This window comes from Vigna unguiculata, chromosome 4 (genome assembly GCF_004118075.2).
Source record: "Vigna unguiculata cultivar IT97K-499-35 chromosome 4, ASM411807v1, whole genome shotgun sequence".
Taxonomy (NCBI): Eukaryota; Viridiplantae; Streptophyta; class Magnoliopsida; order Fabales; family Fabaceae; genus Vigna; species Vigna unguiculata.
In genome coordinates, this window is record NC_040282.1 from 29,633,189 (window position 1) to 29,705,277 (window position 72,089).

General features: G+C 32.5%; 2 protein-coding genes across 2 annotated transcripts; both read right to left on the reverse strand.

Annotated features, from left to right (window-relative positions):
• Nucleotides 1-13,636: 13,636 nt before the first annotated feature.
• LOC114180704 lies at nt 13,637-19,225 on the reverse strand. Its single transcript, XM_028067005.1, has 3 exons — nt 19,085-19,225; nt 13,907-14,675; nt 13,637-13,671 (listed from the first exon to the last, which is right to left on the reverse strand). The coding sequence occupies exons 1-3, from the start codon at nt 19,223-19,225 to the stop codon at nt 13,637-13,639; spliced, it is 945 nt and encodes a 314-aa protein (XP_027922806.1).
• Nucleotides 19,226-29,213: 9,988 nt separating this feature from the next.
• On the reverse strand, nt 29,214-31,846 carry LOC114180705 (LRR receptor-like serine/threonine-protein kinase FLS2). The gene is made up of 2 exons (XM_028067007.1): nt 31,180-31,846; nt 29,214-31,075 (listed from the first exon to the last, which is right to left on the reverse strand). Exons 1-2 carry the CDS (start codon nt 31,811-31,813, stop codon nt 29,214-29,216), a joined length of 2,496 nt encoding a protein of 831 aa, XP_027922808.1. The 5' UTR covers nt 31,814-31,846.
• Between the last annotated feature and the right edge of the window lie 40,243 nt (nt 31,847-72,089).

Below are 72,089 nucleotides of genomic sequence, written 5' to 3' on the forward strand. Positions count from 1 at the left end.
ACAACTTACAGTCGCATATACTTCACAGCAAAATGGTGTTTTGGAGAGAAAGAATCGTAGTCATGGAGATGGCGAGATCAATGCTGAAGGAGAAAGGACTACCAAATACATTCTGGGCAGAAGTAGTCTACACTGCTGTCTACCTACTCAATAGATGTCCTACTAAAGCAGTTCAAGACAAAAATCCAATCGAAGCCTGGAGCGGTAAGAAACCATCAGCTAAACATCTAAGAGTATTTGGATCTATTTGCTATATTCATGTTCCAGACCAAAAGAGACATAAACTAGAAGACAAGACCATACGAGGCATCTTCTTGGGATATAGTACACAATCCAAAGGCTACAGAGTCTATAATCTTCAAACAAAGAAGCTAACTATCAGCATAGACATTGAAGTAGATGAAAGTGCTACTTGGAACTGGGAAGAGGAAAAAATTGAGAGGAAGACAATATACATGCCCAATAATCAACGAACTACAAGCTAAAAAGATAACGATCAAGATACCACTATAACTCCAGAATCTCCTACACCTCCAACATCAATTCAAGATCAAGAAGAATCATCGCCTGAATCCACTTTGAGATGAATCAGATCTCTAACAGACATCTATGAATCTTGCAACTTGGCCATACTAGAGCCTGAAACCTTTGAAGAGGCCACAAAACAAGAAGAATGGGTCAAGGAAAGGAAAGAAGAGATAAAGATAATCGAGAAAAATAACACTTGGGAACTAGCAGATTGTCCAAAAGATAGAGATATCATTGGAGTTAAGTGGGTCTTCAAGACAAAGTTAAACCCCGATGGTACCGTACACAAACACAAGGCAAGGTTGGTAGCTAAGGGTTATTCACAACAACCTGAAGTATACTACAATGAGACATTTGCTCCAGTTGCTCGACTAGACACAATAAAAACTCTAATAGCCCTTGTAGCACAAAAAGGATGGAGCATCTACCAATTAGACGTCAAGTCTGCATTCCTCAATGGCGTTCTTGAAGAATAGATCTATATAAAGCAACCACCAGGATTTGCGGTTAAAGGCCAAGAAGCCAAAGTGTTGAGATTGAAGAAAGCTTTATATGGCCTGAAACAAGCTCCTCGTGCATGGTACAACATAATCGATCAATATTTCACCAATCAAGGATTCAGGAGGAGCAAGAGTGAGCCTACACTATACATCAAGACCCAAGGTCGCATACTCTTTTACTCTCTCTCTATATGTAGATGATCTTATTTATACTGGAACCAATACAAAGATGTTGATGGAGTTTAAAGAAGATATGATGAAAACCTTTGAGATGACTGATCTTAGCTTGATGAGTTATTTCCTCGGAATAGAGGTAAGTCAAAGAAATGATGGAATATTCATCTCACAAAAGAAATATACAAAAGATTTGTTGAAGAAATTTAAGATGTATGGGTGCAAACTTGTAAGCACACCACGAGTGACGAATGAGAAACTACAAAAGGTGTATGTAGCACTAGAAGCCGATGCATCTCGATACAGGAGTCTAGTTAGAAGTCTACTTTATCTAACGACTACACGACTAGATATCATGTTCGCTACAAGTCTTTTATCAAGATTCATGCAAAACCCAAGCCAAATACATCTTGGCGTAGGCAAAAGAATTTTAAGTTACCTTTTTTTGCTTGAGGACAAACAAGGTTTTAAGTTTGGGGGAGTTGATAATGTAGATTTTTACCATTATCTTGGCTATCTTTTGCTAACAAAATCAAATCCTCTTGAGCTTTTAACCCACTTAATCCTCACTTTTACTTTGCTTTTGTGAATAAATACAATATAGGTTACATAGATCTAATTATACCACTAATCCCCATTTTTGTATCCAATTCAATGATAGAAAGCTTTTGTCTTAAGCCAAAGAAGTTGTCAACTAGAGAAGAAAGAAGAAAAAAAAGCCCAAACTAAAGATATGAACTTAGCATTTCAAGGTTGAGCGTCATAATTCAAGGTTGAGCCTCATTGCTCTAGCATTTTCCAGTGCTCAGCGTCAGAATTCAAGGCTGAGTGCCATTTTTCTCACATTTTTGGCGCTGAGCGCCAGAAGCCGACGCTGAGCGGTGATTGACACACGTTTTTTGGACGTTGAGTGGTGCATGGACGACGTTGAGCGACACCTGTGTTGATGTAGCAACTTTAACCTATTTCTTCTGGTTTTCTCGAAAGGAATACATCTTTGGCAGTTTGGGACGCGATTTTTCACTCTTGGAAAGCTTGGAGGTGTGTTAGGGCTTGTGGGAACTATCCCTTCCTCCTCCTTGTATCTTCCATCTTCCATTTTGTAAGTTTGGGATCTCCATGACAATGGAGAGCTAAACCCATTTTGTTGGGGGTAGATGTAACCACTAAACTCTCTTGTATTTTGCAAATGCTTTGAATATATTATATGCCTATTCCACTAAATGCTAGTATTCTTGTTTCCTTGCTTAATGCTTATTTGGTTTGATCACCAATTGCATGATACTTGGTTCATTGGGTATTGGAAAATATCTTTTGAAACCTAGAAATGAAACAAGATACCTAATGGAGCTTGTGTCTAGGAATGGAGCTTGACACATTGGTTGTCTTAAACCCTAGTTCATAAAGTAGGTTTGTTTGTTAAGAGTTCAAGGGATTGACTCTTAATAGGAAACCTAGGCTCATTTTATTAAGGGATTAGAGTTTGAGTAGACTTGTGGGTTGACATTAGTATATTAATGGAAAAGGTGTGCTTTCTTTTACATGCATGGGAGTGAGGTCAGTGAAATCTAACCCCTACACTACCATTCCATATCAATTCTTGTCTTTTTCACCGTCTAAGCGTTTTTTAACTGCCAAAGTTCACCTTTTATTTTTTTATTCACAAATTTACTTTCTTACATGAAACTCAAAATATGGATTCATTCTTTAGTTTAAATTAGTCACTAATTACGCCATTATTTAGTATACACAAGTTTCTTGGTAAACGATATCACGGTCTTATCGATTACTACTTGCACAACCTGGTACACTTGCCGGAGTCTTAATAATCACTTGGAATATCATTTGCTTCCGCGTGACAAGTCACACAATCATTGCCAAATACAAACAGAAAGGGTGAGCTCGTAACAATATAAACATATAATTTAAATAAAATATAGATTCACCCTATAATTACTTTATTTCACTTAATACTTAGCCAAGAAACCTTACTGTCCTAAGGTTTTCCAACACACAATTACTTGACCATGGACCCAAGATATAACATACTTCCACGAACCTGCTTGTTCGTGGTATTGCCTATACGAACCTCTTCGCTCGTAGTCCAACTCTACGGACCTCCCCGTCCGTAGTCCAGCACACGTGATCCAACAGCTACGAACCTCCCTGCTCGTATCCTCACACGAGAGCATCGTAATATGAACCTCCCTGCTGATATTATCATGTGTTCACCACTAGCCATGAACCTACCCGCTCATGACCCATCCAAACATCTATTGGTCCAAGTCTCAAATTACAACATACAACACGTAATTAAGAAAAAACTACTGCCCCCAGCGCTATCGTTTGGTGCTGCCTAAGCGCCGCTAGGTGACAGTCCTACACAGACCACCTGGCAGAAACCTCTTGTCATCAGGCTCTAGGCAAAGTCCAAAACCACTGTTCTAAGGCAATCGCCTGGCAAGTCGCTCCTTACCACCATGCGCCACACGTTCTAAGGACATCCTTGATAGTCCTATCTCCTGGCGGCCTTCCTTGTGCCGCTAGATGCTATACCAATAACGAGACCCTACTAGTTTTAGCACCTAAAACATATTATGTTTCAATCCCAAAATGCCTTCAAGACAATAATCCTTATCCACGAATCAGTGTCTAATTCCAAGTACACTACCATACCACACATGGTTCAATTACATAAACTTACATTCGCAAATTCATCTATTCAAGACATATGATTCACCAATCACTCTATCTTAACACAAATGACTAGTCAAACTTATGGGAGTGACACACAACTAGTATCTTATCACTAGACAACCTACTTTTACCAAACTACAAATGCATCAAACCTTCACCCAAAATATCTCTCAATTCAAGCTACACAATCATAATTGATACCTTAACCCACCACATTATAATTATCCAATGTCCCAAAAGTCCATACCTAAAGAAAACTATGTTTCCAGAACCTGCAATCTCAATTAAAATTATCCTTTATCCTTTTTCAATTAGCATTTCCATATCTATTCCCACCTACACATTAGTTTAAGCATACCATCATATTCTCTTTGTTAACTCCTTCCAAATCACGAAGGTTTAAGTACATTATTCTCGTCAACTTGAATTTATATTAAAAACCCATAAAACTCAACCATTGCGTCCATCACAACTAGAACACTAGAACTAGAAACTAGAGCTATCGCCTGGTGGCATATTAGGCACCGCTAGGCGACATACCAAATTCTGGGAAAATCTCAATTTTCCCATTCCTGCGAGAATTCCTATCCTTTTCCAACCCAATCCTATCATGCAATTGGACCAGGTTCACAGATAATTTATGGAATACATTGCACAAAATATTTCTACGAATTATGTAATAATTAACGCTAGACTCAGAATCCCAATTACATCTTCCTAAAACCTTAATCATACATTTGTAATTCCATTAAGCTATGATTTTCTCAACCCATGCACACACTATACGCTTGACTCACTTTTATAGCATTAAACCCATAACATGATGCATAAAACATATTCCAAAAGTCGCAAGAACCTTTGCACCAAACAATATTGGAAAAAAAGCCCTAATAGCGTCGCGCCGCCTAGCGGTAATTCATCGTCGTCAGGCGGTTCATGTCAGAACCCAGAAATCTGGGAAAAAGGGGATGAGTCGCCTGGCGGTTCTTCAACACCACTAGGCAATTTCTGGGTAGAACCCAAAATTTACGAAAAACAGTGTGAAACAGATGAAATTTCATGCATTTGGACATGTTAGGGCACAACATATAATACACGAATAAAAAAATGAAACCCAAATTATTAATATTAAAAACAAAATTATTATTGAGAGGTTAATGGTCATCAATTCTCATTAACTTGATGGTTTTTCAGACAATTAAATACGCATACTAATGGCATACATTTCAGACAATTAAATAAGCATACTAATGGCATACACAAGAATCGAACCTAAGTTCTCTCAACATAACCAAGTACTCTTAACCACTTGAGCTAGTACTACTTCTTGTCATAACTCTCCTCATTAAATGCCATGAATAATCATTATCCGCATTTATATTAAATAATTATTTATTTAATTATTTAATTTCCTCGAGTCTTACAACTGCCTTACCTCAACATCAATAAAAACTAACTTGACTTAATTTGAGTTTGCCCGACTAGACTTGATTCTTTGATCTCAGTTTGGGTTCATATTGACCCAATTAATTAAATGATAAGAAACAAAAGTTAGATTATGGGTTGAAATTGGACTTAATAATAATAATCAGTAAAGGGAAAAAGATGGCTTTTGTGTTCAATTGAACATGGTGATAATCAATAGAAGAACAAATTATTGAACTTTGAGTTGAATTGGATTGATGATATAAGTTGTGACACATAATCCATAAACAAAGCTTGTTTAATTGACTAATATAAAAATCATTCACAACTAAAATCTACCAAAAAGAAATCAAATTATGAGTTACACATTTGGGCGGACCTTTAGCCCCATTAGGCAGATCTATTCTATATATGAATATTAATTGAACTCTTGTGTATGCCAATTGTTTATTAATTTAATTGTTTTATTGTTTTACGGGTATGTTTGAGACTAGAGTAGTAAGATAAAATCATAGATGGGTATGAATTATTAAGAAACACGAATTGGCTTTATGCTTGTGCATGTACTTGGTAATTGGGAGTTTGTGGGTTTGAACCTCGGTTAGAGTAAAATTATAATATCTTATATTTTTTCCTTAGGGACGACTGGGATGTTACATAGGTTAGAGACAATCTCTCAGTGGAAGTGTAGCTAGGGACAGGTTAAAGCCCACCCAACTCATTTGTTTTCTTTCAGAAACCTCTTCAATTCCCCACTCTCCCATCTCTCTCAAATCTTCCCTCCCAGACACTATTTTTCTTCTTACTTCTAACTTAGTTGAAAACATTTCGTGAAACAAAGGTTGAATTTGGAACCCATGTTTCGTACTCTGCTAATTAAACCGAACAGCCAGTTCATTCCTTCAAGTAAATTGAACACCAAATGTAAGACCCGTGAAATTCAATTAATTAAATAAATAAATAATTAATAAATGCGGGTATTGAGAGCCTTTATGACATTTATTTCTAACTTATATGATGTGGAAAAGTACTAACTCATGTGGTTGAGAGTACTTTGATTGTGTGAAAAGACTTGGGTTCAAGTCCTATGTATGCCTATTGTGTGTTAGTTAAATTACTATTATTTTTAACAATAAGCTCGACCATGTTAAGTGATAATATAATCATAGAATTATATTAATCATCATGAAACATGAATTGGTTGAATGGTTATGCATTGATTTGACAATTGGCATGGTATGGGTTCGAACCTTGGTGAACCTAAACTAAACTTTCTTTTTTCCTAAATTCCTTTGACATGAAGGTGAAAGGGCAAGGAAAAACCCTAGCTGAATGGCAGCCAAGGGAGGCTTATGGAGAACGAATTTGAGAGTGTGTTGGATTGCGGGAGCACTAAGGGGAGCCATTTTTTTTGGCTAAGAAGAACCATCTCACATTCAAAGTAAGCAAAGGAGACCAGGTTAGGGGAGTTATACTCATTAAATTGTATGCCAAGATTTATTGCATGATGAATAATCTTATTTATGCATGAAAACGTTGTTGTTGCGTTAATTTTCTGGGTTTCTGGAATTTTACAGAAACCGCCTGGCAGGAGATGAATGTCTGCTAGGTGACTCATCCTTGCCAAGTTAATTTTGGGTTCCTGGAGAAGAACCGCCTGGTGGAAGAACATTCGCCAGGCGACGCGATTCTGTTTGATGCATTTTTTATATTCTCTGGGTTCTGGGCTATCCTGAATCAGTGGAAAGGGTATTAAAATCATTAATCAAGCAAATGGTAGTAATTAATTGTGAAACTGTGAGGTAATTGGAGAGGGTTGATGATTTTGAGTATGTTCTCGAATTAGGGTTCGAATAATTGAGGAATCTTTGATTTTTGGAATCAACTGCAGTAAATTGGATTGGCCGTGAATGGTTTTGTGATAATTTAATATTAGAGCACATCTAATTGTAGTAAGTTTGAGTGAATTGGTCAAAGTGGGGTTGAAGAAGATGTTAAGGTTCGTAGGTGCAGGGAGGAATTCTGGTTTTCCAAAATTTGGTTGTACCGCCTGGCGGCAGGCTATGGGCCGCTGGGCACCATCGCAAACCATGGAGAATTGGGTGGCTATTGAGTGCAGTGAGGAATTGGGCTCCGTTCCAGTCTCGAGGATAATAGTGAGAGGGATTTTGAGTGATATTTTGAATGGATAATGATAATACCCAAGGTTGTTTATAAGATGACTGATAGAGATCACTTATTGTAGAAGCACAGTCTTTTTGAAGAATACATAAAGAACGTTTGTGTCTCTAAGCGCAGTCTATAAGATGTCATTCCATAGTGTTTTTTTAGAAACGATCTATTTTAATAAACATCGCTCCAATAGAGAGCGCTTAAAAGTGTTATCTATTAGCAAAAAAAAAAAAAAAACATTGTCTATTGAGTATTTTGGCGTAGTGAAAAATTCAAGTGGTTGTAACTTTCAATATTTGAAGGGATTTTTTCAATCAAATTATTTCTTGATTTGGATAAATTAAGAAAGATTGAACCCCGTAGAAATGGTGGAATAGGACCTTCAAATTGATTTGATGCAGAGGTTAAGAAAGAAACTATATCCTATCTAGAAAATTTTGGAATTATACCACATACTACCTGAATCACATTTCTCAAAGCTAGTTTGGACCAAAACCACCTTGGAACCATACCCACGACTCTAGAATTTGAAATGTCAAGAAAAACAAATTTATTTTGCATACAAAACCATTTGGGAAATGTACCTAACATGCATGATCACAACCTTATGTAATGCAACTGAAAAGAGGGGACCCAATTTTGAGTAAATTTCAAGGTTACTATTGTCAGATAAGTCCAAATAATATAACTTAGATACATTAACAAAATGAGAGTCACTAAACACACCATTCAAGGAATTTGATTCCATGAATAGTTCCTCTAGTTGAGGTGGACATTGAATATCTTGGTAATTTCTCCATTTAGCCTATTACTACCAACATTCAAAACTTTTAAACATGGGAATATTGAAAGATTAGGTAGTGTGACATTGATTTCATTCATGCCTAGATATAACTTTTGCAATGAATATCTAGCACATCTAGATAAGTGATACATTACCATTGAAAATTCTTCACTCAACCTATTATCAATCAATTCCAACGAAGGCAAAGCACATAAATTGCTAAATGATTTTGGAATTCTTGCTTCTAGAAAGTTTGATGAGACTGATAAAAATGCCAATTGAGATGGTAGTTTGTTACCTTCTATTAACTTTTCTTGTAATCGATTTCTTGAAATATACAATGACCTCAAAGCAGAAAATGCTGAAAGGTCAGGAATCGTACCATTAATTTGATTTTGTGACAAGTTCAATTCTTTTAATGAGTATTTAGCACATCCAGATAAATGATTTAATATTGTTGAAAACTCATCACTCAAGTTATTTTCCATCATGTCTAATGTGTGCAAAGCACAAGCATTTGCCAAATGACTTTGGAATCTATTCTTATAGAAGGTTTGATGAGATTATAAAAATTCCAATTGAAAAAGTAATTTGTTTGTTACCTTGTTTTATCTTTCCATTTAATCGATTGGATGAAAGATCCAATGACTTTAAAGATAAAAAATGCTGAAAAATTAAGTAAAGATTCCGAAATTTGATTACTTGACAAATCCAAATATTGTAGAGAGTAGCTAATACAATAGAAGGGATATGCAACAAATATGAAATTTTTTTTCATTTGAAATTGCACGACCCATCCAAATCCCAAGTTAATATAAAATTTATAACGACTAAAAATAATTGACAATTTCTTTTTTAAATTTTTAACAGTTTAATATAAAGGCTAGAAATACAGTGCTATTAAAAAATACAAATTTCTAGTAGTGAATATGACCTCTTAATCTACATTCTCTGAATTTCACAGCTATCATATAAATTAGTGACAATTTAATGGAGGTAATATAAAAGTGTAGATCTTCCAATTTAATTGGACATATGTGTCTTTCGAAAGTAGAGTAAATTTTTTGGGGTAGTTAATGTCAATAGTATTCTAACATGAGATGTGGCTAGTGAGCTCTCGGTTAGAAACTTGATTTTGATGTTGATTAAATGAATGAATTGAGATTGTATCCATTAGAGTATATATATATATATATATATATATATATATATATATATATATATATATATATATATATATATATATATATATATATATATATATATATGAGAGTATAATATGTGTTAGATATAATTAATTAGTGACTAATTTAGACATTCTTTTGATAGTTTAAACCTTGATAGTTAAGGTTAGAGACCAATTCACAAAGCAATTATAAAATTTTATTCATAATAGTATAATAGAGACTATTTTAAATACCAATAACTTTTAGTTTATAAATTTGTGTCTAAAATCCGTCATTATAGTAACTAATTATTTTTTGTCTCCAAAATTAATTACTACTTAGGTTTTTTCTTGTAGTGCGTGGTATATTAGATTTTAAAGTTTTAATTTAGTATTTTATATTTTAAAAATATTTACTATATATTTTAATATAATCGTTAAATAGGTTAAAATAATTCTAGTGTGTCTACTAATCTAATTTATGGATAAAAAATTACTAAAATATGTTTTTAGAAATATAAAATATTTAATTGAAACTTTTAAAACTTTATCAATAAAAAAAAATCTCAATTAGTTCTATTAACGTGGAAATTTAATGTATAAAAACACTAAAACATTAAAAAAAGACTAAAGTATTAATCTAATACTCGTAGAATAATTTATTAAGTTATGTAAACAAATTGTACAAGTTATTCTTCTTTCTCTAAACCTTTTAAGTTGTCACTACTAAATTATCTTATAATATTTTTAAATATTTTTTTGTATTTCTTCATTATTGACAGAATAAAATCAATTTCCTAGCCTAAATTGATAAAAATATAACTGCAAAATAACAACTAATAAAAATTATACAAAAAAAAAAAGAGTAACCGCAACTTTAAAGGAAGATGACTTTAAAGCAATGTTCGTATGAGCGAATTACACTGCTGAAGCAGATTTGAGAGAGCGGATGTTGGGGGATGGTTGGATTAATCCATCCCCTCAAAACTGTGAAGATAGTGCATATATATGGTTTGGCCAAATGACGAAACTACCCTTGCTCTCGTTTCCAAAGCACTTGCCTTGCATCTGCCAACTTCCTTCCTCTGCCGAGATTCCTGACCAATATTCCCTAGTCAACTAAGCAAGATTCCATTGCATTGTTTATTTTTGAAGAAAAGGTGGTCCGACTTGCAGTGGTGTTTTGAGAGGTGAGTTATGGTTTGCGTGTAGGAAATCATCCGTGCTTTTCATATTCATTGATAAGGAATATATACAAATTACAAGTTATAATTTAGGCTGCTATTATAATTGACAGGCTATAATTTAGGCTAACTAATGTTGCAGAATATACTCAAAATAATAACAAATTATTTGGCATAATAATATCTATTACACCCCTGCAGTTGAAGCGGGAGGTTGACATACGCTTAGAATGTTCCGAAAATCATCAAAGAGTATGCGTGGAAGGCCTTTAGTGAAGATATCAGCAATTTGATAGCGGGATAGAACATGAAGGACATGGACTTCACCACGGGTTACTTTTTCACGGACAAAGTGAATGTCCATCTCAATGTGTTTTGTGCGGTGATGTTGGACATGATTACCTGATAGATAAATGACACTCACATTATCACAGTATACCATTGTAGCTTTGTGAATTGGGAAATGAAGCTCAATAAAGAGGTTCCTAATACAACAAGATTCAGAAACAACATTATCAACTCCTCTATATTCGGCCTCGACACTAGAGCAAGATAGAGTAGGTTGTCGTTTAGACGACCATGAAATCAAGTTATCACCGATGAAAACACAATATCCGGAGGTAGAGCGTCTAGTATCGGAACAACCACCCGAATTTGCATCTGTGTAAGAGAGGAGCGTGGTAATTGTTGATTTATACAAATGCAGGCCAAATTCAATAATACCTTTAAGGTAACGTAATATACGTTTGAGAGCATTCATGTGCTCCTCCTTGGGATCATGCATATGAAGACAAATTTGTTGCACTGCATAAGAAATGTCAGGCCTTGTGAGAGTAAGATATTGCAATGTGCCTACAAGACGTCTATAGTTAGTAGGATCCGCATAGGGAATGCCATTACATGCACCAAGTTTGGGCTTCGTATCAACCGGTGTGGGACAAGGTTTGCAATTACTCATCTCTTCTCTTTCAAGAATTTGTTCTGCATACTTTTGTTGTGAAAGAAACATATCGGCTGCATTACGGTTAACTGCAATCCCCAAAAAATAACTAGGTGGACCAAGATCCTTCATAGCGAACTCAGTACTCAAGGATGACATAACTGATTTTCGAAGAGAATGAGAGGAGGCGATCAGGATAATATCATCAACATACATCAAAATATATGCAATATCAGAGTCCTTATGATAGATGAATAATGAATGATCATATTTTCTATGATTGAAATCGAGCATGGTCACATAATCTGCAAACCGTTGGTACCAGGCACGAGGGGCTTACTTGAGGCCACAGAGTGATTTCTTTAACAAGCAAACATATATTCAAGATGAGAGGAATCTTTAAAACCCATAGGATGATGCATATAAACTGTTTCATTGAGATTGCCATGTAAAAAAGCATTTTTTACATCCAATTGATGAATAGGACATGATTGTGATAAAGCAATGCTCAAAACGCTTTGAATAGTCATTGGCTTCACTACGGGGCTGAATGTTTCATCACAATCTACTCCTTCCATTTGTGACCTGCCATCACCTACAAGACGGGCTTTATGCCGCTCAAAAGAACCATCAAAGTTGTGTTTGTGTCGAAAAATCCACATAGACCGAATTATATTCACATCAAGGGGACGGGGTACTAACTCCCATGTTTTATTTTTAATTAGAGCATTATATTCATCAGTCATGGCATATATTGGTCATGAAGAGCACTTACTGAATTTTTAGGCAAAGGTAAAATAGAGGTGGAGGTCAAAGCACTCAAATTATAGGTATATTTGGGGTTTGGTTTAAGAATGTCGTGTTGACTACGAGTGGTAATATGGTGAGACCTGGGATTATTTAAGATAGGCTAATGGGTGGATGCCCGAGAAGAGGAAGAGGCAATGGGTGAGTTTGAAGGAGACATTGGTCGAGAGCTTAGGCTTGGATATGTGATGGGTGCCATAACAGAAAGAGGGGGTTGTAGTGTTGGAGTTGGTGGGACAGGTGTGCATAAGTGAGGAATGAAGTGTGGAGTCGTCACTTAAAGGGTCATACACAGTTGGAGATGGATCATGTATTTTTGAGAAAGGAAATTGTGTCTCATCAAAAAGTACATGTCGAGAAATAATTATCTTTTTACTTGAAAGATCAAAACACTTGTAACTGCGATGGTTTGATGGGTAGCCTAGAAATGCACAAGGGGTGGACCGAGCTTGTAACTTATGAATTGGGGCGGGAAATAGAGGGTAACAAAGGCAACCAAAGACACGAAGATGGGAATAGAGGGGATTTTTCTAATAGAGGATTTGCGTTAGGGAATGATATCCTAGAACTTTGGTTGGGAGAATGTTTAGGAGATACGTGGCCATTGAAAGGGCATGGTGCCAAAAAGAAGGTGGCATGGATGAGTGTGCTAATAAGGTTCGAACAATGTTGTTAATTGATTTAATTGTCCGTTCAACTTTGCCATTTTGAGAAGAGGTGTGAGGGCAAGAAAACCGAAATTGCATTCCATTTTGGCGACAAAAATTTTGAAATGGACTATTATCAAATTCCCTTCCATTATCACATTGGAAATTCTTGATATCTCTTTCAAATTGGGTTTTAATAAGAGTTTTAAAGGATTGAAAAATGGAAAAAACTTTTGATTTTTTAGAAATAGGAAAAGTCCATAAGAATTTGCTAAAGTCGTCAAGAAACATTACATAGTATCGATGGCCAGAAGAGCTAGATATAGGGGAAGTCCAAATATCACTACGACTAATGTCAAATGGTAATTCAGTAAATGAACAAGAGGCATGAAACGACAATTGCACATGTTTACCAAGAGGACAAGATGTGCAAAAACTGTGACTGCTTTTATTACAATTAATAAAATTTTGACGACGAAGAAAACTAGTAGCTCCTGGATGGCCTAAACGATTGTGCCACAAATTGGGAGACAAAGCAGTAAAGGCAGAAGGAAATATTGGTGGAGATATGGCCTGATTTTTGGGAAGGATGGGGTAGAGATCCCGTGAATTGTTACACCTTATTATATGGTTCCCCGTTCGCAAATCCTTCACAAAAAATCCAAAAGGATCAAACTCAACAGAAACAAAATTGTCACTGTAAATTTTTGAATAGATACAAGGTTCTTAATGAGTTTTGATGCATGCAACACATTGTTTAAGTGTAAAGGAGGGTTGGGTGGGGATAGTGTAGTGCTTCCATGACCATAAATAGGAATTTAATGACCATTACCAACAACAATATTATGATTTTTGCTCGAATAAAAATAAGAGGAGAGTGTACCTTGATCCGTTGTCATATGAGAGGTAGCACCAGTGTCCATGTACCAATTCTCATCCGGTGGAGAGAGGGTAAGGGTATGCATAGCCGCATTAATGTCTGTAGGTGTGTTCGCAACAAGAAGTGGTGCTAGTGATGTATTGTATGCTTGTTGTGGTGGTCGTTGTTCAAGAATACCAGTTTGACGTGGAGGTCGAGGTTGCCATGAAGTTGTTGGATAAGAACAAGGAGGATGGGCCCATCCATCCCAATGATTAAAGAAGGGATGAGGATATGGTGGGTAGGCTTGGTATTGCGGATGCTGGTGTGCTGCACCACCTCGTCCAACACTTGCACCTCCGTCACCGCTGCGTCCGCCTCTACCACCGCGATTGTTGTTGCCTCGGCCTCGAGTAGGTCGCTTACCTCGATTTGTATTATGACGTCCTAGTGAAGGAGTATTGTGAGTGGTATATGGTTGTGACTGTGAGGAGGATCCATCATCCACGGTTAAAAGGACAGTGGAACTAGATGCACGAGCTGCTCGCTCCTGAATCATGGTTTCTTCCAACTTCAATCGAGAGCATGTGATAGCAAAACTGGGCAAGTTATCCTTTTGTTGCATAACCGTGACAAAACCAGCATAGGCTTCGTTTAAGCCAGCAAGCAAGCGGAGTACTAAACGTTGATCTGAAACAAGAGCCACAACATTGGATAATTGGTCAGCAGGAGATTTGAGTCGATTGTAATAGGCGGAGGTCGTTGAGAAATCTGCCAAACTCGTGTTTGTGAACTGAGTTTCAAGATAGACTACCCTAGAGTTTTTGTTATCTTAAAATAAGTTAGTGACACGCTGCCAAGCATTTTCGACAGAGTCATCAGCCACAAGTATCGATGTGAGAATATCAGGAGAAATAGTGGCATAAATCCACTAGAGTATAGTAGCATCAAGGTGTGTCCATAGTGAGAGATCAGCAGCCTTGGTTCTTTGGTACTCTGCTATGGCTATTTCATTCGTGGGGGGATGATTTGTTCAAGCACCGAATGAATTTTGGCTTGAACCTTAAATAAGGTTGCCCATGAGTGATATTGGCTCGTTTCCATGTCCAAGGTAATAGGAATAAGATGCTTCACGTTGGTGACAAAGAGGGCAGAGTGATATTTGTAAGTTTTAGCCATTGATGGGCAGTAGTAGAAGGAAAAAAAAATTGGTTGAGAAGGAGAAAGGAAGTGACGGGTAGATTTATTAGGATTGGAGGAAGGTAACCTAATATGATACCATGTAGGAAATCATTCGTGCTGTTCATATTCATTGATAAGGAATATATACAAATTACAAGCTATAATTTAGGTTGTTGTTATAATTGATAGGCTATAATTTAGGCTAACTAATGCTGCATAATATACTCAAAATAATAACAAATTATTTGGCATAATAATATCTATCACACCCCTGCAGTTGAAGCGGGAGGTTGAAGGGGTAGCAGTGGTTGCATGAGGTGGTGGCTAGGTGGTGGCTGTGCTTGGACGTGGTGGGGGTGGTGATATGCACCGGTTAGCTAACTGGTGTTGCTGCAATGTATTGAGTGATGACACCGGTTACGTAATTGGTGCCTTGTTTATAAAAGGAATGATACCAGTTACAACACTGGTGTCGTTGGGTTTTTTTTTTTTACCTTTTGTTTTGGTTTTTTGCAGGTGGAGGAGTTGATTGCAGTTGTCGGAGTTGCCGGAGGAGCTATGTATTTGTACTTGTGGTGAAGGAGGTCGCTTGAGCTGATGGTTTCTTCGCCGGAGTGAGTTATTCAATGTAAGCAGTGCTCATTTTATGCTACTGCTGGACACATTCAACTCTCATGGCTTTGCTGTTGCTACTGTTCTTCATGTTGCCACTCTCAATTTCTGCATCTGGGTCTGGAAGTAAGTTTATGCATTTGTGCTTGTTTTTTAGTTGCCATTTAGTTGTTGTTGATTAATTTATCTGGTCATGCCCCAAAATATATTAATGCCTACTTCTTCTTGGCCTTTGGTTTTTGTTTTCCCCTCATTACATCAGTTTCACCTAACATCTAACATAATCAGTTCTTTGTGCCATTGAAAGTGGCATTGGTTAATTCTTTATTGTTTATGATTTAATCATTTTTATTGTTTTCTCTATTGCACTTACAATTACTATTTTGAAATTCGAAGAGGAGAAGGGTAAGTGTCTCTTTCAATTTTATTTTTATTTTTGAATTAATTTTAATTATTTTTATGAATAAAATTAATTAATTTAGAAATTATTTTAACAATACCAATTCAAAAAATGCATCTCTTTTTACACAAGAGTATTATGGTAACTTAATAAATATATCTATTTTAACAATTAATTTTATCTATCACATCAATCAAATCTTTCACTAACTTTCATAAAACTTATCTTTTAATCCACTCACTTTACTCTTTAAATCCACTCAAAAAACACAAAAATCGATCAACCCAAATCTACACAAATTCATCTTCCCATTCTCCCCATATCCACTCCCCCATAGGAACAAAGCCTAAGGGTGTGTTCGGTTTGTAAGATAGATTTAAGGGAGAGTGTGAAGATGAATTTGTGTTAATTTGAGTAGATGAATATGTGTGTTTTTTTAAGGGAATTTAGAGGGTAAAAAGAGTGGATTTGTAGATGAATTTTGTAAAAGTTAGTGACTAATTTGATTGATGTAATAGATTAAAAAAGTTTTAATAGATAAAAATTTTAAAATTACTAAAATATCCTTGATGGTAAAAATAAAATTAAATGATAATTAGATGAATTAAAAATATTAAAATTTAACAATATAGTAATTATCATTAATTATTATACATATTTATATATATATATATATATATATATATATATATATATATATATATATATATTATTTGCTTTTTAAAAACAAACATGGTCCAAAGGAAGTAAAACCATACTCTACAATGAATTTGGAAGACCCATTAATTTAATAAAAAGTGTACTTGGACTATCATGGATCGGTTCGAGTTGCCATGGATCGAATTCACTCTCACATTTCCTCATAGATTGGTTCCGCCCTCATGGGATCGGATCCCTCTTCATCTTATTCCATCAACCGCACACATGCTCATGAAGAAAACATATTTAATTTGAGGGTAAAAATGTATTTAAACAAGTATCCATCTCAAATTACCTCAACTTAATCAGGACTGCAAAATCAGTAGATTTCGCAAATCGTCACATTTTCTTACTCTCCAATCCACTTAAACAAACGCAAATATGACCTTTAATCCATAGTTGTCATTCTCTATGAATAATTACTTTCCTTCAAGTGAACAAAGCCTAAAAGTCTCTTACTAAAAGTACCAAAAAAAAATACGGACTTGAAAATTGATTACAAACTTTTATATATTATCATTTATCACCCAACTTGGTACTCAAAGTAATTTTTTATTATTTTTTATTTTTTTAATATAAAATACTACTACTTTTCATATTAAATATTTTTATTTTCTTACGGTTACTTTTAACTTTATAATGAAAGCTATTTGAATATGATTACAAAAACGTTCACTAAAATTTACATAATTTATGATCATTTTATGTATGATAAAATAGTTTCACACCCCGTACATATACATACTTTTGGTTAAAATATTTTTGATACCAATTTTCATCGAGTTTTGTCAGATCAGTCTCAATTTTGTTTTTATTCTCAAATAAACCTAGTTTTCATCAATTGTGTTTAATTTGATTTTTTTAACATTTTAAATAATTAACGATCATGAATAATGACAGTCACGTTTCACTTCCTAATATTTTTGTTTTTTGTTTTAATTTTTTTTAATTTTTTTAATGTATTTAGTATATTAAAATTTTTACAGGACCGTATAGACAGTTTATCCTCTTAATACTACAGAACATATATATTTTAATTTTATTTTCAAAATAATATTATCGTTTATGCATATTTTGAGAATTGAAGTGAATTTTCATTTAATTTAAGAATTTGAAATAAAATGATTTTGTTTTAATATCACAAAATAGCAATAATGGACTCATGAATTCACATTTTACTTAGTTCTATAAATGAAAAAAATAATTAAGGAGGCACATGTCAAAATGTTGAATTTGTTCAGATGAATATCTTGAAATAAATAACCTAAGTTTTATTAATGAAAATCATGCAAGTATATTATTATCATAATACATAGCAAAAAAATGTGTAAAAGAAATTGAATTTGAAAATTTTTATCCAACAAAAATCTGATATGATATGATCGCCGCCTGTAATTGTTCCAATAATCAATATCACCAAACGTATCATATAGAACTCTCACACACCCAAATGAAAATAATATGATAACTGAAACCCAAAAATCGAAACAAAATACAATCAAGCACCAGTCAACGAAATTTTATAAACATTAAGGCCATGTTATTCTGTGAGACTCAAACAGCGAAATTAAGCATCACTAACAACTAAACACATATAAGTCATAATTTTAATGGAGTCAAATAGTGAGAATAAGGTTATTGAATTTATTCAACAACCACGATGATGTAGAGTTAGAGAATTAGACGATGACACCATGATAGAGACCACACAAGAACATTTTCACTTTCTGATTTGAACTACATTCTCATCAGGAAAATCATTTGAAAGCCTCCCATCCGTCAAGTAAATCTTTCTTTTAATTTGGATTTCGATAAGAAAAGAGAGGAAGTGGTTTGGTTCAATCTAACACTGCACTCTAACACAAATATACAATGTGCAAGACCAACTATGATTACCAAATCTAACACAAGGTTGATGAAAGGTGTTGATAAAATGTGGCTGAATACTTGAAGAAATAAACCATCTAATTCAGACTTCAACACTGCAGCTGTCGTTCAAGTAAATAACACCAGAAATTCCCTATCCTCTTTTAAGCTATAGGAAGTAATGCATTATGATAATGACGTTGACAATCATAAATTGGAAACACAAATCCACAATTCACAGCCCAAGAACAAAGAATACGAGCTCAAACTGAAAACCCACAAATCGAAAATCAATATACAACAAACGGTGAATCCCAAGAACAAAAGAATACGAAGCTTAAATTGAAAACTCACAGATCGATAATAAAAGAAAGAACAAACACTAAACTGGAAAACCAAGAAAGCACAAACGGAGTGAAGAAAAACCGACATTGGAAAGCTACCTTCCAGTCAATGGCATGGAAGAAACCCATGAAGTTATCATAAGCGGGGCTAAAGCCAAAACGAATATCTGAGGAGAACATCTGAACAAGATCTGCCATAAGCTCCATGTGCTCCTCCATACCAGATTTTAGTTCCTCCATTCTTCTAACATTCTAAAGTTTTCTCTCACAAAACAATGCAGTACACAGATTCAACTTCTGTTTATACACCGCAAGAGATTTTCTTATGCCGGAACCTTCACTACGTCAGAAAAAATGAAATGATGTTTTTTTTTTCTTTCTCGAACCATTCTTTTTGGGCCTTTTATTGGATTGGGCTTTTGCTTCATACCCTTTTCCCGCACCTTCCATCTTTCTTAAATGACTAAAATAACCTTTTTAAGAAAAAATTTATTGCACAAACATCTCTCTACCCTACAAATTCTTTTGAATCATTAGTTTTTATTCAACTTAATATGGCTAAAATTTGTTCTGCATCATGGTAAAATTTTTAAAATTTTTAATTTATTTTTAAAATTCTAGTTATTTTTTGTCCTTTTAAAATTTAAACATACTTCTTTTAGATTCTTCTAAAATTTAATATTTGTTATGTTAGTGTTAAAATAAGAAAGATAGATATCGCGGATGAGACTCTTAATTAACATCAATTATAAGTTTTCTTCTCCAACATCATCACCAAAATTTATTCCAGAGAACAACATCAAACAGCTCTAACCAAAAGTTACACAAATACAAACACCATATGAAATCAGAACATGTATGCAACAACTAAAACAATCATATTTTTCAGCTTATTCCTTACATAACATTTTGTCCAAGTTTAGAAGCTCGAACTTTGCAAGAGGGATGTGTGGTCTTCAAGATGCTGAAAAATAACAAAACAAATGTGAATATCCCAAATGTATAAATGAATATTTATTTTAATTGATTAATTAATTTAGCTCAATGAATTACATTCTGTTTTACAGAAAATGGAATAACTTAATATTGACGAAATTGAAATTTCATAACAAATCTTAATAAAATATATATTTTTATTTTATCAAATTAAAAATGTTCTATTTTCCATGCTTTACAATTTTTTAGTATAGATGTATTATCCTTATAAATTAGCGATATCACATTTATTGTTTTTAAGAATTTAAAAGTAATACAAATATTTGCAGAACAAAAAATCAACGTTTGTAATTTTGTAATTATGAAAAAAAAAATTATCTTCAAATAACAAAAATATATTTATAATTTCAGAACACTTAGAAAATACTAGTTTTTAGATATATGAAAAATATATTTATAATTTATAAAAAAAAAACATTTTACCCAAAATTATTTTGTGAGGTAAAATGTACTATGTTTAGGCTTTCGTATGGACTGATCTTCATCTCAATATTAATTACACAAAAATAATTAGATTTTATGGGTTTTAAAAGATATTTGACATTAGAAACTATCTACAAAGTTGAAACTAATAAGATTTGGAGATCGAATATAATTTATGTGGATAACTTGACCACTTTAAAACATGTACCTATTCGGCCAAAAAATATATCTAAGAGCATGGCTTAACAAGAACATTTAATATTATTGGCCTAAAGTGATTAAATAATATTAAAAGATATATTTGTTGATTCAGTACTATATATTATCGGAATATATGATCAAATTTTGATAATTTGATTATATGATAATGATATCATTTTATGTCATATATGAACAAAATATATGGCTAATTTGATTAAATAGTATATTGATGTTATTTTCATGTTGATATATCGTTAGTACCATAAGTTTTTATTATCTTTTGTTTTATAACATATTTTATAGGACCCATAAATCATATAAATACACATGGTATATCCAGGGGTAGAGTCTCGTTCTCATACTCATCATATATATCCCAAAATTCATACTTAGCATTAGAGATTCTTTTGTAAAGGATCTTCACCCTTTGGACAACGAGAGATTCAATTCCAACCACCAAGAGCATTCAAGCCACCGCTTAGATGTTGTCACCTGTTTAAAGGTCCATGCTACGGATCTTGATATGAGGACCTAGAAAATATTATTTTAGAATTGATAGTGGTTTCAAAATAGTGAAACTCAGTTATTTTAATACTAAAAGAATTTATATAAATAGGAAGTTTTATAAACGAGATTCATTATTTTAAAAAACATAATTTCTTTAGAAACCACTTTTCTAGAGTTCTCTAACTTCTCTCTAGGATTTCTCACCCTTCGTTCGTTTGATTCAAGATTCGAGGTCGTAACAATCTCTCTAGTTTTCTAGAGTTCTCTAACTTCTCTCTAGGATTTCTCACCCTTCGTTCGTCTGATTGAAGATTCAAAGTTGTAAGAGCGATCTTCACGGCGAGCTCTTCATTTTGGACTGATTTTTTTCTTCGACCGACTAAGTCGTTTATTTTTCCCTTTTTGTATGACCAATTTGTTTTCGTCTAACATATGAAATTTTCTTGCTTGCATGTGCTATTTGAATCATCAATATGACTCTTTGTTGATCAATGATCCTTATGGTATGTATTGATCATTTTTGTGATGTCTTTATGTGTAGATAGAACATCTTATGGAGTGGAAGGTGTTTTAGACAGTTAGAGTTGTTAAGGGTTGTTTTCACAAATGAAGGAAACTAATTATACTTTTTTTAAGTTAAACCTCTTGGTTAATTATATGTATCTATGTAGAATGTGATATGGACTTTGATTTAATCTGTTTTAGATGTGTGTTATTCATATCTATGTGATATATTGAAAACATAAGTTGGTTTGTCCATGAGTCATAATGCCTTTGGGAGATTTTTTAATTTAGTAGTATGGCCCGTGTTGAGTTAAAAGCATGAAATTTCAAGTGTTTGAAAGTTTACTAACTGGGGATTAATTCAAGAAGAGTCAAATTGCACAATCAAAGCTCAAAAAGGAAGTTTTAGGTATTGATACATCTCGGGTGCCACTAAGATAGTGGCCACTAAATTGGGGGTGTTGGGCGCCATTTTTGTATCGTCGAATGCACTTAAATCAATGGGTTCTAGGAGGTTGCAGCATCGGGTGCTACTTTTCTAGCGTCAGGCACCATCTTGTTTTTCTAGTCTAGGTCATCTTTGGAGAAATGGGATTTCTACTTTGTTAATGGTTAGATTGAGCTAAAATTTTGACAATAGGTCCTAAACATATGAATCTTTAATTTGACAGTTGGGATCTTTGATTTGAGGTTTGTGGTTAGATAAATTTTGTTCACTGTTTTGTTGTACTTAATGGAAAATAATTTAATGTTTCCTTTGAGTTAAATGATATTTGGTGAGTTTGGAGGGAATTCAAATATCTTTAATTGAATGTTTAGCCTTGAATAAATTATTGTGCGATGTACGTAGGTATACGAATGAATGGTAATGATATAGATTATTGAATGTGATGTTATGAAGATAGAAATGGTAATGTATAGTGATTTCTCCAGGGAGAGAATCCTATCATGTGTGATTCACTAGGGTGTGTCTTGAGGTAAGAACTACTCCATTTTGTGTAGCTATCTTGAACTCTACTATTCATTCATACTCATGTAGAGGAGAATGATTAGGTGGTGAGAGCGACATGAGATCTTGTCATAAGGACGACTCCAAGGTTATTATGATTGTGCCATGGACTAACCTTATGTGTGGTAGCTCGGTACAACAACTCGGTATATCATTGCATTCCATCACAAGTGCAAGGCTTCGCAAGTCTGACTCAAGTGCACATATCCAGATAATTGAGTTTAGAAGAGTCTTTGATTATATAGTTTATATCTGTATGATTAGTTGGAGTCCATTGTATTGTGATGCAACATGTTTTATTAATATATGATATTTTTTTTGTAAATTAGCTTACCATCTCTTGTGTCTGTCCGTTTGTCTATTATGTGTTATGTTCTTATTTTTGCAATTATCATCTTATTGGTGTGAGCAAATTGAGATGTAGGTGTAGAACACATCTTGTTGTTGAGGAATAAACTATTTGGGTGGTTGAACAATGCTAGATCATGTTAGGTATAGTCTCGTAATAGAACTATAGTATAAGGGAGAATATATATGAGTGATATTACTATAGTCTTGTCTTGTAAAATTGTACTAATATACGATATACATTAGATTATCAATAAAATGTTTTATTTTAGTAGTATTATGCTATTAAAATGGGATGTTACATCCGATAAGAGCAAAAAACATAGAGAAAATTATTTTCAAATGGTAAAAAAATAATGTAGTAGTTGAATAAATTAGAGATAATAGAAAGGAGAGAGTAATTTAAAATTGAGAAAAATATTATTTTAAATAAAAGAAACAAAATGTCAATGAATTTTTAAAAATTGTATTATAAATTAATTTTTCAAGGCCAACTTTCATAAATAAATGTGGGAAAATGTAAAATAGTAAAAAGTATGATCACCATAAAAATTAAAAATAAAGAACCAAAGGTCCAAAGCAAACAAGAGATGCTAGATTTTTCTTTTTGTTAAACGACTAAAAAGAGACATTGTTTTCGTAAAAATAAGACGAAAAAAGGTTTTACTATTGACATTTCAAGACTCAGAATGAGAAACAACATACTATTTTAATTCATAAATATTAATATTATAAAGACATTTTATAATAATATTCCAAAAAATAACTATTTTTTTATTTATTTTAATTAATAAAATAATTAACATGATAATAAGTTATGTAGTATTCAAATATTATATAATCTATACCTATATTCATTTATTTCCAATTTTACCTTTCAAGTAATTTTTTTTAAGTTTAGCTATCTTTCAAATTTAAATATTTTTAAATTAAATAAATAAAAATTATGTACAAAATAAATAAAAAACTATTTATACAATTAAATTGTAAAATTCTATATACATATTTATATTTATAATTTTATTAATTTTTATCATAAAAAAGTGAACATAGAGTATGAACAAAGTATGTGTTTTCACTAGTACTATATAATACCATTTATAAAACTTTAACATGTCAGTTTTCACAAAACTAAGTTCTTTTAGTTATCTTATGTCTGTTTAAAATATTTACACATGATTACATAATTAAATACACTAAAATAGTTAAAAATAGTTAAAAATATTTGAAATCTTACTTAGACAACTGACATTTATAATTTAGTCTATTATTTCTTAATTTCTGATTGTCGAAAAATCGGACACTGATTAGTATGAAAGGCATATTTTATCTTCGAAGAATAATAATATATATTTATAATTTTAGAGGATTTAAAAAATACTAAATTATAGTTATTTGAAAAACAAATATCAATAATTTATAAAAAAAACATGTAACCCAAAATTATTTTATAATGTAAAATGTACTATGTTTACAATAGGCTTTCATATGGACTGATCTTCGTCTCAATATTCATTACACAAAAATAATTAAATTTTTTCGGTTTTAAAAGATCTCTGAGATTCTATTTACTAGGTTGAAACTAATAATATTTAGATTGAATATAGTTTATGTGGATAAGTTGACAACTTTAAAAAACAAAGATAAAAAAAAAAAAAGACCTAGAGAAAGTTATTATTTTCAAATGGTAAAAAAACAGTGTAGTAGTTGAGTAAATTAGGAAGAACAGAAAGGAGAGAGTATTTTAAAATTGAGAAAAAAAATATTTATTTTATTTAAAATAAAAGAAATTATATGTTAATGAATTTTCAAAAACTGTATTATGAAGTAATTTTTCAAGGCTAATTTTCAGAATGTAAACAAATGTGCGAAATGGAAAAATGATAAAAAATATGAGCACTCCAAACTGAAAAATAGAAAACCAAAGCAAACTAGAGATGTTGGATTTTCTTTTTTGAGTTAAACGACCAAAAAAGCGACATTGATTTCGTAAAAATAAGACGCAAACAAATTTACAATTTGTCATTTCAAGTCTCAGAATAAGAAAAACCATACTATTTTAATTCATAAGACTATTTATTTATTTATTTTTATTAATAAAAGTAATTAACATGACCATAAGTTATATAGTAGGAAAATATTATATAATATCATTTATAAAACTGTGACATATCAGTTTTTCACGTAACTAAGCTCTTTTGTTTTATCTTATATCTCTTTAAAATATTTACATGATTATATAATTAATTATATTAAAATAGTTAAAAATATTTGAAAAGCTTATTTAGACAACTCACATTATAACTTTGGTCCATTATTAATTAAAATAAAAAATTACAATAAAAAACTACATAAATTTAACATGACAAAAATATTTTTGTTTTAAATTATTCGTTTTTTTTTAAATGTGTAAGGTTTGTTATTTACATATAAACTAAAGTTTACAACCATTGTAAAATTCTAGAAAATGACGTTTAAGAATTGATAATGGTTTAAAAATAGTCAGACTCACTATTTTAAGATTAAAAGGTTTTAAAATATATCATCTCTCTAGAAACCACTTTTCTAGAGTTCTCTGATTTCTCTCTAGAAGTTCTGACCTTCTGTTCATCTATTTGAAGATTAGAGACTGCTAGGATGATCCTCTTGGCGAACTCCTCCTTTCTATCCGATCAGTTTCTTCAACCGTGTAAGTTGGACTTCTGCTCATTTTCTTATGGGTCTTCTTTGTTCTGGCTTACATGTGACCCTACTTTGGTTGCAAGTGACGTTTTAAGCATTAATATGAGTCTCTGTTGGTCAATGATCATAACGGTAGGTCACGATCGTTCTTGTGTTGTTCCTAGGTATAGATAGAGCGTCGTCCTGTGGTGCAAAAGGTGTTTTTGTGTTCCTTAAGTGTGTTTATCTGTTTGGGCCAATTGAGCCACTTTTTCAAGTAAGGGAAGCTAGTATTGTTTTGCTTTATAGTGTTTTTCTAAATTAATAAATGCATGTTGATGAATTTGATCTATGATGAGTATGGTTGTTTTTGCTTGAATAGTTTGAATTATGCTTCTTGGAGCTGAATCCACGGGTTGTGGAAATATCCATTGGTTACTTGTGGAATTCGTTGTTTGAATTATGGATGTCATAGTTCAATCCATAGGTTGTGGAAATATTCACTGGTTACTAGTGGAACTCGTTTTTTGAATTATACTTCTTGTAGTTAAATCCACAAGTTGTGGAAATATCCACTAGTTACCTATGGAATACGCTGGTGTGAATTCTGCATCTTGGAGCCAAATCCACGGGTTGTGGGAAAATCCATAAGTTACTTGTGGAACCTTCTATTTGTTCCTTCACCTTTAACATGAACTATCGTTTCCCCTCTATCATGTGTGGCATTTGTGTTTTTCTTTGTGTTTATGAAGTTTTACTAGTTGTTCTTGAACATTAATGTCACAGAGTGCTTATTACATGAAATTATGAAATAGTATATGTGAATATGATGAATGGGCTATGTATGATTGTTTGGTATGAGGAACTCGGTGTGAGATTATGTTTTATGGAGAAGTGATGAGGATATAAGTATAAAAGAGAATCAATGGAATGAAATGGTTAAAGGTGGATTGCATCTTTGTTTTGAAGTGCTGGATTCTGAGGAAGTGTGATGATTTTAAGAGAGTGAAAGTGAATATTAATGGAATGGAATGAGAAAAGTTGATTTGAATTGTTTGTTGCATAAGGGTTATGCTTCTAAGGAAGAAGTGCAATCCTCACTAGTAAGTCGTTATGCATTGGCTAGGGATATGTATTGGTCAGAAGTTATCCTGTACTCTACTAGGTTTACAAACTCATATTGAGTGTTATGGCCTAGGTGGTGAGAGTTTAAGGAGGTTCTTATGACGGGATTAGGGGTGGAACCACTAATCTAGCGATGCCATAAGTAACTTACCATGTCCAGAGGAAATTAATTCATGTTGGTTAGGATAAGTGGAGCCAAGGCCTTCGCCGCAATCCACTTTTGGTTAGGCCAAGTGGAGCCAAGGCCTTTGCCGCAATCCACTTTTATGATAGGTGCACAACTTCTATGTCAGAGTCAATGCATAAATCTGGGTAATTGAATCTATAGAGTTTGCAGTTATATGTTTGGTATTTCTTTTTATGAATGTTTGAAATATGTTATTTTATGATGTAACAAGTTTAACTATTATATGATTATTTCTTTTATAAACTAGCTACCCTTGCACTATGTGTCTCTTGTTGTTTGTCTTTCTTTTGTGATGGTCACCTATTTGTTGAGAGCAGATGAAGTTGCAGCTTTAGAGGTACCTTTAGAGGTTGAGGAACCATCCATTAAGCTAGTGAAAGGTTTCTAGGAGTTGTAGTAAGTGGTTAACGTGTGTATAGAACTTGGTTGGTTTTAGTTGGTTTATATAAGTGATATATTTTTATAGTCCTATATTCTTTAAGACTGTATTAATATATTTTATACAATGAATAATTTGTTTTGAACACTATGATGAAAAATCCTATTTATTAATTTTAAGCTACTGAAACTGGGATGTTACAATCATACTATATATATATATATATATATATATATATATATATATATGTATATATATATGTATGTATATATATATATATATGTATATATATACATATATACACATACACATATATATATATATATATATATATATGTATGTGTATATATATACATATATACACATACATATATATATATATATATATATATATATATAATGCGAAAGCTTAAGTAAATATATGTAAAAGAATTGAAAATATAACATTATTACTTGATAATCTACTTGCACCATTTGTAATTGGCGAAATTCACTACTACTGTCACATAAATGTCACCCTGTTAAATTTTCAAAGAATTTGAAATAAGCATGTCTCCAAGAATGTTTAAATAAGATTGTGCCAAACACCGTCCAAAAGCTTATTACAAATCCCAATGTCACACTGATGTAAAATCCCCTATTGCTGAAAAGAGAATATTGATGACTTTCAATAAATGATTCTTGAGTTAGCCCATCATGGCATAATTTTTGTAATGGTAGTCCACAAAGATTAAGATTATCTTCGTAACTGGAGATATTAAAACTTTGTAATTGTGTGCTTGTTGGAATAACTCCACTTAACCGATTGTGTGATAAATCTAACATAGTGAGTCGATCAATTTGAGCAAGACTTGAAGGAATTGAACCAACAAGTTGGTTTCTTGACAAGTCAAGAAATTCAAGTGATTTTAACTTTCCAATATATGAAGGAATTTTCCCAATCAAATTATTTCTTGATAAATTCAATGAGATCAGGTCAACTATATTCTCTATTTCTGTAGGAATTTCTTCTGAAAATTTATTGCTTGAGAGATCAATACTATTTAAAAGTAATAGTTCAGTAGTCTTGAATTTTTTCTCTAAACCTTTCCACATCAAGAATGCTTTCAATTCATATGATTCAATGTATCCTCTACTAGTTATAGCATAATACATAGGGCTTCTATAATAACTTGAAAATGTCTTGTTAGTCATTGATGTAAAATTATGTATACATGAAGGAATTTTTCCAGATAAGTTATTCAATGATAGATCCAATATTTGAAGGTACTTTAGATAACAAATTTGTAATGGTAAAGTACCATTGAAATTATTCCTTCCCAAACTTAAAATTTTCAACACTAGCATTTTGCTCCCAATCCAAGCAGGAATGTGCCCTGATAATTTGTTTTCTGACATATCAAGCATCACCAACTTTGTACAACGTCTTAGGGAAAAGGGGATCTCATGTGTTAAGTTGTTGTTTCTCAATAACAATACTTGAAGATCAAGAAGTGATCCTATCGAAGGAGGAATCTTTCCTGAAAAATTGTTGTCGCTCAAATCTAAATAAGATAATAACTTAAAATGGCTCCAACAGTCTGAAATGTGTCCAAATAATTGATTATATGAAAGGTCTAAATGATATAATAGTGTTTCATCTGGACCACCAGCACAAAGAAATGGAAAGAATTTGAGAAATTATTATTTGATAAATCGAGAAACATGGAACCTCGTAGAAATTGCGGAATATGACCTTCAAATTGATTTGATGCAATATTCAAGGAAGAAACAACCCCCTTACTAGACAAATTTGGAATTATACCATGAAGATTGTTGTTTGAAATATCTACTAAACTCAAATTTCCCAAAGCCAATTTATCCCAAAACCACCTTGGAACCATATCCATTATGCTAGTATTTTTTCAGGACCACTAGCACATAAAAATGAATGCGAATCTAATAAATTATTATTAGATAAATCAAGAAATATGGAACCTCGTAGAAATGGTGGAATAGGACCTTCAAATTGATTTGATGCAAGAATTAGGAAATCAACAATGTTCTTTCCAAAAATATTTGGAATTATACCATGTAGACTATTGTTTGAAATATCTATTGAACCCACATTTCCAGAAGCTAATTTAGCCCAAAACCACCTTGGAACCATATCCAATATTTTAGAATTTGAAATGTCAAGTTCGTCATATTTATTTTGCTTTCGCAACCATTTGGGAAATGTACCTAACAAGCAAGATTTCAACCTTATGGAACTCAATTGAAAAGGTGGGATCCAATTTTGGGTAAATGTTAAGGTTAATGGGTTATTAGATAAGTCCAAGTAAGATAACTTGGTTACATTAACAAAATGGTAGTCAGTGAACACACCATTTAAGGAATTTGACTGTATGTCTAATTCTTCTAGTTGAGGTGGAAATTGAATATTTTTTAAAATCTTTCCACTTAGCTTGTTTTCACCAATAGATAACACTCTTAAAGATGTGAACATTGAGAGGTCAATTAGTGTGCCATTGATTTCATTCATGTGTAGATATAATACTTCTAATGAATATCTAGCACATCCAGATAAATGATGAATTATTATTGAAAACTCTACACTCAATTTGTTATCCTCCATTCTTAATGAGTGCAAAGCGCATGCATTTCCAAATGATTTGGGAATTCCACCTTCTAGAAAGTTTGATGAGATTGATAAAGTTTCCAAGTGAAAGGGTAAATTACTATCTTCTCTTATCTTTCCATTCAGGTGATTGTTTGAAAGATCCAATGACATCAAAGCTGAAAAAGCTGAAAGGTCAGGAATCGTACCATTGATTTGATTTTCTTGCAAGCTCAAATGTTCTAATGTGTATTTAGCGCATCCAGACAATTGATGTATTATTGTTGAAAGCTCATCACTCAAGTTATTAGCCATCATGTCCAATGAGCGCAAAGCACATGCATTACCAAATAATTTCGGAATTCCACCTTCTAGAAAATTTGACGAGATTGATAAAGATTCCAATTGAGTTGACAATTTATTACCTTCTGCTATTTTTCCAGATAATTGATTATTTGAAAGATCCAATGACTTCAAAACTGAAAATGCTGAAATGTCTGGTAAAGATCCATTAATATAATTTTCTCCCAAATTCAAATCTTGTAGTGAGTATCTAATGCAACCACTAGATAAACTCTGAAGAATTGATGAAAGGTCTTCGGTTAAATTGTTTTGATGCATGTATAAAGAATGTAAGGTGCATATATTCATGAAGGATTTCAAAACCTCACCCTTGAAACTATTAGAAGAAAGGTCAAGGATCTCAAGAGAATTCATTGCCATGCCAAAATGTTTGGATACAGAATCCTCCAAGTTGTTATAAGAAAGGTCCAACTCAACAAGGTTGGAAGTTATATTTGACACCCATTGAAGTATCACAGGTGACGTGAAGGCGTTCTCAGAAAGATCAAAGGCCAAAAGAGAAGTAGAAAAGTTGAATTTGAAAGGCCTCAATGAAAGGATAAAATGATCAGAAAGGCTACAATCAATTAAGCTTAGCTCTCTTAGTTTTGGTAGCTTGGCAATGTTTTGCAGGCAACTATGACAACTATTAAGACCATGTATGGACCACAAGTAAAGATGGCTTAAAGAAATGAAATTAGACAGCAACTTACCCCTATCGTTGAATTCGAGATCTCCATTATAATCTTCCCCACCAAGATAAAGTTGTTGTAAGTTAGAAAGACTTCCCAGTTGAGATGGTATATATCCTTCAAAAATATTGAAGCTGAGGTCAAGATGTTCCAACTTAGAAAGGTTTCCGAGTTGGGATGGTATATTTCCTTCAAATGAATTGAAAGCGAGATCAAGATACTCCAGCTTAGAGAGACTTGAAGTTCGGTTGGTAAATTTCCTTGAAAAGAATTGCCTCTGAGATCAAGATACTCCAACTTGGAGAGATTTCCGAGTTGAGTAGGGATAGAACCCTCAAGATTATTCGAAGCGAGATTAAGGTATTTCAAATGAGAAAGAGACCCAAACTGACTTGGAATTTTTCCGTCAAAATAACAGCATGAGAGATCAAGGTATCTCAAGTTCCTGAGAGAACCAAGAAACTCTGGGATATGTGAAAAAGAATTGTAACTGAGGTTGAGATACTTTAATTGTTGCAACTCAATCAATGATTGGTGGATCTTTCCGCTGATATAATAAGACCATGATTCAGTTTCATAATCATACTCACCATGAAGGTCGAGGCTTACGATATTAGCAGTGAGGTTGCTGCAGCAAATCCCTTTCCATTGGCAGCAATCAGGAGTGGTCCAAGAAGACAGCATGCCATGGTGATCAACAATGGAAGCTTTGAATCGGAGGAGTGCTTCCCTCTCCCTTTCTAAGCATCTTATCTCCTTCTCACCACCAACAATCTGGAATGCCACCAAACACACCATAAATATTATCACTTTCAAACCAATCGGACTCATCACTGACACTCTAATGCTTATCATCACAAACACACAATTCTTCTTCAGAATGTATTAAAAGAGATGATATTGGTATAAGGTTACCATTCCCAGTCAGCCATATATATACCATTCCAGATTCACCCAACCTACACAAACTACAAACATTACATATATGATATAGTCATGTACTTATGGTTAAAATTCAAAATAATTATACAAAAATAATATGCAACAAAATTTTATAATTATTATATTGAAGACGTAACTTTTTGGTGAAGACTATAATTTTTTTTTAACTCAAATGTTTATTCTGCATTAAAAGCTAAAAATATTTGGAGCAAAATGTTACTTAGTTACTACTATTTTATGATTTTTGAAATTCTGTGTTGTGGTATACTAAGTTTTAAAATTTTAATATAGTATTTTATATTTTGAAAAAGATTTATTATATATTTTTAATATAATCGTTAAACATGTTAACAAAATTATTGGTAGATGTGTCTATTCATTAACACAAAAAAGGCCTTTAACGTCATCCTAATAACGTCTGCTTAAAAAAAGCCCAACGTTAAAAATGACCGGTGGCATTTTTGTAAATAACAAGACCTTTTTAACGTCTGACGTGGAGCGGGCAGACGTTACTTAACGTCTGTTAAAAAATACCCCGACGTCACTCAAAAAAGGACGTCGGCCCCCTGCTCGACAGACGTCCCTTGATGTCGGACCAGCGCGCGCCAGACGTCCCTTTACGTCGGCCCCTCCCACCCCCGACGTCACTTAACGTCGAACATAACACCCCCGACGTTAAGTTTTAGTTTATCTATGCGCGAAACGCAGAAACCCTCGCGCTGTTCATCGTTTCCGCGAGAGTTCCCGCCGGCGACGCCATTTCCGACCCCCTCCAGGTGAGTTTCGAAAGGTTTTCGCCATCAAACTTGTTGGGGTTTGATTATGGGTTGATTTTACGCGTTTTGAACCGATTATTTTCCATTTTCATCCCCATTTGCAGCGTTTTGAGATTCGTCCCACTTGCTCTTCGTTCCCATTTGGCCAACAGTGTGCGGAGACCCTAGAATTCCTCTCAAAGTTCGTCTTTCAATTAGAAGAGGTTAGTTCGTCCCACTTCCTAGTTCATTTTATGTTTTTTCCCACCCACCAATTAAACAATACCTGAGTCTAATTATTGTCCATGTAGATTTGGGATGCTTCTCGTTGCAAGAAGATAAGGTCTATGGAGGGTCATCGGTTACGTGTTGGAGCCTTGGCCTGGAGTTCATCTCTTTGTCTTCTGGCGGCAGGGATAAGAATATTTATCAAAGAGATATCCGTGCACAAGACGATTTTGTCAGTAAACTGTCAAGGCACAAATCAGAGGGGTCAATCTTGTTTTTATTTCTTACAGTTTCATCTTGTCTAACTATTCTACTGTACATGATATCCAACAACATATTGATTTTCCTTTTTATTTCTTTAGAGGTTTGTGGACTGAAGTGGTCTTATGATAACCGTGAGTTGGCATCTGGAGGAAATGACAACAGAGTACGCAAGTGCAAACTTAAGCATTCTTCTGAACTATTATTCTTTATTCTCATGCACAAGTACTAATAATTTTTTTGGCAGTTGGTTGTATGGAATCAACACTCAACTCAGCCTTTCCTCTTACATGGAGTCAGTCATCTCCCGTCACCCTTAGAAATCCAGTTCTGGCGGTAAAATCATTATTTGCTCTATCATTGTATAGAAACTGAGACATTACAATGAAAATAGCTTGTCTAGAGTTTATTATACTACTGTAAAGTTGTAAAAATGCCTAAATTAAATGTCATTTTAGTTGACCATTCATAGTTGGGAGGTATGATTCTTTAAGTTTCTTCCGGCCTATAAATTGTTTTAAGAACTTGTGGCATTTACCACTTCAAATATTAAGACCTTTAGAGATACATTTTCTTAAACAATACCTGCTCTGCGCTTTCCATTTTCTTAATACAAATAAAATGGTGTTCAACCTTTATATTTGGCAGGTTTGCAATCTCGTGTGGTCTAAAAATATCAACGAACTAGTAAGCACACATGGTTACTCCCAGATCCAGATAATTGTTTGGAGATACCCCACAATGTCAAAGGTACACCATCTATTGTGATAAGATGTATCTCTTTTCTTATTTTTACTTTATTCAAACCTGCTTTACCACCATTTTTGGTCCTTTGATGCAGCTGGCCACTCTTACTGGCCACACATACAGAGTTCTCTATCTTGCCATTTCTCCAGATGGACAGGTATTTCAGTTCTTTAACCTATTCCTTTTTCATCACTCTGTCTTTGATTATGAAAATGAGTTCTTTGTCGTATCATCTATATGTTGTGTTTCTGCTTGTGATGAGTTATACTGTTTCAGACTATTGTAACTAGAGCTGGAGATGAAACACTTAGGTTCTGGAATGTATTCCGATCCCCTAAATCACAGGTAATTTACTCATTTAAAGATGGATAAAAACAATTGAAGCCCTGCGACTTTTTTGTATTGTGAATATAGTACGTTTAGTCATACTAGGAACTCTATCACTATTACTTTGACTAGAGATACATTAAATTCACTTTAAATAGTTTTTTATGACAGCTGCAGTTTTCATTTCTCTTTCTTGTACTTTTCCCCTTTGAGAAATAACTTTTAATTTCAGTTGTTTTGCATTTTATTAAAATGAGTGGTGTATCATTACTTGAATTTATCTATTTTATGTTTGTTCCTAGAAAGAAACTAAGTATATAGGACAATTATTATTTGTGCGTATGAAAAATGCTTTGTATATCTTGTTCACGTGGGATTAAAAAATATTTAACCAAAAATACAATTATATACTGCAAAAACTTGATCAACAATCATCATGCCAATCATTTTACTTCATGTCATATATTGCTTAAATATGTTTGATTGATGGTTAATCATCTAGTTATCTCTGCCAACCTTAGTAAAATGATTTAGTGTTTAGATTGGATTGATGGTTGTTCTCATCAAGTGATGGGAATAAATCCTTTTATGTTAAATTTCACATGACCATCCCATGTAAAAAATTTTAGGTGTATGGATGTTGTAAAAACAGTCAATTTTTTTTTTTAAATAGAGCAGTTTAACGTCTAGTGTGCTCTGACAGATGTTATTTTAACGTCTGACCGTACCAGGGGCCGACGTTATTTAACGTCTGTTGGGCTCTGACAGACGTTAAATTGCTCAGGTTTTTTGGCTCATTTCAACGCGAAAATTGACGTATGTTGTTATTGGCCCCGACGTTGAATAACATCAAACTCTTAATGGACCGACGTCAAGTGACGTTTGCTATTTTTTCGACGTTATTTTGACGTCACTCGCTACAAAGTCGGTGTTTGGGCAGACGTCAAAAATCGAAAATATCGGACGTTAAAAGGCTTTTTTGTGTTAATGATTGATCTATTTATTAGTTAAAAATGACTAAAATAATGTTTTTAGAAATGTAAAATATTGAATTGAAACTTTAAAACTTTATTAATAAACAAATATCTCAACCAGTTCTCTTAAAGTGGAAATTTAAACTATAAAAAACACTAAAACCTAAAAAAGACTAAAAAAAGACTAAAGAATTAATCTAATATACGCGTAAAATAATTTATTGAGTTATGAAAATAAATTGTACAAGTTATTGTTCTTTCTATAAACTTTTCAAGTTGTCACCACTAAAATATTTAATAATATTTTTTAAAGAATATTTTGTTTTTCTTCATTATTGGTAGAATAACATCAATTTCGAAGCATAAGTTGATAAAAATATTTCTGCAAAATAACTAATTATATTTTTTAAAATTAACAAAATTTTAGGGAGATGACTTCAAAAGTCTACTAAAAGAACAAAATAAGAAATGGACTTTAAAATTGATTACAAACTTTTATATTATGATTTATCACCCATCTTGGTACACGAAGTAGTTTTTTTTTTGCATTTTCTTAAATTAAATACGAGTACTTTAAGTAAAATGGCATGTGATTCTTAATAACTGTAGAACTTATCCTAATATTTATACAACCATTAAATTATATCTTTTATAATGAAAAGAAGTCCTTTCTCAGTTGGACATGCAAAAAATAATAAAAATAATTTACCTTCTAAAATTGAAGTTTCAAAACTTCTTTTTCATATTTTTCCTAACTTGTCATTAGGGCTTGAATAATTCCAATGACTTAAAACTGATAAAAGATAATACTACGACTTCAAAAGTCTCTGATTATAAATAAGTAAAGAAAACAATTTTGATTGGATAACAAATATTTATTTTAAAAATATTGTAATTTTTGTGGACAGAGTTTAATTGAAAATAAAACGACCTTTGCGAGTGTAGTAGACGTGACATCCTATTTAATAAATAAATCTATGAGCACCTGACATGAAGTACATAGTACTAATTATTACAGTTATCCAAAAATATATTTAGAAGGAAAGACTAAGGCACACCACGATGCCATGAACAAAACATAATAAGAGTTTGATAGTTGTCCAAAAGCTTGCTCATAGAGCAAAAGATTACATAGGCAACAATGTCCCCTAAAGATGCTCTATAGAGCCAGATCCAACCATGGTTACTACACTGTCGCATTTCCACCATCCTGATGACCATTAGGGGTTCCTACATCTGCTCACACCAACAAATTGATGATCATTGCAAAAGGAAAACCACACAAGAAAACAAACACAAGCAAAAAGGGTAAGCTAAAGTAAAAAGATATTTGAACATGTTATATCAAGCAGATAATTGAAACAGATCATAGACATGTCGATTACTGTTAATGATTAGGGTTTTTAGAACAAACCCTAAACCACAAAATTAAAAAAACCCTACCTCTGCGACGAAGATGCAAACCCTCACGACAAAATCTTCACAGAACGAAAAAAAATCTTGATGGTGGGTCATGCATAGCCTCTGAAATCCCCAATTCAAAGAAATCCCAAATCCTAATGAATCCCTAAATCTAATTCGACAAATTATAAACCCTAAAATTCTCTAATTAAAATTAAAAGGCTTGCATAGTAAAGTAACGACCACGTCATTGAACAGTGCTCCACGTCACAGAAACGAACCACACTGCTCCACGTCACAGAAACGAACCACACTGGCCATGTTCCGTTAACTATTTAGACGGAGTTAAGGACAAGAATATAATGAATGAAATTACGAAAAGTAAAACCAAATTGAAAACAATTTCAAAAGTAGGACCAAATTGAAAAAACTTCACCAAACTAGGACCAAATTGAAAAAACTTCACCAAAACTAGGACCAAATGACTATTTAAGCCAACTGCAAAATAACAACCAATCAAAATTAAAAAAATGGAAAACAACTTTAAAATTAACAATATTATAGGAAGATGACTTTAAAAGTCTACTAAAAGAACAAGAAAACGACTTTAAATTGATTCAAACTTTTATATATTACTATTTATCACCCAACTTTTGATCACAAAATAATTTTCTTTTCTTTATTTTTTAAATAAAATACTACTACTTTTAGTAAGATGGCACATATATGTGATTCTTTATGTGATTCTTTAAGTGCATAATTTATTCTATATTTATACAACCATTAAATTATATCTTTTATAATTTATGAAAAGATGTCCCTTTCTAAGTTGGACATGCAACTTGTGACATCCCATTTAAATAGAGATAAATCTACTAAATAAACATCACATAAATATAATATGAAATAGAGCATAAGACAAAGAGTATATATGTATCAAACATTACAATTATCCATAAATATACTGGAAGAAGAGTTACAACACAAAACAATACCAATAACAGAGTACTAAAAAGGCAACAGTTTAAAATAAAAGTTTGCTCATAGAGCAATTAAAGCATTAAGGCAAAGTGTCTGCAAAAGATGCTTCCAGGAGCGAAAGACAACCCATGGCAGACTAGGTTGCAGCGTTTCCCTCATCACTTCGATCACCAGGGGTTTCCACATCTGCTCACACCAAATAATTGGTGATCATTGCAAAAAGGAAAACCCAAATAGAGAACATACAACAAACAAAAAGGATATAAGCTAGAGTAAAATAATTTTGAACATGTTATAGCGAGCAAAAATTGAAACATATCATAAACATGCAACACAGTAGGCATACAATCATGTGATAGGAAACAAATAGGATGCTATATAATACGATCGGATTCACTGGACGTCTGCACTTATGGTGGCATTTACTGCTCTGTAGAGCCATTGCTGATGGATTTCATCCTACCGCGCACAAGGTTAGCCTTCAATCATCTAAGGTCATTATCCTGCCAAAAAACTATTTATTAAGTTACGAAAATAAAATGTACAAGTTATTCTTCTTTCTATAAACTTCTCAAGTTGTCACCACTGAAATATTTAATAATATTTTTTAAAGAATATTTTGTATTTCTTCATTATTGGTATAATAACATCAATTTCCAAGCATAAGTTGACAAAAATATTACTGGCAAAATAACTAATTATATTTTTAAAATTAACAAAATTTTAGGGAGATGACTTCAAAAGTCTACTAAAAGAACAAAATAAGAAATAGACTTTAAAATTGATTACAAACTTTTAAATTAATGGTGTTATTGCTTTTTCATTTTATTTTTAAACCAACTCTAATTCTAAATTAAAAATATTTAATAAAAATATGCATTTTAATAAGAATATTCATATAACATTTATATACAAATTAAATTTTGTCTCAATTTGGAGAGGAACAAGAATGCTAAATTTAAAAACAAAAATTAGGACCAAATTGACTATTAAAAATTGACTTTGACACGTGGCATGATATTGGTTTGACACGAAATTTTTTTTTAATTAAAAAATTAAATTTAAAAAAAATGAAAAAATCACAAAATGACATATGGCATGAGCTTTAAAATAACAACCAATATAACTGAAAAATAACTGAAAAATAACAACCAATCAAAATTATAAAAAAAAAAAAATGGACCACAACTTTAAAATTGAAAAATTATTGGAAGATGACTTCAAAAGTCTACTAAAAGAGGAAAATAAGAAAAGGACTTCTTTAAAATTTATTACAGACTTTTATATATTGTCATTTATCACCCAACTTGGTACACAAAGTAATTTTATTATTTTTTTATTTTTTAAATAAAATACTACTACTTTTAGTAAAATGGCATGTATGCGATTCTTAACAAAATGTAGAACTTATCCTAATATTTATACAACCATTAAATTATATCTTATAATTTATGAAAATAAGTCCCTTTCTAAGTTGGACATGCAACTAATAATAAAAGTAATTTATTTTCTAAAATTTAAGTTAGAAAAATTCTCTTAAATATTTTTCTTAACTTTTCATTACGGCTTGAATAATTGCAATGACTTAAAAAGGATAAAAGATAAACACTAAGACTTCAAAAGTCTCTGATTAAAATAATTGAAAATGAAAATAACTTTGATTTGATATGCATAAGAGACTTTGATAAATATTGCAATTGTAGAAACTTTAATGACTTACATCTCACGTTCTATACTATAGCGCGTGAAACATTTCTTTTCGGTCTTTAGTCTTTAAATTTTTGTCATTATTAAAAATTTTCATGAGATTTTTCTTGAAAACTTGTTTAAAAAATTTGCAAGAAGCAGGTAATTCTTTCGTAGATAATTATTTTCTACAAAATTATAAAATTCGTAAGTATTTTCTATAAAATTTGTTATGAAAAGTGTTTTATACAAAATATTTTTGCAAAAAATTGGCATCAATTTTCTGCAATTTTTTTTTCATAACAAAATTTATAAGTATTTTCTACGAAAAAAATTTCAATACAAAATTGGCAGAAAGTATGAGTTGTTTTAGTAGTGTGTCTAGACACTTTTAAATTATGAAAATAAGTTAAAAAAAGTAAGATTAATTTTTTTCATATGTTAAAATAATTTATGTATAAATTAAAAACATATGTTTTGAGAAAACTATATAATAAAATTTTAATGAATTAATAAAAACTAATTTTAACTTTTGAAACATTTATTACTATTTTCCACTTTCTTATTTTAAAATTATTTAAAAAATCATCTATAAACATATCCAACGTTTTAAACACTAAGTAGGGGGCAGATTGCATATTGAGATTCAAGGTGCATTGTGGCCAACCAACCTTATACTTCCATACTTTATTTTATCCCAATTAATTCGATTAGTTATAATGATTTTAATAAAGTGAATCTCTTATGGGATGTAAAACCCATTTTATTTCTATTCTCTTTTTTTGGTCCCAAGTCTTAAAGGATTATCCTAAGCAGATGGGCCTAATGACTGGTCCATGGGGTGCCAAGGCCCCTAAAGTAGTCAAGACTCCGATTCTACTCTCACTTTACCAAATCAAGCCTTGACTCCTTCCTCTTACATAACAGAAGCTCTGCTAGGGTTTAGGGCTCCGTCATCTTCAAGCTAGCTCAAACCCGCTTTCTACTCCATCTTTTTCGTTCGTTCCTAGAGTTTTGTGTTTTCCACGCTTGGCTGCCAAAGCCCCCATTTAACCCATTTCCAGGTAAGGGAAGTTAGAGTTTGTGTCTTAAGCTATATTGATGAGTTTTATGGCCATTTTTGTGATATTGAATGTATGATTGAAGTTTTAGTGCTGTGAATATGTACGGTATGTTTGATGTGAGTAAAATGTTTGGTCTGTGCATGCGTGAATAGTGGAGGGTCCTGCATATCTCGCCCAAGCGACCTGTCTCGCCTAAGCGAGACTAGCAGTACTCGCCCATTTCAGCCTGCGCGAGCTGTCGCTCAGGCGATGAGCTCCAGCTTTGAGCGAGAGCACGTCTCGCTTAGGTGAGGAGGTCTCGCATAAGCAAAAGTGCGTGACAGCGCCACTGTTCCTCTTTTCGAGCCCTCGCCTGAGCGAGACCCCTCTGCCTGAGCGAGAGGCTGGGCGAGAATGCACCAAGTTCTGTTTCCCTTGCCGATTCTTGTGTGATTAATATATTTTGGATGATTTGATCTGCTTAAAGCGTGGGATGCATGATGTGTATGTATGGGACTGGTTCATGGATTCAATATGATGGGATGTTTATAGAATTGATATGAAATGTGGAGGGATTCATGGAAAATGAGTGATGATGCTTGGCATGGTATTAGCATGATGTACGATTCTATTTCCATGGCTTTGGGGAGGTTGAGCTATGGTTGACTAAATATGAGATACGAATGAGGGTGGTTACAAAGATTAACATGATATTGACATGTGTGGTGAATATTTCATGATTGATTGAATATGTATAGTGTGTGGTCAGTGCCTAAATCCTTGAGATCTCTAGGTGGGATTTCAGGGTAGTGCTTCAGTGGTCGGGACGTAATTTCATGACTCCTGTTAATGGGTATCCATGGTGGTGCCCCATCTATATGGTTTGGTAAGGATTCAAGGTAAGGTTGCATCCTGACACTCTAAGGAGTTAGTTAGTCTCACTTAGAGCGGACTGACTCTTGTGGTGAGAGTAGCAAGAGGCCTGAAACTCATTAAGGGCTAACCTTGTGTGTGAGGTAATTGATTCATTGTAACACTTGTAACACATAGCTCAAGGGTGAGCAGCTCGGGGGTGAACAGAGGTATCCACCACAAGTGTAAGCATCCGCTGAATCCGACCAGACTGTATGTATCCGAATGAGTCGGGTCAGAGTCTAGTGTATTGTTTGGGAAATCAGAACATGTTTGGATGATATATAAAATGCTTGGATTATGGAATAGCATGTGACTACTTGATGAACTGTTTTATTCTAGCTTACCCTATTTGTTTGTCGGGTTGTCTTGTATCTGGCTCTTCTCTTTTGTGATGATCATCAATTTATTGATGGGAGCATATGTGAGAGGTCCTCGCAGTTAACAGGGGAACGGTGACTCCGCTGCTTAACCATCTGGGCTGGATTCTCTTCTTTGGGTTTTCTTTAAGGCCACGACCCATGTATTGGCTATTCTTAAAATTCCCAATCTTCTTATTGTTGAATATTTGTATCTGGTTCGTTTTGGCATAGTTGGGTACCTTGGATTGTATGGATTTGTGTTTAAACTCCAAGACTGCATTTCTGTATTATCATGTGTAACGCTTCCTTTAATTATGTTTATTATTTAAATGGGGTGTTACATTTATGATATTAGAGCGGTCATTCCTTAGTTCTGTGGACTTGAATGTCTGCTTAGCTTTCTCTGTGTTTCTCTTAGTGTTTTTAGTTAAGATCATGTCTTATCAAGCCTAACCAAGTAATTTTCTGTGTGCTAGTGAACTATGACACCTCATCGTAGGACCTCCCAATCCTCCCATGGCGATGTGCCAGATATCGCCAAAGCAATAGAAGCGTGGTGGCCGCCATGACTCAGCAAAGCACAGCAATGATGCAGCAGCACGAGGCATCTATGCAGCGACAAGCAGTGTCGCTCGAGCAGCAACAGTTGGTGACGCAGCAGATGGAAGCTGCAAGAGTGGCTGCTGAGGATGCTCATCGACAGCATATGGAGGCCCTCCGCCAGCTGGAGGAGAACAGGACTACTGCACCCGCTTTTGGTCTTGAGCCACGACCAGCAGCCAGGGAGTGGAGTTTAGAAGATTTTCTGAAGCACCACTGATAATGTTAATTTTTACCATTATCCAAGCTATATTTCATTAGCAAAATCATCTCTTCCAAAGCTTTTAACCTACTTAATCCTCAATTTTACCTTACTTTTGTAAATAAATACATTTTGGGTTATATTTATCTAAATATACCACTAATCCCCATTTTTGTGTCCTTTTTGTAGATGGGAAGCTTTGTCCAAAAATCCAGATTAATGAGTGACTCGGAATAGCAAGGAGAAGAAGAAAAATGTCAACAGGAAGCGCCTGGTGACACGAAGCAAGCGCCACGCGAAACAGACCGTCAGTCAAGCGCCAACCAAGCGCCAGCCAGGCGCCCCTGTTACGAACCGCCTGGCGGTAACTGGACACCGCCGGGCGGTAGCTGCCAGTTTTGCCCCCTGTTTGCCCGATACCGCCTGGCGGTGAGACCCTGCCGCCAGGCGCCATTGTTCGTTGATGTGGCAAGTTGGCTCCTTTTCTTCTGTTTTCGCGAGGGGAAAAGGATCTTGGACATTTTGGAGCACGAACAACACGTCTTGGAGCGCTTGGAGGTCTGCTAGGGCTTGTGGGAACAACTCCATCTTCCTCTTTGTGTCTCCTCCCTCTTCCATTTCCATTTTGTAAGCTTGAGCTCTCCATGACAATGGAGAGCTAAACCCATTTTTGTTGGGGTTAGATGTAGCCACTGAACTCTTATGTATTTTCGAATGGTTTGAATATATATATGCTTCTTCCATTGATTTCTAGTATCTTTGTTTATGCATTTAAAGCTTGCTTTGTTATACCCATTCATTGCATGATATTTGGGTCATTAGGTATTGGAAAATATCTCTTGAAACCTTGAATTGGAACAAGATACCTAATGGAACTTGTATCTAGGAATGGAACTTGACTCATTAGTTGTCTTAAACCCTAATTTGTAAAGCGGGTTTGTTTATTTAGGGATTCAAGGAATTGACTCTAAATAAGGAAACCTAGGCTCATTCAACTAAGGGATTAGAGTTTGAGTAAACTTGTGGGTTGACATTAGTAATTAATGGAGAAGAGTTTTATTGCTTAATTTACATGAGAGTGAAGTAGGTGAAGTCTAACTCCAACAATATCAATCCATTGCATTTCTAGCCTTTACCATTTTCTAGAGTCTTCAAATATCCAAGTTCAATTTTAATTGTTTATGAAATATTAACTTTCTTGCATATAAAAACCCAAATCTTGAATATATTCATTAGTTTAAATTAATCACTAATTACACAATTATTTAGTATACACGAGTCTCTTGGGAAACGATATCCCGGTCTTACTGGTTACTACTTGCGCGACTTGGTACACTTGTCAAAGTCATAACAACCACCCAGTGAAGTTTGATGGGAAGAGTAATCCGGATGTCGCGAACCAATGGCTGAAGGACCTGGAGCGCATCTGTGATGCAAAGATGTGCCCCGCGGAGAACAGGCTGACGTTCTCTGTGTATATGCTCACGGGGGATGCGAAGCATTGGTGGATCAACACCAAATCCATCCTAGAGGAGAGAGATGAGCAGGTGACATGGGAGGCTTTCAGGGAGAGATTCCTCTCTGAGTATTTTCTAGACAGCATCTGGTACGCCAAGGAGGTGGAATTCCTCCAGTTGACTCAGGGGAGAAGACCGTGGCAGAGTATGCAGAGAGATTCAAGCACCTCAGCCGCTTCTACATCCTGCCACTTGATGAGGAGTGAAGATGTCGTAAGTTTGAGAATGGCCTCTACGGTGATATCTGTTTGATGGTGGCTCCCTTGTCCGTTAAGGACTTTGCCGCTCTAGTGGAGAAGGTCAGAGTGATGGAGAAGATGAAACGTGAGGTAGAAGGCTAGCGCCCATAGCAGCCCCAACAACTACAGAGGATTGGTGGACCATCTGGGTCCAAACCTAGGCATGAGGAGCAGAGGAGGCCATATGATAGACCCCACCATTAGTCCCAGGGGTCTAGGAGTTTCCTTCTCTAGTCGGGCAGAGTACAGTGTTATATATGTGGAGGCCCCCATCTGAGGAACGCATCCCCGCGTATGGAGGGTTACCGTCGCTGCAACAACTGTGGCAAGAAAGGCCACTTTGGGAAGGATTGCCCCAACCTTGCTATGGCAGTGACACGCCCTCCAATTCAGACTCCTCACCACCATCAGCGAAGGGACAGAGGCAACAAGCCTTAGGCGACAGGCAGGGTGTATGCCTTGACCGGAGCAGAGGCTGCAAGGTCAGGTAACCTGGTTATGGGTTATTGTTTGATAGATGGGATGAAATGTTATGTGTTATATGATTCTGGAGCGACACACTCCTCTGTGTCAAATGCATGTGTGGAACGGTTGGGTATGCCAATGTGCGAGCTGTAGTGTGAGCTTGCGGTGTCTACTCTGGCATCGGGTTTGATCAGGACGTCGTCCTTATGTGCTAGGTGTTCAGTGGAGGTAGAGGAACACATGTACAAAGTGAACCTAATCTGCATGCCTCTACAAGAGTTGGAGGTAATCTTGGGGATGGATTGGCTCTCTGCCAATTGCATTCTTATAGATTGCCGAGAAAAGAGATTGTTATTTCCTGACTCAAAGGAGCCTGAGTTGTTATCGTCCCAAGGGGTTCTGAAGGAGTTGCAATGTGGTGCTCAGTGCTTCGTGATCTTCACACATCTAGAGGTGGAAGGAGGACAGATGAAGTCCGTCATACCAGTGGTGCAAAAATTTGAGGATGTATTCCTAGAGGAAGTGCCAAGGTTGCCTCCCCACAGAGAGGTGGAGTTCTCTATCGATCTGGTACCAGGAACCGGCCCGATATCGATGGCTTCATACTGTATGGCTCCAGCGAAGTTGGTGAAACTCATGAAACAGATTGAGGAGCTGATGAAGAAATAGTTCATCCGACCTAGTACCTCACCTTGGGAGCACCAGTGTTGTTGGTGAAGAAGAAGGACAGGAGTTCATGTTTGTGTGTGGACTACAGGCAGTTGGACAAGATGACAATCAAGAATAAGTACCCCCTCCCGAGAATTGATGACTTGATGGATCAGCTGCATGGGTCATCGGTGTTCTCGAAGATATATTTACATTCGGGATACCACCAGATTTTGGTGAAGGCGGATGACGTATAGAAGACTTACTTCCGGTCATGGTATGGACATTATGAGTACGTGGTGATGCCGTTTGGTGTGACCAATGCCCTGGCAGTATTCATGGACTATATGAACAGGATCTTCATACCGTTTCTAGATAAGTTTGTTGTTGTCTTCATTGACGACATCCTTATCTATTCTAGGACTCGGGAGGAACACGCAGAACACTTGAGGTTGGTGCTTAGTGTCTTGAGGGAGAAGCAACTATATGCCAAGTTGTCTAAGTGCGAGTTCTGGATGGACGAGGTACAATTTTTGGGGCATGTGATATCTGCACAAGGTATAGCTATGGATCTAGCAAAAGTTGAGGCAGTGGTAAAGTGGGAAAGTCCCAAGTCAGTAACAGAGATAAGAAGCTTTGTGGGTCTAGCTGGCTACTATTGGAGATTCATAGAGGGATTTTCCAAGTTAGTGGCGCCTCTGACACAACTCACACGGAAGGACCAACCTTTCACTTGGACAGACAAGTGTGAGGAGAGTTTTGAGGAGCTTAAACGGAGATTGACGAATTCCTATATTAGTGATCCCCGATGTTAGAGAACCTTTTAAAGTTTATTGTGATGCTTCTCACCTGGGGTTGGGCTGCGTGCTAATGCAAGAGAAGAAGGCAGTGGCGTATGCTTCCAGATAACTTAAGGTGTATGAGCGTAACTACCCCACTCATGACCTAGAGTTGGCTGCCATAGTGTTCGCTTTGAAGATCTGGAGGCACTATCTCTATGGTGCTCAGTTTCGCGTGTTCAGTGACCACAAAAGCCTTAAATATCTGTTTGATTAGAAGGAGCTGAACATGAGACAGAGGAGGTGGACGGAGTTCTTGAAAGACTACGATTTTGAACTGCTATACCATCCGGGGAAGGCGAATGTGGTGGTTGATGCCTTGAGTAGGAAAACAGTGCATACTGCACACCTCATGATTAAGGAGGTGGAGCTACTAGAGAAATTCTGAGATATGAAGCTACAGGTGGAGTTAGGGTTTGAGTTCATTAGATGTAGTACCCTGACTATATCTAGTGACTTCTTGAGCTCGATTAGGGAGAGGCAGACGTTGGATGCCAGTCTGAATAGAGTCAAAGAATAGCTTGAGTCAGATGAGGTTAGGGACTTTGCTTTGGGTGATGATAGCATATTGAGGTTCTGAGGAAGGGTGTCTATACCTGATGATGCTGAGGTGAAGAAGTTAATTATGGAGGAAGGACACAGGAGTCATCTTAGTCTGCATCCTGGCATGACTAAGATGTATCAAGATCTCAAGGAATCCTTTTGGTGGCAGGGAATGAAGAAGGATGTTGAACGATTTGTATCCGCTTGTTTGACATGTCAGAAGGCGAAGGTGGAGCATCAGAGACCCAGTAGGAATTACAGCCCTTGGAGATACCAGTGTGGAAATGGGAGCATCTCCATGGATTTTGTGACCCATTTGCCACAGACTTTTAGGGGGCATGATACGATCTGGGTGGTAGTGGATCGATTGACCAAGAGTGGTCATTTTTTGGCGATGAACTTGAGGATGTCAATGGCCAAGTTGGCCCAGTTGTACATTAAGGAGATAGTAAGGCTTCATGGGGTGCCTTCGAGCATAGTTTCCGATACAGACCCGTGGTTCACGTCTCAGTTTTGGCAGACGCTATTGAGTGTTATAGGTAGCAAGCTCACCATGAGTTCAGCTTATCACCCTCAGACCGATGCCAGTCTGAGAGGACAATTCAGTCATTAGAGGATTTGTTGAGAACATGCATACTAGACCATTTGGGTGCTTGGGATGAGGTACTGCCCCTGATCAAATTTACCTACAACAACAACTTTCATACGAGCATTGGCATGATGCCATACGAGGCTCTATACGGCAGGAAGTGTAGGACTCCCCTATGTTGGTATCAGGATGGCGAAGCCGTGTTGGTTAGACCTGATTTGTTAGAGCAGACCACTGAGAAAGTGAGGATGGTGAGAGGTAGGATGCAGGCTTCACAGAGTAGGCAGAAGGCCTATGCGGATTGCAGGAGGAGACCCTTGGAATTCGCGACTGGAGATCATGTGTTCTTGAGGGTGACCCGAACCACTGGTGTGGGAAGGGCTCTCCGCTCAAAGAAGTTCTCTCCTAAGTTCCTTGGCCCTTATCAGATCTCCAGGAGGATTGAACCGATGGCATATGCGATAGCATTGCCTCCTCAGTTGGTAAACCTTCATCTGGTGTTTCACGTCTCACAGTTGAGGAAGTATGTGTTCGATCCGGCTCATGTGTTGGAAGCCGAGGATATACAGATCAGAAAGGATCATAATGTGGAAACGCCCCAATTGCCTTGGAGAGAGTCGAGTTGAGGAACGTAGAGGAAAACTGGTCAATCTTGTCAGAGTCATCTGGGATCGGAGGACTGGTGACTCTACTTGGGAGTTGGAGGAGGATATGAGGAAATCACACCCACATCTTTTTACTTGGTAAGTTTCATTTTCGAGGTCGCAAATTTTCTTGTTGGGGAGAATGTAAAACCCATTTTATTTCTATTCGTTTTTTGTCCTAAGTCTTAAAGGATTTTCCTAAGCAGATAGGCCTAATGGCTGGCCCATTGGGTGCCAAGGCCCCTAAAGCAGCCAAGACTCCCATTCTGCTCTCACTTTACCAAATCAAGCCTTGACTCCTTCCTCTTACAGAACAAAAGCTCTGCTAAGGTTTACGGCTCCGTCATCTTCAAGCTAGCTCAAAGCCGCTTTCTACTCCATCTCCTCCGTTCGTTCCTAGAGCTGTTGTGTTTTCCACGCTTGGCTGCCAAAGCCCCCTTTTAACCCCTTTCCAGGTAAGAGAAGTTAGGGTTTGCGTCTTAAGCTTTATTGATGAGTTTTATGGCCATTTTCGTGATATTGAATGTATGATTGAAGTTTTGGTGTTGTGAATATGTACTGTATGTTTGATGTGAGTAAAATGTTTGGTTTGTGCATGCGTGAACAGTGGAGGGTCCTGCATATCTCGCCCAAGCGACTTGTCTCGCCTCAGTGAGATTAGCGTACTCACCTATTTCAGCCTACGCGAGTTGTCGCTCAGGCGATGAGCTCCAGCTTTGAGCGAGAGCACGTGTCGCTCAGGCGAGGAGGTCTCGCCTAAGCGAGAGTGCGTGACAGGCCACTATTCCTCTTTTTGAGCCCTCGCCTTGGGGAAGGGGGCTCGCCTGAGCGAGAGATCCTCTCGCCTGAGTGAGACCCCTCTGCCTGAGCGAGAGGCTGGGCGAGAATGCACCAAGTTCTGTTTCCCATGTTGATTCTTGTGTGATTAATATATTTTGGATGATTTGATCTGCTTAAAGCGTGGGATGCATGATTTGTATGTATAGGACTGGTTCATGGATTCAATATGATGGGATGTTTATAAAGTTGATATGAAATGTGGAGGGATTCATGGAAAATGAGTGCTGATCCTTGGCATGGTATTGGCATGATGTATGATTCTATTTCCCTGGCTTTGGGGAGGTTGAGCTATGGTTGACTAAATATGAGATACGAATGAGGGGTGGTTACAAAGATTGACATGATATTGACATGTGTGGTGAATATTTCATGATTGAATGAATATGTATAGTCTGTGGTTAGTGCGTAAATCCTTGAGATCTTTAGGTGGGATTTCAGGGTCGTGCTTTAGTGGTCGGGACGTAATTTCATGGCCCCTGTTAGTGGGTGTCCATGGTGGTGCCCCATCTATATGGTCTGGTAAGGATTCAAGGTAAGGTTGCATCCTGACACTCTAAGGAGTTAGTTAGTCTCACTTAGAGGGGACTGACTCCTGTGGTAAGAGTAGTAGGAGGCCTGAAACTCATTAAGGGCTAACCTTGTGTGTGAGGAAATTGATTCATTATAACACTTGTAACACAGAGCTCGGGGGTGAGTAGAGGTATCCACCACAAGTGCAACCATCCGCTGAATCCGACCAGACTATATGTATCCGGATGAGTCATGTCAGAGTCTAGTGTATTGTTTGAGAAGTCAGAACATGTTTGGATGATATATAAAATGCTTGGATTATGTAATAGCATGTGACTACTTGATGAACTGTTTTACTCTAGCTTACCCTATTTGTTTGTCTGGTTGTCTTGTATGTGGCTCTTCTCTTTTGCGATGATCATCAATTTATTGATGGGAGCAGATGTGAGAGGTCCTCGCGGTCAACAGGGGAACGGTGACTCCGCTGCTTAGCCATCTGGGCTGGATTCTCTTCTCTAGGTTTTCTTTCAAGGCCACAACCCATGTATTGGCTGTTCTTAAAATTCCCAATCTTCTTACTGTTGAATATTTGTATCTAGTTCGTTTTAGCATAGTTGGGTGCCTTGGATTGTATGGAGTTGTATTTAAACTCCAAGACTGCATTTCTGTTTTATCATGTGTAACACTTCCTTTAATTATGTTTATTATTTAAATGGGGTGTTACATTGGATACGTCAAATATGTTATATTCTTTTAATAATAATATAAAAGTAAATAAAGTGAATGTAAAACAATTTAGAATCTTAAAAATTTAAGATTCTCACACAATAAAATATAATAGAGTACTAATATTGATCCATAAGAGATCCTATGAATATACCTTCTTCAATTTGTGTCTTCTCTAACTATCATTTTCCAATCTATCTCTTTGTGTTTTTTTTTACTCATTTCACACGTTCTTGATAACTTACTGTGAAAGAACCTTATGGTCAAAGAAAAAACCTTAATCCTTTTTTATAAGTCAACGTTTATAAAGTTGGGCTGAACTTTATTTTATTTTACTACAACTTTTCATAATAACCAATATGTCCTTATACATCAAAGAGCTCATAGTGTCACATAAACATTAATAACATTAGCATTCAACATTTAACATTCATAATAGAAATTATTTTAGTTACCAATTTAGAAAAGAATTATAATTTTTTTAAACTAGTTTAGTTACCAATAATTTTTAGTTTATAAATTAGTATCTAAATTGATCACTGTAGTGACTAATTATTTTTTTTTATAATTAAATATGGCCATTATTTAAGGTTTTCTTGTAGTGGATAAATATTTTAGTATAGTTAAATAGTTGGTTTATTATAACACTTGTTAACATATATAGTAGAATAAGAAAAAAAAACTTATAGTCTTAATACAAAAGTTTTAATTTAAGTGAAAACGTATTTGATCTTTTGTAATTGTCATTTGTATATATTAAAAAAGAAATAATCTTAATATTGAAGAACTTTTTACCCTTTGTTTTTGTTTTGTAAATTTTAAATTATTTGTTGTTCATTCAAGGCTAATTGGATATTTTCTTTCAATCAATACTTGTGCACTTACTAAGAACTAAACATGTACTCAATCATACTAACCTCCAACGGAGTTCAAATAAAATTAAAAAAATAATAATTATGTTATTAAGTTGTTGTTTTATTATTGTATTAAAAACTATATCAATACTTGTTAACTTGTTGTACTAAACCGACTATTTACCTTTTTGATATTTAGGTAAAAAGGTTTATAAGTAGAAAAATTGATTATTCAAATTTTATTTTAGGAAAACCATCATGTTCTTAAAACACTTTTTTATTCTCTCTTTCTAAACTTTTTACATATCAATTCATCCTTTTGTAGATTAGATCTCACCTTAGAGATTCTAATGGAGAATAGATTAAATTTTTCTGATAAAAAATTGTTTAACAATAAGTTTTCCTTTGCCATTTTCTTGAGTTGGTTTTGAAAAAAATTCATGTATAATGGTTAGTGTGCTCTTGCATGTAGCTCTTCTGGGACCAAGGTGAATATTTGTTGGGTATGTTTACATAATTTTTTTTTATTAGAATCTTTCATGTATAGATTTAGCTTTCATGTGTGATTTCAGCTTTAGAAGCTTAATTAAGTTCCAGTAGAAACAAGTCTTCACAGTTAATTGTTTTTAAAGTTATTATGGATTAGTTAGTTCGTCCAATGTGAATGCAAGTTATATTTAAGCAAATTATAATCATGTGACCATCTTGATTTGTCTCAAAGTTACAAATTTGCTATATTCATTTTGAATAAAGTTTTGGAAACAAGTTTGGTTTTGTTGCATGAAGCTGATTTTATAGTATTTTTTCTCAAGCAAATTATTCTTTGCTCAAACGAAAATAAACTTGTTATCAACCCAATTTACGTTCATCAATGATTAATGATTAATGAGTATATGCGACTATATCAAATTCAAAGAAATCCTTATTTCACATTTGCATTCCAACAATCCCAAAACTGATAAAGGCTTCTCGATCTAAATTTTCCTCTCTAGAAGAAGTGAGTAATTTTGATTCACTATAGAGAGGCCATGGTGGGAGATATTTAGCTTTAATTGTGTGCTCCTTAATAATAGTAGTGTTTCCTAATAAAAAATATATGTTTCTTATGTTATTCTTATTCTTTTGTGTCCCTAGTTCTTCCTCTCTCTTTCAATGCTTGGTCACTTCATTATTATTATCGTCTTGGAGTTTGACCTTAACTGATTTCACTTTTCTTTGCAACTTTCGGAAATTGTCTCAACATGTTGGAAGTCTCACATCGACTAGAGATAATGTCAAATTCACAATATATAAGTGGGTGCAATCCTCACCTTACAACCGGTTTTGTGGGGTTGAGTTATGCTTAAAAAATCTACTTCTAACATGATATCAGAACCAAGTTAGAACCTATAAAGACTCCTTATTGTCCAAACGCTAACACATCCTCACAACAAGCTAGATTTAATAGTCGAATATTTGAAGGAACATATTTTATGTCACAACTCAAACTTAAAATATGCATATGAGATTTAAACCACCTAATCTTGCATGATTGTGAGAATGATGAACCAAATTTTGTAATTAACACAAGTTGTACCGAAAAAGTGAAAAAGGGATGTGAGAGCAAATAGCGAGAGAGGTAGAGACTTTGAGGACCAACAACTTGAATTGGTGTGAGAGGGAATCGGGAATGAAGGAAAATTGCAAGGACAAAAGGGACACAATGAGAGAGAGCCCTTAATGATTACTCCAATTATGATTTCTTCTAATCTAAGCACAAAATTATTTTTAAATTTAATAGTTTTGGAAAATTCACTCAAATTTTAAATTTATCTTTTTGAAATATTGTTTTCTTCAATAGTAAAATGCCATATATGTTATTCTTAATTTTTTGAAATATTTTTTCTTGTATTTTATAATGTATGAAAAGAAACCTTTTCTAACAGATACTGCAAACAAAAATAATTTTCTCTCTACAAAAGTTAAGTTAGAAAAACACTTTTAAATACTTTCCCTAACTTTTCCTTATGTTTTGAATAATAGCAATGACTTAAACAGATAAAGATTGATATGAAGACTTCAAAAGTCTCTAATTAAAAATAAATAAAGAAAACGACTTCGATTTAGCACATATATATTAGAAAATTATTGCAGTGAACAAAATTCTAATTGATAAAGAAAATAACTTTGATTTGATAATATATTTAAGATATTTTGAAAGGTATTGCAATTGTAGTAAACCAAATTCAAAACTTTAAATGACTTACATCTCACGTTCTATAGCGTGTAAAACATTTATTTTGAATCGGTCTATTTTCAATAAATTTTTTTCTACACATTTCTAAAATACGAAAATGAGTTAAAAAAGGTAAAATAATTTTATAAGCTAAAAACAACTTGTGTATAAATTTAAAAACATATCATTTTGAACAAACTAATATAATAAAAACTTATAAATCACAACCTACTTTTAAATTTTAAATTTTTTTGTTATTTTCTATTTTTTTATTTTGAAAATATTTATAAAAAATTAATATACGTTTGTGTACCCCCTGTTTTCAAAACTCGGAGTGGGAGGTAAATTGACCTTGAGACTGAAGATAAACTTACGGGAAACATCAGATATAGGAAGAAGTCATGATGGTGGAAAGATCTTTAAATTTGTTAAGTACGTGGGAATTTTTAGCAAGGAGCATGGCTCGAAACTACTTCGAGCGGAGTGTAGGAGAAGGGAATGAAGTTAAGTTTTGGGTAGACAAATGGAACCACTCTCGGATAGGTTCTTAGGCTATACATGATCTCTAATTGTAAAGTAAGGCTAAAGGGGAGGTAGGGAGTTGGGAAGAGAACATATGGGAATGGCATCTAGCTTTGAGAAAAACTAGATTTAAACGGGAAAGGTAGCAGGGAAGAAGATGTTGTTTTTGAAATGTTATGGAACACTCAATTTTGCAGGCTCAATCAAGGTAAGTTGATCTCATAGGCTTGTTATGACAGAATAAGAGTTATGAATGCTTATGTCATTTTACTTCAGTGCACGAATATTTGTCTCAAGTTGATATTGTTTGGTAAAATTAGACTCTGTACAATCGAAATAAGTATCCCATACCTCTTTTATAGTATCAAATTTTGTCAATTGAGTGTCAATCGAGTGTGTGACAGAATTATTGACCCAAGTGATAATTTTATAGTTATCAACTTCTCATACCTCTAAAGTAATAGCATAATCATCAGCTTTGGTATCAATCAATTTCTCCTTAACATTTGAAATATAACCTTACATGGACCTTCCATGAAGAAGTTTTCCATAACATAACTCTATAGTAGGAATAATTTTTACCATCTAATTGCACACTAATAGACTAAAGAGAATCGTCATTACAAGTCGCCATAACAAATAAAATACAAAAACAGAGATGTGAACCACACAACAGAAGCAACAAACAAAACAGAATACAAACTCAAGATTAGAGAATTGCAAATACCTTAAAATGACATAAAGAACATGATGCAAAACCTCCAAAAAGTCTCAAAGTAGAAAACAAAATTTGTGATCGGGTGAAACCTGAAAAATTACGAAAGAGACTTAGGGCTAAGGGTTTAGAAAAGAATACTACTACAAGAATTTATTCTCAATCATAAAATTTGTGAAAGAGACTTAAGGCTTAAGAAATAGGAACTATTGCGAGAATCCCTTATCAATCATAGATCGTTTGGGACTCTGATACCATGTAGAAAACAAAGAAATATATGAAGAAAGGGATTATGTAATATTGATTGTGTATAAAATGTTACACGAGATGTGTTATATATACACACAAAGATAACCTTATAAGCCACAAATAAATAGACCTAAAATATGGACATATGTTAGGAGTCTCATCTACCATGTTGGATACTCATTCTATTATGTAGTCCTTCTATAAACTCCATTAGTGTGATCTTAATGGAAGACATAACATTGGCTCATTTTAATTAAAATTGGGATCAAATTGAGAACTTCAAAACTGTAGGACTATCCTAAAAAATTATCCAAATATTGTAACCAAAAAATTTATTTAGCCTTTAAATCTAATTTAAAGAAAGTATTATAAACTTTATCTAATTGGATAATTTAATTTAATATAAATATAAATTGAAATTAGATTAAAAAACTAAATTTAATTTTTTTTAGTCAAAATTAATCTAAATTTTAAATCTAATATATTGTATTAGATTTGGATTGAATTTATTTTCGGCTTTGAAAAATTAAATCTATCACTTCAATCGTTAGAGACTCCTTAGTGACCTATTGTTAACACATTGATGCAACGAGCTAAGTGTAAGGGTTGAGTATTTGAAGGATCATATTTTATCTCACAAATTAAACTTAAAATATGTGTATGAAATCTAAACCACATAATCTCCGTGACCGTGTGAATGTACCAAATTTTGTAATAAAAACAAATTTTGTTATTGAAAGTGGGTAGGGCCGATTCAAGAATAAAGCGAGTAAAACACTTGTTTTAGATCTTAAGGATAAAAAGACTTTAAAAAAAATTACTACTAATATTTTTTTGTTAAATTAATTATAAAATTATGTTTAAGATAAAAAGACCTCAAAATTTTTTTAGTACTAATTAATATAGCTCTGTTAAACTAATTATAAATTATGTTTAAGATAAAAAAGGCCTCACAACAATATTTTATTACTAATATAGCTCTATTAAATTAATTATAAGTTTATTGGGAATAAAATTTAATTAAATTATTATTAGTGTATGTTAATTTTTATTGGTAGTAAAAATGATAATTATTGAGTTAAAGTAAATTATAATTTTGTTTACAAAGAAAGAGAATGATTAGTCATCTTTACTCTTCTATAATCAATCTAGATTCTATTTTCTTTTTTTATCGCTCTATGACTTCCCTTACCTCTCCATACTTTATTTTCTTCTAATAGTCTTTTATTCTAGGGTTTTGGCAGATTATATCGTTAAATCTCTTTAATCTCATGTTGCATGTGTATACCAATTTTTCATCATCATTTCTGGTTAGTATGTTTTTTTCTTTCTATTTGTGTTATTGTTACTTTTATTCTATTTTGGATTTGTATTAGAATTAGAAATGTGTTTCTTTTGCTTAGTTTTATTTTTTGGTATTTTTAGATTTACGGGTTTCGAGAGTTTTTTTTTGTATATATCTTGATGAGAGAAATTTTTTACAAAACTATTAATTAGATTATGGTTTAATCTTTTGGTTGATAATAGATTAATTTGAGCACAATTCAAGGTTGAGTTTTCTGTAAAAAGATAATTCAAGTTTAGAAAAAAAAGACTTACTATCGAGTTTAAAAGAGCAATATTTCTTTCTAATTATTTTATTAATGATTAATCTTAAAATAAACAACCCCATCGAGTTTATTTTCTTGACAACTAGAACCAGACTTTTTTGTTTTAATTCATTTATTTTATATATTTATCTTTAGTAGTATTTTATATATTGTCATTTTTTACTTCATATAAAAATATATAGATATATCAACTAGAAAATTTAAATCAGGCTATTCAAAAATTCAAAAGAAAAGAAGAATTGAGACCTTAATTGCAAAACAAAAAAGAGATATGAACAAAAAAAAAGCAAATGTCTTGTGTATGTGTGTAGATATTTCATTTTTGAAAGAAAAATGCTTAAACCTTGAAAATTTTGTAAAACATGATCATTCGTTGCATATCGATGGATTTGATTTAATTTCAGAATTAAATATCTTAAGAGAATTATAGGTGTGGAAAATGATAAATCAATTGACATTCTTAATTATATAAAAAGAATAAATTCTTTTCCAAATGTATATATAACTTATAGAATAATGTTAACAATTTAGTGTTAGTTGTTTTAGCCGAAATGAATTTCTCAAAACTAAAGATAATACAAGTTTATTTAAGATCAACAATGTCTCAAAAAAGATTAAATAAATTAGTCATATTATCTATTAAAAAATAAATATTAAATAAAATTAATTATTACAATTTAATAAATAATTTTGTATAAAAATTTAAAAAAATAAATTTTAAATAAAAGATCTTTCAAATGATTGAGCCGTCCAAAGTAAAAAAGAGGTGTGAAAGTAAATAATGAGATAGAGAAACTTTGAGGACCAACTTGGATTGGTGTGATAAACACTAAACTTTTTTTAAGAGGTCTTGAAAAGTTTCGTACCGAATTTATGATCTATATTCTTATTAAAAATACATAACTCATATGGAACTTTAGGAGGATAAGACTTAAAAAATTCTAAATTCAACACCATCAGATACGCTATACGTAATTGACAAATAAAAATCAATAGAGTCATAATTATACATTTTCACTTTCTACAAAATATGATTTCGTCTAAGCACAAATTATTTTTAAATCTTAATTGTTTTTAAGAATTCTCTCAATTTTATTTTTTTTAAATACTGTTTTTTTTTCAATAGTAAAATGTCATATGTGATTCTTAATAAGCGTACAACTTATCCTAATATTTATACAACCATTAAATTATATCTATCTTTTATAATTTATGAAAAGAAGTCCATTTCTGAGTTGGACGTGCAACTAATAATAAAAATAACTTTTTTTTTCTAAAATTTAAGTTAGAAAAAATGTTTTAAATATTTTTCCTAACTTGTTAGTAGGGCTTGAATAATTGCAATGACTTAAAACTGATAAAAGATAACTATACTAAGACTTTCAAAAGTCTCTGATTTAAAGTATGTAAAGAAAACAACTTTTGATGGGATAGCATATATTTATTTTTAAAATATTGTAATTTTTGTGGACAAAATTTTAATCGAAAAAAAAACTTTGATTTTCTATATACTTTGAAAAATATTGCAATTGTAGTAGACAAAAGTTCAAAAACTTTAAATAACTTACATCTAACGTTCTATATAGCGTGTGAAACATTTCATTTTGAATCAGCCACTTTTCAATCATCTCTGTCTAAACAATTTTAAAATATGAAAATGAGTTACAAAAAGTAATGTTTTTGTTTTTTCCATATGTTAAAAATAACTTATGTATAAATTAAAAATATATGTTTGAGCAAACTACATAATACTTTCACGTTGTATAGCGTGTCAAACATTTTTTTAGTAGGTCTATTTTCCACAGGCTTCGTTCTAAATAAAAATTTTAAAAATATGAAAATAAGTAAAAAATATTATAAGCTAAAGATTACTTACATATAACTTAAAAAATTGTATTTTCTAATAAACCATTATAGTAAAATTTTAATAAACTATAAAAAGGTTTTTCTCATCTATTTTCGTATTTAAAGATATTTATAAAAAGATCATCTAAATGTACCAACGTACCAAATATTTTAGGTTAAATCATTCTATTAGTCTTCATTTTTGTAAGAAAATCTCATGTAGGTCCTTTTTTTGTCTCAATTAGGTTTTTATTTTGAAAATTTTGTTGCAATTAGGTCTTTTCCATTAATAATACACTAACAAAGTTAATTATGTGTCATGTGTCAGCATGTGACTTTTTTATTTTTTTTAAACTATTTTTTTAATTTTTTTCCTAATTTTTAATTTTTGTATACTTTTTTTTAGAAATACAAATTGTCACATGTCGAAATGACGGTGTACCAGGTGACAGAGGCAGTGTTATGTGATATTAAGAATGTCACGTGTCACTATTGAATGTGAAAATTCTCAAGTTAATTCTTTTATTTGTTATTTTGTCTCAATTTGGTCCTAATATTTTTAAAACTAAAGCAATTTCATATATTTTAAATTAATACAAAATTTAACCTTTATATAAATGTCAAAATGATATTTCTAACAAGATTAAGTTTTTATTTTACATTGAATTTTATTTAAATATTGTTTCAAATATTTATATATTAATAATTTATAAACAAATGTTACAGTGGTTTTAAAAATAACAACTTTATAAATTAAATTATAAAATTTTAAATAAATATATTTATTTTAAATTGTTATAAAATTGTTTTAAAATTTTATATTTGAATTTATAAAGTTGTTATTTTTAAAGCAACTCTAACATTTATCTATAAATTAAATATATATAAATATTTAAAACAAAATTTAAATAAATTTTAATGCAAAATATACATTTAAATAATCTTAATTTTGTTAAAAATATCAATTATAATAAAAATATCATTGTAAAATTTATATAAAAATTAAATTTGATTTAGAGATGGAATTGATTTAGTTTTTAAAAGATGGAGACCAAATCGATACAAAATACATTGAGACTTTTTACATTCAATAGTAACACATGACACTATCACTGTGTCACATCATACTGTCTCTCTCATGTGGTTCAACGTCAGCTTTACATGTGATAATTTTTTTAAAATTATAAAAAAATATTAAAAAAAAATGCTAACACGTGATATATTATTAATGTTGTTAATATACTACTAATAAAAATACCTAATTATAACAAATTTTTATAAAAAAAAACTTAATTAAAACAAAAAAGTAATTTACTTAAAATTTTACTACAAAAATAGAAACTAGTAAAATAATTTAACCTTTTAAATAAGCATCTGTCTAGAGACAGCGGTGCGCAGTGAAAGAGAGGAGATTTATGACAGATAGATAGATTTAAAGAAAACTTGGAGAAGTTGAACCTGCATGGGAACATAGCTGATGGAGGAGTAGCATCAGTTCTGACAGAAACGAGAATAGTAATCGATGGTCAATTTATGCTAAACTCTAGACTCTCAAATTAGCTTTGAAGCTTAGTTAACTACTTCATCTTACATAGTATTGCTCTAAATGGCATTTGCACGATGCAATATTCTCCAATACAATTATTATATTTTTCAGTTTTTGTCTTCTATTTGCTTTTCTCTGTAAGAAAACTTAGAAGTATGACGTAAGCAATGTTTTGTTCTCATTATTTTTGGATCTGCAACTTGTAATAGCAAATTGAAATGCTTTACCAAATTTAGATTACTATTACTAAAAATTTTAAATATAAGTTTTGTGATGTAGTTACCCATCACATAAAATATTGTATAATTATTAAATACTATTATTATCATCTTTTTAAGTCAAAAATATTATTTGTGATGATTTTTAACTATTAAAATCTACAATTTTAACCTTTACAAATATAATAGTTTTTGCAGTGAAGTTTTTTGTTTTTTTAATGATATAGCAACGTGCAATCTTGTTTTTATGTCTTTTGTTTGATACTTAGATTATACACACATAATTTAAGTTAATATCGTATTTCACGAATATTTCTATATTTATTCCATATTGCAAGGACGGTCTCTTTCTTACATTTGATTATGAGGATTTGAAAAAATGTACATCAGATAAATAATCTCTTGGAAAATAATTTAAAATTTGATAATACGATCAAATCATCTTGACATCTAAATCGTTTATCCTACGGTTTTATTAAGAAAAATATAAATAGTTTTATTTACGTATAATTCGTTACTCTAAAGTAACTTCTATATCAAGCAAAAACCACTCAAAATCTAGAAACTTAGTGCAAAGTCTAAACATAACAACAATTCAGTATAACTTTAACTAATTTGAAAAAATCATTTTTTTTCAACTAACTCTACCGTGATTAATGACAAATTTAAAAGAAAATAAAGAATTTTTTAAAGTAAAGAGACACTTACTTTGATAAAAAAATCTGATCATTAACTCCCTAACCTAACTATTGTTGGATATAGTCAAATTCTGAAAGGGGTAAGATTTGAAAAAATATAAGCTAAGATAAGTTAGGAAAGAAATATAGGTAGACAAAGATAATTCCTACACAAGATCTACCACAAGTTTTATGTACTATTTTACATACCAAATTTTAGTTTCTCTGTACCTGAAATACACGAATTTTTCTTTTATCTCACAAAATAATGAAGTAAACAAATTCAACTTTGTTGATAAACTGCTATTACTCCGTAACTTTCCCTTCATTATAACTAAAACATTTTAGCTTTTTTTTTCTTTTTCGAATAGTTTTTTTGTGGGCCTTTTATTGGGTCAAGCCTTTGTCATGCCTAACAAAATGCGGCCCTGTTCTCAACACCTTTCTACTACACCTTCCCTTTAGAATTAAATGGCTAAAATAACCTTGTTAAACAAATTTGTTTAGCAAACTTCTATAAACATTGTTCTAGAAAACAATATACCCGATCTAGAGTACAAAATCTCACTATTTCATGTTTTGAGACATGTGTTATGAAACAGTGACACACTCATTCTGAAATACTTCACATTCTCATATAATTTTGATACAAACACTCTTAAATATCCTTTATTTTCATATAAATTTAAACTCTTCTTCACGTCACAACCCGTTAACACTCTTTTTAATCACTTTGTTATTATTTTATCATTATTTATTTAGGGATAAAATTTTTTGAGAAAAATCTAAAACTTTTAAAATTATATATATATATATATATATATATATATATATATATATATATATGTATATATATATATATATATGTATATATAACACTATATACAATTTTGAACTAACAAATGACAACTTCTTCAATATTTTAATATTTCTGAACCACTTCCATTCAAAATTTACTTTTTACAAGAGGAAAATATGGTTTCGTGTCAATCTCTCAGAATTTTGAAGGTTAAAAAATAAATAAAAAACAAATCACTCTCACACTATTTTGTTCTGACCCTCCGTGTCCCACATAGAATACCTCTTTCTCATCCTCTTTCAAACCTCTTCAGCTTCTTCTCTCTCTTTCTCACTCACACACAACACCACGGCCTCTGACTATTCTCTCTCTTTCTCAGTCACACAAAACACCATGGCCTCTAAATAATCTTCAGCTTCATCTCTCTTTCTCACTCACAGAGAACACCATGGCGAACAAATCCTCTTCAGTTTCATCTCTCTATTTCTCACTCCTTCAGAACCCCATGGCCAACGCGACCTCTTCAGCTTCATCTCTCTCTTTCTCACTCAAACATTCAGATCTTTTACTATTTTTGCTTTTTTTCGATTCTTCATCTCAATGTTTGTCACTAACATCTTCACATCTCTACTTATTTTTGTTTTCTTTTTTAATTCAGTTTTTTTCAGATGAATGAAATGAGTAGATGGGTCATGTGCAAGATTTGACTTTTTACGTTGCACAATGAGAACGGTATGTAAAGTATTTACTTTTACTCAACCTACGATTATTTTCAACCTTCTCAATGAAAAAAATCATCTTTTTTGTTCTTGCTTTTATCTAACTAATATTTGCGTTGAACCAATCTTTATTCTAGTTTAAATGGTTGAAATGAAGAGTCGAAGACATGCAAGACTCTTAAACAGCAGGAACTTTGCACAAGATTTGATTTTTTTTTGTTGCAGAATGAAAGTGGTATGTAAAGTTCATATTTTTACCCAGCTTTCGGTTATTTTCAGTTTTCTCAAGCAAAGAGTTCATCTTCTTCTTATATTTTCTTTTATCAAAGTGATTTTTGTGTTGATGCTAATTTTTTTTTGTTTAAATGCTTGAAATGAAGAGGTCGAATACATGCAAAACTCTTAAACAGCAGGAACTTTGCACAAGATTTGATTTATTTTGGTTGTAGAATGAAAGTGGTATGTAAAGTTCATATTTTTACCCAGCTTTCGGTTATTTTCAGCTTTCTCAAGCAAAAAGTTCATCTTCTTCTTATATTTTCTTTTATCTAAGTGATTTTTGTTTTGATGCTAACTTTTTTTTTGTTTAAATGCTTGAAATGAAGAGGTCGAAGACATGCAAGACTCTTAAACAGCAGGAACTTTGCACAAGATTTGATTTGTTTTGGTTGCAGAATGAAAGTGGTATGTAAAGTTCATATTTTTACCCAGCTTTCTCAAGCAAAGAGTTCATCTTCTTCTTATATGTTCTTTTATTTAAGTGATTTTTATGTTGATGCTAACTTTTTTTTGTTTAAATGCTTGAAATGAAGAGGTTGAAGACATGCAAAAGTCTTAAACAACAAAAAACTCGAACTTTTATCTTTTTCGTTGCAGAAGGAAAGTGGTATGTAAAGTTCATATTTTTACCAAGCTCTCGGTTTTTTTCAGCTTTCTCAAGCAAAGAAATCATCTTATTTTCATATTTTCTTTTATCTAAGTGATTTTTGCGTTGATGCTAACTTTGTTTTTGGTTAAATGTTTGAAATGAAGAGGTCCAAGTCATGCAAGAGTCTGAAACAACAGAAACTTTGCACAAGATTTGATCTTTTTCCTTGAACCACCGGTCTAACACGTTTTCATGATTGAGAAATTGATCTTTTTTGTTTTGTTATTATCTTCTTAAAAATTGATGAAGCATTTATTCCGTAATAGATCATTTTACGATTTTTGATTTTATAATTAATATTTTGGTATTTGTATAATTTTTTATTTAACGAGTTTGTTTTTTATGATTCATACTTATTTTTAAGATGTTTATTCCCAAGGAATTGCAATAATTTTGAAGCAGGATGACAATTAGGTACTGACTCTTGGAACAGGTATGACTTCTGCTATTCTCTTTATATATATATTCCCAATGTTTGCAATTTTTTATTTTTGAGTTTTGATTTGATAATTAATGTTTATTTTTTCAAATGTTTATTCCTAAGGAATTGCAATAATTTTGAAGCAGACTGACCATTAAGTACTGACTCTTGGAACATGTATGACTTCTCCTATTCTCTTTATATATATATATATTCCCAATGTTTGCCATTCTTCATTACCGACTAACAAGTGACAAATCTTCTTTTTCTTCTATTACCAATTTTCTTCTCTTACCAATCTTCTTCATCACCACTCTATTATCTTGCAATGAAATCCATGCCCACCCCACAATCCATACTTTCTGTAGAACTAATTGGCAGATTCATTACTATGTTTCTGAAAGACCAGGTTTATTTTTTTATTCCTTCACAATTTTTTTTATCTTTATTCTCAACTTGCTCATCTGTGAAGGATTTTGGACACGTCGACCGACTGTTCATAATACAACATGGGAAGGACATTGGTTCATAGTGGACCATTGTTGATTACGAATCTAATGTTCATAATGTTACCTACATCATGGATATTCACACTCCAATGATTATCCAAGGCTGGAATGATTTAAGATCTTTCTATGCAGATAAGTTAGACAAATTGTTTGGTAAGAATCCAATGGATGGAAAAAAAAGCTCCATGTGGAGAAATGATTGTTGTATCATTGAGAATCAGAGCAGAGAACAAAGTCATAAACTTTCACCTCACAAATTTTGTAAGAATCCAATAGATGGAAAAAAATCCCCTTATTGAGAAGTGATTGTTGCATCAATAGGTATAAGAACAAAGAGAGAGTAGAGAAATGTCATAAAATTTTACCTCACAAATTTTGTAAGAATCCAATGGATGGAAAAAAGACCCCCCCATTTAGAAGTGATTGTTGCTTCAATGGGAATTAGAGCAGATAGAATAGAGATGAGCGTCGCAAACTTTTACCTCACAAATTGTGTAAGAATCCAATGGATGAAAAAAACCCTATTGAGAAGTGATTGTTGCATTAGTGGGATTCAGAGCAAAGAGAGAGAGAGAGAGAGAGAGAGAGAGAGAAGAGTGTCATAAAATTTTACCTCACAAATTCTGTAATAATCCAATGGATGGAAAAAAAAATCCCCTATTGAGAAGTGAGTGTTGCATCAGTGGGAATCAAAGTAGAGAGATTAGAGAAGAGCATCATAAACTTTTATCTCACAAAAGATGGTTGTTTATGCGAGTGCGTGTGTGCGTGCATGTGTGGGGATGTGTGTGCGTGCGTGCATGCATGTGTGTGTATATGTTATAATACAAATATTTAAAAAATGTAGACACACATGTGTATCAACAGTTGTATTTCTGCTAGTATATAAAACACTTTTGTTGTATAATGAAAATGTCATAACTAAAATTCAATATTGTTATTATTTCTCGGAACATCCATGTGACTATGTGGGTTCAAATTTAGGATACTATATTACATTTTTTTAGCTAACTGTCACAAAGGTTAAACGTAAACAACTTTTGGTTCAGGCTATAAAAAGTTGAGAATCTTCACCAAACATTATACCTAAATCATATGATATATGACCTTTTTTTACATGTTTATTTTTGCCAAAAATGCGTAGCATTTTAATTTTTTTATATATTAAAGGCAACAGGCTAAACAAAAGTCAACACTAAACATAACGAGTATGTTTTTCTTGGGTATAATAAAACTTAAATAAAAGATCTTAATCAATTTTCTCATGTCAAAACAAAGGTGTGAAAGCTAAACATGTAAAACTCCCTATACTAATAGAAACTCCCTACAAGGACGAAAGCTTTGATCACATTTGTTGGTTTCGGAGTTGGCAACAGAAAAACCACTAACACCACACTTATGGCGGCCACCGTCGCAAACACACATGCACTCACACACACATAGGTGTCATCACATCTATGTGTCCGCATTTTTAAAATATTTGTATTATAATATAAATTGTTACTTTTATAAATGATAATGTGGGTGTGAATGTGTGTTTGTGTGGATGAATGTTTGTATGAGTGCATCCAAGTGCGTGCATGCATGTGTGAATGTGTTGGTGTGTGCATGCGCATGCATTTATGTATTATAATACAAATATTAAAAAAATATGAATATACATCTACGCTAACACTTGTTTTTCTGCTAGTTTAAATATAATATATTTTTTTAGTTGGATATGATATTACACACAACCCTAATTAATATATAATATATACACCTACTTTCATGTTCCTTTTTCTTTTGCATCAATATACTCTGTTGAAGATAAGGGCAAGGTACAAAATAAGTCAGAATTAGATAATTTTATTTATAATCATACTTCAAATTTTGAACAAGTTAATTAAGTTACACTAGAAACACTGAAATCACAATTTTGGTCCATTCATTTATTCAATTGGATTTTACTAACTAACCCTTTTCTTAATTTAGGTTTATCATTGGAAGTACTGAATCTCGCAATTGTGGTACCACAAGTTAGAATTCAGTAACTGATATTTTTTTTAATCGAAGTAGAAAAAATTGTTTGAATATGATCATAAATGATTAGTGAATATTATTTGAGTATGTATTTACCCACATGTGAATGTACAAACAAATACTGGTGTCTGCATTGAGTGGTTATTGGGGTGGTATGTTCGGTGGTGGGAACTTGCCTTCTTTCATGGTGGGGCGGCAGTGGTAGTCTTGAGTAGGGATGGCAACGGGTTGGGTCAGACACGGACAGTACCTACCCGCAACCCGACCCGCCAAAAAAAAATCCGTCTGCTACTCGCCCGTTTACCTGCTGGGTATCCGCTTAAAAAATACCCGCGAATATTTTTAAAACACACGGGTACCTATGGATACCCGATACTCGCAAATATTTAAAAAGAAAAATATTTTATAATTTTTTTAATATAAAATTATAAAAAAATATATAAATTAAATTAAATTATAATTATAATTACATTTGACATAATAAAATATACTATTAATTTTAATTTTAATTAAATTTAACTTAATAAAATATAAATTAAATTTTAATTTTAATTTTTTGCGGGTAACGAGTATCCGCGAGTACGAATAGTATGATACTCGTACCCGACCTGTTTATAAGCGGGTATTAAAATACCCGCTACCCACGGGTAATAAATACCCACGGATAGTAACTATCCCTGCGAATTTTATCTGCGGGCATGGGTATTTTTGTCATCCCTAGTCCTGAGTACCATAATGACGATTATGTTGCTGCCATCTCCGAAAGCTTATGAGGCAAAGGCTCCAAGCATGGCTGGGGCAATGGTGGACCTTGGTATTTGCAAAGGAGGCCATGGCCCCCTCAATTTATTATTATTTTTTTATATTTTTATTATTTTAAATACATTTTTTTAAAATTTAATTTTTTAATATATTTTATATTTTAATAAAATTTTATACATTTATATCATATTTGAGAAAAAATCTTTTTCTGTCTATATTTATATTTTAATTTTACATTTTAAATATTTTGAAAAAAGATAATTATTTTATGAATATTATTTTTTAAATGATTATTTATTTAATTATTTTTTAAATATTAATTTATGTTATAATAATAACAATAACAATAATCATAATATGAAAATTAATTATAGTAAAATTATAAAAATAATTTATATTTAATTTTATAGTTATAATAATAACAATAACAATAATTATAATTTTATTATTTTTTATTATAACTACAATGTTTTTACTAGTTTTTATAAAAATTTTGAAATTACTCTTTTAGTTCTTATTTTCATTCAAAAATATGAAGTTGGTCCTCTAATTTTTTTTAGTTCCAATTTGGTCTGATTTTTTAGAAAATGATGAAATTTTGTCTTAAATTCTTAAATTAGACCAAGGTTTTTTCATCAAAATGAAAGTTTTGAATAAGAATGGTTTACTTTGTTGGTCTAATGGACATAATCTTAGTGTTAATTTTGATGAAAAATTCTCACTCCGCTTTGAGAAATTTAACAAAAAAGATTAAATTGCATCAATTTTTAAAAAATTGACACCTAATCGAGACTAAGAAACATTAGAAGACATTTTTGGACAAAAAATTGAACTAAAAGAATAATTCAACCAAATTTTTGGCACCCTCAAAGTATTAGCTGAAGATCCGCCACTGCTGGAGGGGGCTTTAGTCGATACAGTTTTTCATGTTTCAATTTTATCTTTCCTTTTAATACAATAATATTTTGACAACTAAATTTTGACAATTTTCTCTTATAATCTGAAGTGAAATCTTTTAAGTGATTTTGAAATATATAGATACTAATTAAAAATAACATTTCAGAATATAAAAAAAATCGTCAAAATTTGATTGTCAAATAAATCATTTTCATAAATCATAAGTACCACGTAAATTACAAATTCACTGTTATATTCATCACATATGTATCTGTATTTGGATTTTCTATCATAATTATTATTATAATGTATAGTGTGAAATTATTATTATTATAATAAAAAGAGGAAGTGTGTATAGTGAAAATGGGGCTGCACAAGAGACCCGGTCCAGCCCATTTCTTCTCATTGTGTTTCAAGACACATTGCGTCATCTTCTTCACAAAAAATAGCCAGGTTTCATCTGCATCTTCATCACGCGCATGGCCACCAACACCAGAGTCGCCTCCGACGGCGTTGTTCATCATCAGGCCGCTGCTGCCCGCCATTCGCTCGGAGTCGCCGTCGCGAACACGCCAAGCTCGTAGTTCTTCCTCGCCGGCACCGATTCTACGAGTGGTGCTTCGCCGGCGTCAACACATCTGTCTGTGCACGCCCTTGCGTCAAACGCCTCCACCGGAAGTACCCGCAACCACCGCTGCGACTTCTCTGTTCAGCGCCGCCGTTCAGCACCTCTACTGCCACTGTGAACGCCTCTCCTCCAACAGAGTCATTTTCAGTGTTGCCGTGCCACCATCGGAGTGTCTCCAAGTTAGTGCCCCTTGCTTGGTGTCTGATCGAAGTTGAGATATGAAAATGGTCCTATTTTGATATAATTTGAAACGGTTATCATTCTTATGCAACTTTTAAAATATCCTCATTTACGCTATTCGTTTTTTTTTAATTTTTTGACGTGATGTCGTTTAAATTAATAACGAAACCATTTTTACAATATATCTAACACACCTCAATGCAACAACAACAATATAAACAGTGTCACCTATATAGTGATACGTTATTGATTTAAATAGTCTCACAAAAAATATCAAGAATTGTGAAGACGAGGACTATTTTAAATATTCTATTAAAATGAGAATCATCCACAATAAATACTACGATAATGAGGACGAAAAAGATATTTAATCCAAAAAAAAATAACAAAACTGTACCAAAACTGTTTTATAATTTAAAAATAAATATTTTATCCATAAATTTAAAAATACACATAAATAAATGTTTTGAAGTACATAAATTTAAAAAATGCAATATAATTTATTATAAATAAACATTTTTAAACATATAAATTATATTTTAAAAACATAAAATATTAAGAAAATGAACTCTAAAAGAACCTTCATTCAGTAAAACATTTTTTCTTTCTCGAACCATTCTTTCTGGGCCTTTTATTGGATCGAGCCCTGATCATGCCCAGCTTAATATATGGCCTTCGCTTCATGAACTTTTCTTCCTGCATCTCCCTTTATTCTTCCCGCACTCCCTATCTTTAATGAAACTACAATTATACCCTCTTCTCCTGTCACATAGCCTTTTTAAGAAATATTTTATTGCACAAACATCCCTCATCCCTGAACATTCTTTTGGATCATAATGTTATCATTCAACTTTAGGGCTAAAATTTGTGGGGTTTTCTTCCTGCACCCCCAATATTTTTTCTGCACCTCCAAATATTTGTGGTGTTCCATTTATGTCCTTTGAAAAATTAAATTAAAATTAAAAATAAATAAGGTAAGAGTAATAATTAAGCATTGATGAAGTTTCGGAGAAGGTTGGTGGTTGGCTCAACAAACAAATTAAATTATAGTAAATGATATATTATGATCCTACACCCCTTAATCTCTTACCCTTTGACTGGAAGTCAACTTTTGAAAACTGACCCACCTCCGAAAATTACTCTCAGTTTCGAAAATATCAAACATAAAAAAAAATAACATAAACACTAAAAAAAACTGTCTCTAGTTACGGAAGTCGACTTCCGAAAAGAGAGATAATCGGAAGGAAGTCGACTTCTGGAATTTATAATTTTTTAATTAAATATCGAATTAATTACGAATTAAAATAATTATAAATTAAAATAAATACAAATTAAAATAATTACAAATTAATATAATCACAAAGTAAAATAATTACAAAATAAAAATTATTACAAATCACAACTATTACAAATTAAAATTAATTACAATTTTAAATTAAAACATTAAAACACTAAAAAAATTAACATAAAAACTAAAAAATATATGTAAAAAAATTACTTAAAAAAAGTAACAAAACCGGAAGTGGACTTCTAAACATTCACTTAACCGAAAATCGACTTCCGGAACTCACCAATTTCACTTACCTTCACTTTCAAAAATTGTCCCCAATTTCGAAAATATCAAACATAAAAGTAAAATAAATAAAAACATAAAAACTAAAAAAATATTGCCCCCAATTACGAATTAAAATTATTGTAAATTAAAATAATTACAAATTTAAATTATTACAAATTAAGATTATCATAAGTTAAAATAATTACAAAAACAATTTTTAAAAATTAAAATAATTACAAGGTAAAATAAATACAAATTAAATTATGGCAATTAAAATTATTACAAATTAAAATTAATGATAATTTGAAATAAAAACATAAAAATACTAAAAAAAGTAACATAAAAACTAAAAATAAATATAAAAAAATTACTTTAAAAAGAATTAAAAAAAACAAAATCGGAAGTCGACTTCCGAACATTTACTTAATCGGAAGTCAACTTCCGAACATTTACTTAATCGGAAGTCGACTTTCAGAACTCACCAATTTCACTTGCTCCCACTTTCAAAAATTGTCTCCAATTCCGAAAATATCAAACATAAAAGAAAAAAAAACATAAAAACTAAAAAAAAATTTGCCAATAATTACAAATTAAAATTATTGTAAATTAAAATAGTTACAAATTTAAATTATTACAAATTAAGATTATTATAAATGAAAATAATTACAAATAAAATTTTTTAAAGTTAAAATAATTACAAAGTAAAATAATTACAAATTAAAATTATGACAATTAAAATTATTACAAATTAAAATTAATTATAATTTGAAATAAAAACATAAAAATACTTAAAAAAAGAACATAAAAACAAAAATATATATATAAAAAATTACTTTAAAAAGTATTATAAAATAAACCAAAAGTCAACTTTCGAACATTCACTGGTCCGAAAAACAACTTTCAGAACTCATCAATTTCACTTATCTTCACTTCCTGCTCCACTTCCATAAATGCCCGGATTCACCAAATTAATTTTGTTTTATATTTCTTTATTGTTACACGAATATTTTAATTTTTTTTATATTTTTAATTTGATAAAAGTGGCATTGAAAAAAGTGATATTAAAAAATTTAAAAACATATTAAAATTCTAATTAGATAAAATTAAAGTTATTCAAACAATATAATTAATTAAAATTATACAAAATTATAAATAATTATAATTATAATTTTTCAAAATTATAATTTCAAAATTATTATTATTCAAAATTATAATTTATTATTATTATTCAAAATTGTAATTAATTATAAATAAAATTAATCAAAACTTTAATTAATTAAAATTTTATTTAATTAATATTAAAATAAATTTTAAATAAATTTATTCAAAATTATAATTATTTAAACTTATAATTAATTAAAATTATATATTTACTCAGAATTAATTAGAATTAAAATTATTCAAATAGTAAATAATTAAAATTATTATAAATTATAATTAATTTAAATTATAATTAATTAATATTTAAACTTATTTACATTAAAATTAAGTAAAAAAAATTACAACGTAACCTAAAAAATTATATAATGACAATGATAAAATAATAAATATTAAAAAATTTAAATTGAAAAAAAAGCAACCGAAAGTCGACATCCGATATCGAATATCTCCGAAAGTCGACATTCGGTGGGTTAAATTAATGTTGTCCAATTTCATTCATCGAAATTCGCCCACGTGCTTATGGAAGTTGACTTTCGATGATATTTTTCACACACCTACGGAAGTCGACTTTCGGACACAACAGTTACAGAAGTCATCCCTCTTTTACGGAAGTCACTCATCTCTTATAGAAATCACTCATCTCTTACGGAAATCACTTATCTCTTACGGAAGTCACATTCAACTACGGAAGTCACCTACAAAAGTCAGTTTAAATTACAGAAGTCGACTTTCGGTTGTGCCATTTTCATGTTGTTCATGATGGTCTACGGAAGTCCACTTCCGAAATTTATCTTGGTCTACGGAAGTCCACTTCCGTCATCTTGTGGCTTACGGAAGTTGACTTCCGGAATTAAATCACTTGCGGAAGTTGATTTTCGGTTTGTGGTTTATGTTTCAAGCATAGATACTCATAAATCTATACTCCAATCAACTAAATTATGCTTATACCTATAGATGCATGGCAAACATGGCAAAAATAACACAAAAAATGAAAAAAATACGAAGGGATATCATTATTTGTGTTAATGTAGAGAAATGACAGAGGGGGAAGAGGAGAGACCAGAGAACAAAACAAGTGAGGAGTGGCTTGAGGGTGAGTTTATAGAGTGAGGAGAGTG

Excerpts from the sequence above, each read along its gene's own strand:
- LOC114180704 (XM_028067005.1), bottom strand. The coding sequence starts at position 19,225 with ATGGAGGAACTAAAATCTGGTATGGAGGAGCACATGGAGCTTATGGCA. Across the intron at positions 14,676-19,084 it reads TCCATGCCATTGACTGGAAG|TTCACAAACACGAGTTTGGC; the intron begins GTAGCTTTCCAA and ends CTTGAAACTCAG. Across the intron at positions 13,672-13,906 it reads TCATATGACAACGGATCAAG|GATTTGCGAACGGGGAACCA; the intron begins GTACACTCTCCT and ends TTTTTTGTGAAG.
- LOC114180705 (XM_028067007.1), bottom strand. The coding sequence starts at position 31,813 with ATGATAAGCATTAGAGTGTCAGTGATGAGTCCGATTGGTTTGAAAGTG. Across the intron at positions 31,076-31,179 it reads TCAAGTCTCTCTAAGCTGGA|GATATATACCATCTCAACTG; the intron begins GTATCTTGATCT and ends ATATTTTTGAAG.